General features: G+C 39.4%; 2 protein-coding genes across 4 annotated transcripts in view; both read left to right on the forward strand.

The window, feature by feature from the left end:
• Positions 1-5,082, forward strand: part of LOC121320457 (interleukin-1 receptor type 1-like) — a 36,683-nt gene extending 31,601 nt beyond the window's left edge. The window contains exons 10-11 of one of the 2 annotated variants that reach the window (XM_041258789.1): positions 1,452-1,619; positions 2,948-5,082. In XM_041258789.1, coding sequence (XP_041114723.1) covers positions 1,452-1,619; positions 2,948-3,297 — 518 coding nt within the window. In that variant the 3' untranslated portion in view covers positions 3,298-5,082. The remainder of the gene's footprint in view (positions 1-1,451; positions 1,620-2,947) is intronic. The other variant, XM_041258791.1, reaches the window with a different exon arrangement.
• A 31,457-nt stretch (positions 5,083-36,539) lies between these two features.
• Positions 36,540-60,364, forward strand: LOC121320834 (interleukin-1 receptor-like 1). Of its 2 annotated transcripts, XM_041259516.1 has the most exons (13): positions 36,540-36,611; positions 39,699-39,770; positions 42,586-42,799; positions 46,648-46,819; positions 47,687-47,837; positions 48,418-48,483; positions 51,582-51,708; positions 52,363-52,505; positions 54,226-54,369; positions 55,099-55,260; positions 56,852-57,100; positions 59,670-59,703; positions 59,843-60,361. In XM_041259516.1, exons 2-13 carry the CDS (start codon positions 39,707-39,709, stop codon positions 59,946-59,948), a joined length of 1,632 nt encoding a protein of 543 aa, XP_041115450.1. In that variant the 5' UTR covers positions 36,540-36,611; positions 39,699-39,706; the 3' UTR covers positions 59,949-60,361. The 2 variants fall into 2 exon arrangements, with proteins under 2 accessions (XP_041115450.1, XP_041115451.1); XM_041259517.1 differs by lacking the exon at positions 59,670-59,703 and having other exon boundaries at positions 59,843-60,364.
• The last annotated feature ends 11,725 nt before the right edge of the window (positions 60,365-72,089 follow it).

Here is a 72,089-nt window from a genome sequence, read left to right on the forward strand (position 1 = left end):
TCTCCTCACGTCAGCTCAAGATTATATGGCTGCTGCCTTTGCTCTATCTACCCGCTCCTCCTGTGCAAGAAGTTGGTCTGCCTTCATGACCTTCACCCTTCAACCAGGATTTAATTATCTTTCCTTGTTCACGCAAAAGACAAGCTGCACCTCTCCCAGGGAACTCTCAAAACGTACCTAGCTGGCACACAATACCAGTATTGTCTTTTACTCCCCTCTCGTCTATCCCTGCTGTCTTCCTTCTCCTTGGGGGGATGGCAAAATGTTCCCTTCCTACTTCTTACTCCTGTCTCTCCATCACTTCTGATATCCTCATTCACCTCATCACAATCCTCCAACAAGGCTGTTTTTCACCTTTTGACGATCTGGTCATGGAAACCGTTTGCTTTTCTGCTGCCTTTGGTTTCCTCCGCTGTTCTGAGTTTGCTGTCCCCTCTCCTTCTAATTTTCCCTCCCTGGGCTTTTGTTTCTGAGACCTTTCTCTTTTCTCTGACTCTCACTATCTCCTCTTTCTTTACATCTCCAAAACAGACCAACAAACAGACAATTCATGCAGCTCTGTAAATTCAACTCTCCTCTTGCCCACATTCCTCCCTGTGCTGCTATATTTCCTGTCACAACCCCTAAAACTGTGTGCTTTCCTGTTCACTGAGAAGTGAGATTAGTCCTTAATTCCCTATATATATATTTTTTTACTTGATTATTGTATTATCAATTATCATATTATTGATTATTGTATTAATTGTTATTAATTAACCTTAGTTAACCCTCTTTGGCAGTGGCGGTCTCATCCTCGGAGCTGAAGGTCCCCAGCTGCCAAAGGAGACCCCCAGCCAATATCCTAACTATCTTTCTTGTTCTTGTTCTGCTCAGTCTTATCGTTTTCACCCGTACCAGTCTCCCTCTTTGGAAAGTAGAGCTTGTTCCCAGCCTCGGATCATATTTATTTGGCCTCGGCTCCACAGAGGTGCCTCAGAGAGCCAAGGGTGGGGAGCAGGGAGACCACTGCTTATTTTTCTCTTATTAGGCTTTCCAGTATCCCTGCCAGGGAACTGAAGCTCACTCCTCAGCCTTGGAAGTTCAGCCGCACCGGCCTCCATCAACACAGGCGACCCTTGTAAGAAGGGGAGACTGGATAGTCTCTTCATTTTTTATCGATTTGTCTGCTATTTTACCTTCCGTTTCCTCTTGGGGGAAGTAAGGTATCTTTCCAGCCTTGGAAATCGATTGGTACGGCCTCACCTCCGTGAGGGTGGTTGTATGTGAGCCAAGAGGAAACCCTGTCCTTCTGCTAGTCACAAACACTTGTCTCCTAGTTCAGTTCCTGTGGTTCTTCCTCTACACAGCCCTTGCTCCTGTCCCATGAAATGTTAACTAACGGCATTGTGTGAAAAATACTTCTAAAAATACTTTTGTTATAATTAACAGTTAATATTACTGATTCTGTTAAGTTTCAGGTGGGAAGCTCTATGATGCATATGTGATTTATCCCAAAATTGACACATTGAGTTCAACAAGAAGGGTTGAAACATTTGCACTGCAGATACTTCCTGACGTGTTAGAGAAGAGATATGGATACAAATTGTTTATCTTTGAAAGAGATCAATTACCTGGGGAAGGTGAGTGTTGATATGTGTGTGGTTCTTTATACTGTGCCTTTCATGTGGCTGAATTTCCATTAGTTATTTTTCTGTTACGTCATGTAATGTAAGTGAGCTGATCTTTTTTTCCCCGTTGGGACATAAATGCAAAGACATTCTATTACTAAGCGTACTGTATCCTTTAAAACAAACTCTGTTGACAAAATGTAGATTTTCACAAAATACAAAATATTTAAAAGGTGCAAAATTAGGTGACTTAGATTTATAGGAAATGTAAATGTATGTGTGGCAAGATGACTTTGTGGTGACATCAGGCCAGGAAGTAGATAAGTAGAACAGTGCTGAGATTAAATGCGCTGCTGTGCGTTTTAATGTAAATAGTTAAACAAAACAAAACACTTCACAAAACAAAAGGCGCAATGGCCAAAATAAACAGACAGACAAAGCATGAATAGCAATTTATTTTTGTTTCCATTCCCCTCACTCTCTCTCCCGTTCTCTCCCTGAACACACCAACCTTGTGTCACCGGTTATCACTCTATTTATACACCTGTGGCCTGAGCTTTACTTAATCATTTATTCAATTCATGGCTCCAGCCACATTCCCACGAGGATTAACTGCTTCCCTGTCACCCCCTATTTCACACACACATCCCCGTGCTTATATACAAATATACATTTTAAATCACTGTGCTACATAACCCACACTCTGTGCACCATACATATAACAATAACACACCACATATAACACAAAATACGCACAGGGGCGGGTTATCCTGCCACAGTATGTCATGGCTTTTATGTCATATCCTCTGTGTATGAATGGTTTATATTTATCTTCAGTTTTAAGTTTTATTACAGTATGCATATGTTTGTAAAGTATATTCTTTTTTAGTAAACATGAGGAATCCAATACAATATAATTTTTCAGTTAACATGCATTTGAACACAAAAGGGCAGAAGTTTCACAGTAAAAAAAGTATTACAGGTAGAGTCATTTTTGAAGTTAATTTATAAAATAAATTATGCTTTCTTTGTTGTCAACACTATTTTTTATTTATTGTAATGTTATGTACTAAAATATTTCAGTTGCATTAAACAAATTGTGCATTTTGCATTCATATTTGTCTATAAAGATGTTATAAATCCTTATTTGTTAATAATGTCAGCCCTTACTGGTTGAACTTTGAACCACTGAACCATGAACACTATTCTAAATTGTTTTCCCAGATGTTATCCTGGAAGCACAGCATCAGTGGAGCAAGTGTTCTTGAATTGTTTTTACTGCAATAATTTGATTGTTGATTGCCACTTATTTCCTTTTTCTAATACAATTCTTGTTCCAGCAGCAGTTCACAACGTTATTGACGAGACCATTAGAAAAAGCAAAAGGCTAATCATAATCCTTACTCCTACATGCTTCTGGGATGATCACTGGCAGACCACATTTGAACAGCAGATTGGATTATACGATGCTCTGATACGGGATGAAATCAAAGTGATTCTCATCGAGATGGAAAGGGAGATCAATTACTCAGAGCTTCCCGAATCAGTCAGATATATAAAACAAAAGCAAGGAGCCTTAAGGTGGAAAGGACACCGCAAGAAACGTGTGCCACATAATGCAAGGTTCTGGAAACAATTAAGATATCGTATGCCCTGTGAGCGAACCTACACAAGTCCTTTTTTTACCTGAAGTCTGTTGTGACAGATAGACACAGATGTGATTTTAAATTTTAGTTTCATTGGTACCAAACTCACTAACCATCATTGTTGGAGAGACGCTGTGAGAGGACGGTTTATCAGAGGCCTGAGAGTGGGGTGGAGACTGCAAAAAAAAAAAAAGAAAATATCTTTGACATATTTGAAAATATCTTTAATTAGGCTCTGCACATGGGGGTCTGTGTCAAATATTTCAAGGGTGTAGACCAGCCTTGCCCAGGACGCTACGCCACAAGGTGCTAACAAAAATAAATGCAGTCCATTAATTAAGCACTTGATTAGGCCATGCCATTGACCTGTCCAATCAGTACCTAATCACATCCTTCTACAATGACATAAATTAAGCTCTACAACAGACTAAACAAGATTGCATGACCATGCGGTAAGGCTTGTCTTAATGCACAGCTGTGACATCATAAACCAACACACTTAACTGATCTATTAATATCACTATGCCTTAATAATAATTCATAAGGAGTGCATTCCACAAAGTAATCTTGACCTTTTTGGAAGTGTGTGACAGAAAAACCATCACTGTTTAAAATAAACAAAAGTTTACCCATAAGAGGGGTTAAATGTGTTATTGTTTTAAGTGTTGAGTGTATTTTTGTACAAAATTACATAGGTTGAGTGTTTACATAAAATGAGCAAAATGTAACCATTAAACATTCTGTGTGTTAGTGGGTGGGGTTGAACCGCATATAAGCGCAGTGGTTTAGTGGAGGAGAAAGAGAAGGAGCTCAGTTTGTCTGCTCGTTAGGAGCGGTGAGTTGTACAGAATAAACATTCTATTTATTTACGTAGGCTACCAATGTTTGAGTGTTTAATGGTGTCAACTCCTTCACAAAGTGGCTCGTCAGAATCAACAAAAAACTGTGCAAGTACCTTGATATTTCAAACCAAAAACTAGATGAAATTGAGGAAAACAAAACTGAAGAGAACACTAGAACACCTTGGCAATGCATGTTTTTAACGACTGGCGGAAACAAAAAACATTAGCCTGGACTTTAAAACTATGCATGTTTGCTAGTCTTGTGATCCTTTGTGCCTTGTTAACAGTTTTAAAAAAAAATTACAAAAGTGTCCTCCAGGTGCCAAATCATTTTACCTTCATCTCCAGAATATATATCAATTTGGTATTCCCATGAACCTATTGGTATTAATTACCTTGGAAACTTGATGTCTCAGATTTCATAACAAGCTGGACTTTCAGAACAATACACAGACCACTCAATCTGCAGCAGTCTTGTCCAGGTTTACAGTCCAGGGAAATTAGGATGGTTACCAGTCATTGGTTTGAAAACAGCCTCCGAATTGAGAGAATTCAGATTTCTGAAGTCCCAAATCAATCAATACAAAAATAAAAATCTGAATTTTTGCCTATCACATGACACTGGCAGTATTACTAACTTGTAAATAGACATGTAATACTATTTAAATGGAGCACAGAGCTTAGCTGAATTAACTAAGCTACTGTCATCACATTCTAAAGTTCCTACTTACCCATATAATGCCTCTTTTCCACTGTAAAACTGAGCCGCGGCGGGGCGTAGAGCCTGGGTTGTTTTTACACAGCAGCCAAGCAGTTCTACTAACGTCACACAAAACACAGTTATTATTTATTGTTGTTGTTTATTAACTCAGTTTGCTCAAGACGCGCAAACACATAATGTTAAAAAGTGAATAGACCAATGGTACAGCTGTATTTTGTATCACTATATTTTGCAAATATATTTAGGAATGCCTTATGTAAATAAGTTTGGACTTGTTTTATTTTCACTTTTTTTTTCCTTTATATTAATATAATAAAGGTTAAGGATGAATAATTTGGTAGAATGTTGTGTTTTTGAGTGTGTGAGTTCAGTGTTCCTTACCTGTGGTTTATGTCCATTTGCTTCATCGTCAGAAATTCAGGCATAAACGTTCTCATTTCTGATGCATGACTCCAGATCTTCCTGAACACTTCTATCTGCGCACAGAGAAGCTAGAGCCCGCACTTCCTCAGTGTCCCGAGGCTGTACTTTTCTCTCATCAGACTTGCTGCCCGCCATGTTAGTTGTTTTTCTTTTTAGAGTGTACTGACTGATGCAGCGTAATGATGAAGATTCTTAACCCTGTCCCTGCCTCAGCTTGGCTCGCAGACGGATTCAGCTGTCTTGTGAGGCCGGAGTTTCATGGTTTGGTTCTCACTCAGCTTTACAATAGCCAGTGGAGAACCACCTGTACCCCATACCGAGCCCTCGCGAGTCAGATGTGCCAGTGGAGAAGGGGTATAAGTCATTATTACTTTGGTGGCCAGGTAGCTCTGTATCACCAGTGAGACACATTTCTTGACATGTTGGCATAACACTGGGACAGACTGAGACAGTTCAGGTTTACAGACTCCCCTTATCACCAATGCATTTAACAGACAAGTGTGTTGGGTTATTCCATTGATCAGTGATAAGCCATTGTGTATCTCAATTACAACTGAGAAATGTATTAATAATAATGATAAACTTGGGACGCTCCGTCCCACGGGAATACAGACAGCATTTGCTGCCTTCATGTTAATAGCTTATATGCTTAGCCTTAAGAAAAAAGAAAAAAAGGTATGCATTGGGACTTCTGCATATATTTTAAAAGCATGACGTTTAGTTCAATTAACAGCGCTGTGTGTAATTAGACTGACTATTGTGGTAGTTTGTATTTTCAAAATGTACAGTACATTGGGAGTGCGTTTTTGTATAATATTGTCATGTAAATAGTCCTGGTCTCACTTTAGATACACTTTTGTTTCCCAATGCATTAGATAATTTGACGGCACAAATTAATGTTAAATTGTGATCCATAATATGGGCTACGTAAGTTAAAGGGTACATAAGGATCTTTTTATTTTGTTGTGTTACATGTTCCCATGTGTTGCTACAGCTGTTTACGTAAGCTGTGTGTATTGTATTATGAAGACTGAAAATCAAATCCATTTACTGTCAAAACAGCATCAATACAGGTACACTTGCACAAAGTCAGGGATTTTGTAAGATATAGTCAGGTGTAGCAACAAGACACAAGGTAGTTATCAATTCAATGCATCAGCAAGGTCTCTCCCAGGCAGAAATTTCAAGGCAGACAAGGGTTTCCAGATGTGCTGTCCAAGCTCTTTTGAAGAAGCACAAAGAAACGGGCAACATTGAGGACCGTGGTACATCCATCTACTATCCGTTGAAGTCCAGTCAGAAGTGCCTTCATGGAAGACTTGCTGCCAAAAAAACATACCTCTTACGTGGAAACAAGGCCAAGCAACTCAACTATGCATGAAAACACAGAAAAATGGCAGCAGGTGCTCTGGACTGATGAGTCAAAATTTGAACTATTTGGCTGTAGCAGAAGGCAGTTTGTTGGCCGAAGGGCTGGAGAGCGATACACAAACGAGTATCTGCAGGCAACGGTGAAGCATGATGGAGGTTCCTTTCAAGTTTGGGGCTGCATTTCTGCAAATGGAGTTGGGGATTTGGTCAGAATTAATGGTCTCCTCAATGCTAAGAAGTACAGGCAGATACTTATCCATCATGCAATACCATCAGGGAGGCATCTGACTGGCCCCAAATTTATTCTGCAGCATGACAATGACCCCAAACATACAGCAAAAGTCATTAAGAACTATCTTCAGCGTAAAGAAGAACGAGGAGTCCTGGAAGTGATGGTATGGTTCCCACAGAGCCCTGATCTCAACATCATCGAGTCTGTCTGGGATTATATGAAGAGAGAGAAGCAACTGAGGCTGCCTAAATCCACAGAAGAACTGTGGTTAGTTCTCCAAGATGTCTGGGCCAACCATACCTGCCGAGTTCCTTCAAAAACTGTGTGCAAGTGTATATAGAAGAATTGATGCTGTTTTGAAGGCAAAGGGTGGTCACACCAAATATTGATTTGATGTAGATTTTTCTTCTGTTCACTCACTTTGCATTTTGTTAATTGATAAATATAAACTATTAACATGTCTACTTTTGAAAGCATTCTTACTTGACAGCATTTTTTCACACCTGCCTAAAACTTTTGCACAGTACTGTAGTTCTGCGAAGCCCTTGCAGTGTGCAGTTAAAACTAATGAACAAACTAAACTGAATTTATAACTTACCTATGAATTCCTGACACTGCTACAGACAAACTATAATGTATACCAAGGTATGTTGTTCAGTGTTAAACTGTATAAATAAAAACAGGTTTCCCATTTTTCTGGATAAATACTGTATCAGGGGTAATAGAAGTTCCCTTTCAATTCGAAGACCACCACCAACATTACTTTTGGGATATGCCTACCACAGGTCAGGTATTCACTGAGCATTTTATGTCAGAGCTGCCGAAAGGTGACGTCCTCGGTCCCGCCTACCGTGACCATTCTCTCTTTTACCTCTCACCTACAGTAAAGTAAACTTCTGTATTACTAACCTGAATGTGTTTTGAAACAACTCTTCTGAGTCGACTGCACCGACCAAGTGCACCAAGCGGCGTATACACCAACTGTACTGAGCACCGAGGGCTCTATGCGTACCGGGGTACTATACACCGTGCGCACTAAGTGCACTGTGCACTGTGCACACTGACTGCACCAAGTACAATGCGCACCAGCTACCATGTGCACCGAGTGGTCCAAGACTCTATGCGCACAGAGGCACCGAAGTATCGTGCGCACCGAGTGCACGTGCACCATGTGCACCGTTGACAATCTCCTCAGACACGCACTATAACCTGAACATTCCCAGTCCCCATAGCTCCTCTGGGTGACCTGAGGCACCGCCTGCAGTCCACCGTAGAAGCAGGCAACTGAGCCTTCCCACAAGGCAGGGGGTACGCAGGGCATGGCGCATCCACGCAGCAGCATTCCAAAAGGCAGTTCCAGGACCACCACCCTAGGCAGCCACCTCAGCATGCTCCACCCCAACCTCAGCAGCCCCAACAGGGGCACAGAAGGCTTGTTGTCTCTGACCCGTCCCTTCACAACACACCAGCTGCAATATTGGCATGCTTGCACCTCAGACACGTTGGTGCTTGCCACGGTGTACACCGGTTACGCGCTACAATTTCGCATGGAGCCTCCTCCCTTCCGAGGAGTCACAAATGCATCTGTGATAGACCCTCTCCAGGTCTCAGTAGTTCAGCAGGAAGTGGCCACCTTGCTGCACAAGCAGGCCATTCGTCTTGTAGACCCCATCTCTCACGAAATACTTCCTGGTACCCAAGAAGGATGCCGGCTTTCGCTCCATCCTAGACCTGAGACTCCTCAATAAGTTTTTCCAGGAGAGGAAGTTTCAAATGCTGACTCACTATCACATTCTTCAGTCCATCCAGCCGGGTGACTGGAATTATGGGACATGTACTTCCACATTCCCATTCATCCTGTTCGCAGGAAGTACCTCCACTTTGGCTTTCAGGGGAGAGTTTTCTGTGCTGCCATTCGGCCTCTCCTTAGCACCCTGTATGTTCTCAAAGTGTGTGGATGCTATCCTGGCCCCCTTGCAGTTGCAGGAGATCAGAGTATTGAACTACCTTGACAACTGGTTGATTTGTTCCCAGTCTTGAAAGGGAGCAGTGGTCCTGTAATAGGGAGTGAATGAATCATAGTCAACAATTTCCATCCCGACCTGTGAGGGCGCTGTATAACAGGAACAGTGTGCCCCGGACTGGATGGTTTGACAATTCAGGGTCAGTCAGAAGTGGCCATCCAGAAAGGGGACAGAGTCACAATACAAGAAGTAATCTCCTTATTCGCCTGGATTGGAGGATACATGATTGCACTCGCTACCAAAGGGGGCGTGACTGAGGGTATATCAGGGGATGTGGCGATGCAATCTGTTCCTTTGTTATGGTTGCGGAAAGACCTGTAAAGGAGTACAGCAAAAAATATAACCGTGAGTGTTTTGTGTTGGTTTGTTTTGTATGTCTACTAAACTCTTACGTTTGTCATTTGTAGACCGCTAACTAATCTGGGAGCAGTTGCTAAAAGCCAGCACCCATCCAGACCACTCTGCACCATTGTTGTCATTAGTATTGTATCAATTCACCATTTGCAGAAGGGGCATTCACTGTTGTACTTGTAATTGTGTGTGTGTAATAAGTGTGTGTAATTACTGTTATTATTTCGGGACTGAACCCCATGGTTTACCTGTGCTATACACATTGTTGTGTAAAGCCAGTTATTATTATTTAACACTGCATCACCTCTACACTTGCACACTGCAAACCACTTTGCCACACGTGGCATCAGAAAACGAAACATCATAACACTAACCACACTGTTGCAAGCACTGGATCAGAGACGGGTGGCGGCAGAAAGTGAGAGAGAGGATAGATACACGGCGCTGATCGAGAGGGACTCAGAGACTCATCCTAAATACCAGCAGCACTGTTGATGGCAGCTCCCTAAAGCGAGGGCAAAGAAAATGATGGCTGAGGATGACTCGGAAGGGTACTTGGTTGCCTTCGAGCGGTGGCCTAAGGATTACTGGGCTAGTCAGCTGGGCACCTGTTAATCAGAGGGGCCCAAACCGCCTATCAGGCCATGACCAATGAAGAGGCCAACCTGTACAACCTGGTAAAGGAGGCCATCCTCCAGTGCTTGAATATCACAGGGGAAACACATAGAGTGCATTTCCGGCAGTACTGGAGGCCATGAGAAACCCGCCCCAGGGTTGTCACCCAACAACTGTATGACCACATGGTTCTCTGGCTCAGCCCCGCCCAGAAAATAGTGGGTGAGGCCATAGTGCTGGAGCAGTTTTGCATGTGGACCCTGTGCCAGCTTCTACAAGGCCAGCCCTGGGAGATCCCGCTTTGCTTGGATCTCCTTAGTCAGACGAAAGGCATTCTCTGGCATCCAGAACCAGGCAGGTTCCAATTATGGGTCTGGCCCGGGAACATAACCGCAGGTCATCCCTAAGGCTAACAGATATGGTCGTGGGCACACTGCAGAACGCTAGGGCAGGCTCTACGCATTTCTTGGTGACCCGTTTTCTCAAGGGTACTTGTGATTATGCCCTCCATGGAGGGACGTTCTCCCTGAATGGAGCCTTGATATTATGCTGGAGGCTCTCACAAAGGCACCATTTGAGCCCGTACTCTCCATAGAGTTGAAGTATCTGTCTATGAAGCCAGCCTTCCTCTTAGCTATCGCCTCCGCAAAGTGGGTCAGTGAGCTACAGGCACTGTCAGTGCACAGCTCCTGTATGTGTATTTGGGATGATGGCAACAGGGTGTCCCTACATAGAAACCCTGCTTTCCTCCCTAAGGTGATCACAGCCTTCCACATGAACCAGTCTGAGGAACTGGAGTCTTTCCATCCATCTCCGTTTTCTTCAGAAGAGGATAGGAGATTGAACTCCCGCTGCTCAGCATTGCTGTTGTACGTGGCTAGGACAAGAGCTTGGCATCATTTTGACCAGCTCTTTGTCTGTCACAGTATACGGACCCTAGGACATGTCCTCTCGAAGCAACGACTGTCGCACTGGATAGTGGACACAGCCTTGTATGAGAATGCTGGCTTTCCCCTACCTGGGAGAGTAGCAGCGCACTGTACCAGAGGGTTAGTTACATCTTGGGCCCCCTTCAGAGGTGCTTTGCTGTCCGATATTTGTACTGCAGCAAGTTGGGCTATGGCGCATACTTTCACCAAGTTCTAGTGCCATAATGTGGTAGATCCTTCCTTGCCTTCATTAGGCATGAGGGTTCTTAAGGTTGCACCGCGAACCCTTGGGTTATGCAGTTCTGAATGCGTTCCTCATCTGCTGCCATTCCTTCTCCCTCGTGACTGCTCTGGTATACTTTCCCAAAAGTAATGTTGGTGGTCATCTTTGAATTGAACGTTAGGTTACTTACCGTAACCCTGGTCGCATCAGTCGCCCCACACTTGGCAGAGGCGGCTCGTCAGCTGAGGCAAGTGAGGCATGGTCTGACCAGTAATTCCCAAGGGCTAAAAAACCATATTGCATTTTTTTTTTTAAATTTAATTGAGAAACACATTTAAGCAAAGTTAAGCATATTAAATACATCAAAGGCCACAGAAGCGCTACTGACATTATTTACAAGTCACAGCTCGCTTTCACCAGTAGCGAAAGCGCAACGCCTGTAAGCTGGAAGAATGTAATGCTGCCGCACTGCTGCGTGAGGCACAAACCTTGAGTGTCTCACAAAGCTGCTTGTTACCATGGCAACTCACCATGCTGGGGAGTCCCTTTCTGAAGGTGTTGCTGTGGTAACCATAGTTTGGTGAGGCACCTACTGGATTTGGAGCACTTAGAAGTTATGCGATTTTATTTTTTTCAAAAATGTCTTCAGTTGAATCTGATATTATATGCAACCTGAGGAAAATAAGTTTTAAAGTAAGATCCCAAAAGAGAGACATTCAATTGTTAAGGATGACAGAATAACACAAGCACTGGAGATTGTGAAGAAAGATGGTAAGCGAACACAGCAAGGAGTGCATAAAATGGCAGGCAATGCTGTGATTACACTATTGTTGGCCGTTTCCTTCTTTCAACTAAATATGGCAAAGTTTCATCTCTTTTAATGGTACAACTGTCAATTTCTTGCTACAATATGACAATATGGCTTGTTTTTATTTTAATTAATAACTTTGTGATGTTGCATTTGTATCTTTATAGCGAATGTTCCATGCTGGTGTCACGTAATGATTTGTAGAATTAAATACTACGTGGTTTTAAGATTCTGATTTGCAAATTGATTATAAAAACTTGTATCCGCAATTCTGTAAGTTGTGTATTGTTTATAGTGCTAATGTTGCTTTTTTTTTTAATTGACAGGGATATATTTTACACAGCGACTGCAGTCTATTATTTGAATGCATTAAAATGCTCTCAGTGGAGGCATATATGAAATCAGCTGAACAAAGTACATTTACTTTTAGAACATTAATGGCAGCACCAAATCCAAATCGTCTACTCGGTCACCCCTGTTCGTTTGGGCGGAGGCAGACACAGCCAGATGCATTCTTGCCTCCTCTATAGTTATGATGATAAAATTTTTTCAGATGGCTAGCATGGAACACATGAGAAAAGCCATCTAAAATATTAGCTAAAGGCAGCATGGCTCCCATCCCCTTTTGCTTGTTTTAGCTAATGTCCAGAATCATCTGCTGCCATTCCTTCTCCCTTGTGACTGCTCTGGTATACTTTCCCAAAAGTGATGATGACCTCAAATGCTAACATTGACGAGAGTGAAAGGAAAGAGGCGTGGGTTGTAACGATGGATGTAATACTAGCGAATACAAATACAGTAGTGTCACAAGATAGCTTAGTGGGTGACATCAGACCCTGAAGAGACAGATACAGACAGCGCTGGTGTGCAGCTTTAATAATAAATACAAAGTTTAAACAAAACAGAACACTTACTCAAAATAAACGCCACAATGGCCAAAACAGACAAACAAAACAGACACAGAACAAACACTAAATAAAACAAGAACCATTATTTGTATCTTTAGCTTTGCTTTTTATCTCAAGACTCACGTCTCATTCCACCTCTACACTAACCCTGTACACCCGTGATCACCCTATTTATATACCTGTGGCTGGAGCTTTAATTAATCATTTAATTACTTATTTAATTCACACACACACACACACACACACACACACACACACACACACACACACACACACACACACACATCCCCGTGCTCACATACCAACACACCTTTTTAACCTGTACGTGAAGTGATTGTGCAATCCCCTTACCTAAATGTAAATTTTAAATCATTTGTGCTACATAACTCACACTTCATGCACCACTACACACATACATATAAACATAAAATACGCACAGTGGCAGGGCACCCCACCACAAGTAGTTTGATTTATCACATTTCCAGTAAATGCTTTTAATTATAATTACAAATTATATTACTGTTTTTTTTTAACTACTTTTGGGAGGAGCCACCTTTGAGGTAACAAATAATTAACAATGAATGCGGCAGAAGACTTGCTGGATCAAAAGTTTTGTAAACTGCCATTCAAGCGTCAGCTAGAAGTAAAAAGAAATGTCTGTCCTTCCCCAAAACTTAATCTGATACACGTTGAAACCATACGGAAGATGCCTGCCTTTATCTGCTATTTGACAATAGGGAAACAAGCGATAGTGTTGCATCTGCTTGCAATGTGTGGGCAAATGAAGGTTTTTGGAATTTAAAAAACTCTCAAGGGCCATAGAGAGACATGAAAAATCAAAACCACATTGATTAAAGCTTAAACTGTTTGGTTAATTGAGACATTAAAAAGGCCAAAGAGTGGCCCAGAGACAAACCAACCAATGTTTAGGCAAGTTTAAACACCACCCATGTATTCAACGATCCAATCAAGATGGGTTGAGGTTTAATTCAAAAGACTGGAACAAGCAAGAAGTCAGAAACTGAAGTGGGGTATAATCAGGTCTGAAAAATGGCTAAAATTAAGTTCTGAGAAGGCTAAGAGGAGGCTGATATCAGCTCTGACGAGGGCCCTGCTCTCTGCTCTGCGAGAGACTGAACCAGGAAACAGGACACTGCATTGATCCAGAAGTGGGTCTTTATTTTTATTTTGCTGCTTGAAACCAACCACAAAACGAACTGATGCAAAGAGCTAGCAGCTGTGCCTCTGGAAGGTACTTTAGCCCGTACAAAAGAATTGCAACAAGAACACTTACAAACTAAATAATTTTTCAATTACAACACATTCCTTGAAATGTGAGTTACATCTGATCAACTGAATTATCTCCAGTTGGAAACCTTTTGACAAGTCAAAGATAATGTTGCAAGACTAATGTTGTGTAATTCAAAGGAGTTGCCTAATAAATGCAGAGAATTTGATCATTGCACCATTTCTGAGTTATTTTGAATATAGAATCAATTGTGGTTGATAACATATTATCAGTTTGGTTGATCACAGCTAAACTAAATTAACACTAAGAACAATTCGATAAATTAGTTATTGGAATGTTGTATTCCATTCTGAATTGGAACTTGTGCATTTTGATATGAAATATGATTGATTAAAACGAGAAAAGAGTATTGAAAATACTAATGCAAAGTAGACCACTTTGTGTAAATAACCATAATTAATACTGGTATCTTAGACATGTATGCTAATAATGTTGTGGTCATTGTAATCATTTGACTAAGGAATCGATAAGCTTTTTATTTTAAATAAAGACTTTATATTTCTGACACGTTGTCTGAATGTCGATTATTGTCAAGGGAATTCTGGTTCTGCATGATGCTGAACTCAAATACGGTATATATCTCACTTCCTACACTTTGCTGCCCCCAATATACCTAACACACTACACAGTAAGTCAAGTTTCATGTATTAACTAATACTTTAAATTCAAACATTACTTTATTACGCTTATTTTATATGGTACATTTTCATAAAACTATAATATTGCAGGTTGTGCGGGTAAGAGCTTGCCTAATTTTTATATTAATACTAAAATAAATCTTTGTTTCCTGAACTATGTTTTTTTTGGTATTGTTCAAATTCTTATGATAAACTGTATAAAGCTTGTGTTGATGTGCTTGTCTCTTACAGCATAAATCAAAATGGTTTAGTATATGCTCTTGTTGTCTAATACAGGTTTAATTGTGATAGTGTTAACTAAAATTGAACATGTTACAGTTCCCTTCAAGAGAATGTACCTTGCTCCAGAACTAAAGTTTGTCTGAATTGCTTCTTTTATACTAAACAGATAAGTTGTGTATGTATAGAATGGTATCTAATTATTTTGTTGTCCATTTATTAAGTTTAACAAAAGGCAATAGGGTGTGTGTGATTTTTGTCTGCCTTTCTCCTGCTTTAAGAACTTTGTTTAGAAAATATTTTATGCAAAGTATGTTAAAGTGACATGGTCTTGAAATCTTAATGCTATATTAATGTTGTATTGTAAACATACTGTAGCGCAGAAGATTGGACGCCATATCGACATATCAGCAGAAGGCCCCACATACAGGTGGCACCACAGGGTGAGAGAACCACCCCCCTCCACCAAATACTTCTGAAGTGGGAGCCTGTGACAGAAATGCAATGAGTTCTGGTTGTAAATCTCCCTCTCGACCTGTGAGGGTCCTAAATAACGAAAGGAAAAGTATCTGGACGGGCTGGCCCGACAGTCGTTTCCGAGGTAGGGAAGTCGGTCAGCCTGGATGGAAGAGAGACTCTGTTGCCAGAACATATTGACCCGGAAGGTAAACGAGGTAGCAGCTACAAGCGATAGATGCAGCTGGAATCGTTTAACAAGGGATCATGCGGGGTAGCATAAAAGGGGCCAGAGAAATGCTAATCTTTTCCTTTGCTTGGGTTGTATACATAAACCTGGAAGGACTGAGAGCTGCAGTAGAAACTGCCGAGGAATATTTGTGAGTGTTTGTTTGTTTTGAGTGTTAGTAATTGTCTTTTTTATTGTTTTTATTTTTATCACTAGATGGCTAAACACGTTGCGGAGCTGTCGCTTTTGGACCAGAACAAGCCGGAACTGCACTGCACAAACTGTTGCCAAATAACCTGTTATCACCCACCACGAGCACTATTACATGCAACCGGGACTGTTGACCGTGTTTTAGTATTGTGGGGCGGATAATGTTTATTGTTTGGGACTATAAACCTGTTTGTTTGGCTCCGCACAATACATTGTTGTGTATTACCGGAGCGTTTTTCTTTTGTTGGTCACCAGACCCGGATTATAATTAAAACCCCAGTTTCCTACCGGATTACAATTGTTTGTGATTTCTTCTGCACTGCGTCACCTCTACATCTGTCCACAATCACTGGCCAACTTGCCACAGAGCCCTACATGTGGAATGATGCCTACCAGTGCGCCTTTGACACCCTGCAGAGGGCGTTAACTCAAGCAGTAGTTCTGACGCTACCTGACTCGGCCTGCCCATTTATCCTGGACGCAGATGCCAGCAATGACGGAATCGGGGCAGTCCTTGCCCAGCAGTGGCCAGATAGGGAGAGAGTGGTGGTACATTATAACAGGGCCTTGAACAAGGCAGAAAGATGTTACTGCATTACCAGGAGAGAGATGTTAGCTGTGGTGGCAGCGGTATGCCACTTCCGCCCATTCCGCTCAGCGAGTCATCATCCGGTCCGACCATGCTGGCGGTCCACCTTGTAGGGCAGATAAATGTACCCATTGTCAATGGAGAGAGGACCAGTACCTGGAGTTGCGAGGGGAGGGGTGCCAAGCCATAGGAGTGGCTAACAGAGAAGTTGCAATCCCAGTAGCTGAGTGGTGGACTCAACAGGACCTCCAATCTATTATTCAGTGGCTCGTCGATCAGCAAAAGCCCATCTGGATATACATTGCTCTCCGTGCAGAATCCACTAAGGGACTGTGGCAAAGTGCCCCACCCCTGGGCTATTTATTTGTGTTGTATGTTGCATGTAGTGTGTTTTAATGTAGGTGCATTGTAGTTGGTAGACGGGATAATATGGGTTACGAACACGAGTGATTTAAAATGTATATTTGTATTTAGGCACGAGGATTGCACAGCACTTCACGTGCAGGTAAAATTGCACTAAATAAATTCACGTGCAGTTGTACCGAGACTCAAATTGAATGATTGATTAGCAATCGAGTCTTGGTACAGCTGCATAAAAGCAACATGTTTTCACTCACTCGGGGTTGTGTGTTTGTGCGTGGAGAACTGGTGTGGAGGAGGTAAAATCTAAGATTAACGATTGCTATGTGCTGGCTTACAACCAGCATGATACTTGTTTGTTCGTCCACCGTTTGTCTTTCTGTCTGTTCATTTTGGCTACTGTGCAGTTTTATTTTACAAAGTGTTTTTCGTTTGTTCAACCTTTTATTTTCTGTTTATTGATTAAACTGCACAACAGCGCAATTCACATTTCACCAGGCAGTTTCTTCCAGGTCTGACGTCACCACACACGTCATCCTGTTACAAGGACTCAAGTCCCAGTGGGACCACAGCTCTGTGGGATGGAGTGTTGCAGCAATGGTGGCAGAAGCCGGCAGACCTAGAGATGCGGTGGCAGCTCTTTGTACAAGCTTGCCTCAATAACACAGTCCTACAGGCCGTACACGGAGCCCCTGGGACCAGCCACTTTGGGGTTACTAAGACCCTCAGGTGGCTTCGACAGCAGTATTACTGGGGACGCTGACACCGGGACAAGGAGGAGGTCTGTCCCTGTTGCGACTACAGCGTGGGCCAGTCCTGGGCAGCTCTCCAACAGGTGCAGGTGGGGGGTCCCGTGGAATTGGTGGGGGTTGATGTCCTAGGCCCCTTTCCCATCTCTGATATGGGAAACAAGTATATCCTTGTCACAGTAAACTACTTCACAAAGTAGCCTGAGGCATACCCTATCAGGAAGCAGGGATGGTGGCAGAGGCACTCGTTGAAGGCTTCTTCTGCAGGTTCGGGGTTCTGCAGCAGCTGCACTCCAACCAGGGGAGGAAATTTGAGTTGCATTTCATTAGTGAGTTGTGCCACCATCTGGGAATCAGGAAGACCCGGATCATAGCTCTACACCCCCAGTGCAATGGGTTGGTAGAGTGGTTCAATTGAACCCATTCTCAGCCTGGGTCCAATGAGACCCTCACACCGCTGGCCTAGGTGCCGGTGCTGTCTGCCCCTCTGTTATCATGACTGTGCAAAAGGAGGTGCTTATTTTTTCAAGGGCAGAAAAAACTAAAGACAGGGCAATGTAGGGGAGAAGACTGAATGCCGCCCTACAAGGACACTGTCAGTCTGATGAGCTGCTGAGGAAGACTGGCTCTGTCTCACTGCTCTGCAGTTCTAGGCAGTGGGCCAGTCTTAAGAGGTGTCATCGAGGGCTGTGCTGACTGGTTCTCCAAATATGCAGAGCAGTCACCTCAACAAAGCACCAATTAGGGGGGGGGGTGGGTGTCTATAAAAAGCGGCCTGCAAGCCAATTCAGTGTGTTGCCACATGCAAACCTTAATAATAAATCTAAAAGAGCATGTGGAAGGGTTGTGGGTAATTCACTGACCAGGAGACAGACAGGTGTACTTGAAAACACCACACAGGTGCCCAGTTTTATTTTGAAGGGTGCCTTATTTCTTTTTAGCCCGCAGATGACGCTGTGGGTCTGTGGTCTGATTTACCAACGATGGTAAACAGAACCACGGGCATACCAAGAGAGGGTACACAATACCGACGCCCTTGCAGGTGCTTTGAAACAATAATTCAAAATCGAAGGCACAAAGAAACAGGGAAAATAAAACAGTAACAAAACTATAAAGAAAAGGTGCTGCACTCTGCAGCAATATCCCGGTCGCCACTGCCCATGCGACCCGGATCACTTTCCTACGCTGCTGGCTAACTAGCCTGCTCAGCTATACTTTTAAGGGGTCTGCCCAAGGGTTCCCCTCCCTCACTGTCTCACTCTGAACCTCCGTTCCGTTCTCTCCGACTGGTTCTCGGTCATGGACAAGCGCTTCCGCACTCTCGGCGCGTTTAAAAGGGCAGACCTGAGGAAACAGCAGAGCATTTTTTTATAGGGCTAGCAAACTTCCAAGACTCGCCTCTCAGCCATTCAGAGAGGGGGAAAGTCCACACACCCACTTTCCCACCTCCCCGTGTCACTGCCATGACTCACAGGTGGTTGTTGGACGACTGCCGCCCTCTTCCTGCAGTACTGTGAACACGCCAGCAGAGTCAACACAGATCTCCCCCTGCTACAGAGCATTATTTCCATTACCCTTCACACCACAATACGTTGGCAGCGTGTACCATGATGATAGTTTCTCATTGAGTCTGGACTGTTCACATGACTACTCAAATATGGGTTTGATTTAATGTGGAGTACAATTTTTGTAAAAAATATTTACTGTAACACAAAATACTAAAAAATGAATTGAAGAACGGGGGAGAGGGACTTGTTAAGGACAGGGTTTGATAATTTAGCACCAGTAGGTTATCTTGTACTAAACTTTTATAACAGTTTAGTACCATTTTTCAAAAGGATTTGCACCACTGCCTCAGCTTAAAGCCAGAATTTCCCTTACAACCGTCGTGTCGCCCAGGGTCCTAAACCTGTTCCTGTATGACCAATATACTCCACCACAGTATCAAAGCACACAATGATGCACTAACAAGTAATTATGATGTGATAGGTGTTATAGAAACTTGGTTGTCTGAGAGTGATGGGGACGAATATAATATTTGTGGGTATACACTGTATAGGAAAGACAGGCAGGACAGAAGAGGAGGAGGGGTAGCGCTATACATAAGAAACAGTCTTGAAGCCCAGGTGTTAAACCTGGACAAAGAAAACAATATGGGTCCGAATAACGGACAAAAATTCAAAGGGCATAATAAAAGGAGCATGCTATAGACCGCCAGAGTCAGACTGTGAGCAAAATAATCTGTTATACAATGACATTAGAAATGCGTGTAGCAAAGGAGAAGCCATACTAATGGGGGATTTCAACTTCCCCCATATAAAATGGGAAAACCCGGTGGCGAGCATGACGGATGAAATCGAAATGGTGGAAATGACAAATAACTGCTTCCTAACACAATTTGCCAAGGCACCAACTAGAGGGGAGGCATGCCTTGATTTAGTATTTTCAAATAACGAAGACAGAATAACTAAAACAGAGGTCAGAGAACCACTAGCAAACTCAGACCACGACATGGTCTCATTTGAAGTGCTTTTTAAAACCCCAAAGGTAATAACTAAAGCTAAGGTTTACAATTTTAGAAAATCAAACTATGAAGGTATGAAACAGAGACTAACAGAAGCAGATTGGAGTAAAATAGAGAAAACATCCACAGAAAAAGGATGGCTGTTCTTCAAAAATGTAGTACTAGAGGCACAAAACAATTACATCCCTAAAGTAGACAAATCTAAATGTAAAACTAAATTGCCAAAATGGTTTAATAGATCAATTAAAAAAAATATTCAGCGAAAAAAGGCACTTTACAGAGCGTTAAAAAGGGACCAAAAAGAAAGTACACAGAAAGAGTACACGGAACTGCAAACGCAAGTCAAAAAGGAAGTTAGAAAGGCCAAGAGAGAAATAGAAATGAACATTGCTAAGGGGGCTAAAACCAATTCCAAAATGTTTTTCCAATATTACAGCAGCAAGAGAACATTCAAAGAGGAGGTTAAATGTCTAAGAGATACAAATGGCAAAATCGTAGATGAAGAAAAAAAAATAGCAAATATATTAAATGATTACTTTTCACAAGTTTTTACAATGGAGGATAAGAACAACATGCCCCAAATGTCATCCAGTTCCTATTCAGTTTTAAATAACTTTAGCATAACCGAGGCAGAAGTGTTAAAGGGACTAGGAGCTCTTAAAATAAACAAATCCCCTGGGCCAGATGAGATCCTCCCAATAGTACTCAAAGAAATGAAAGAAGTAATTTACAAACCGCTAACCAAGATCATGCAACAGTCTCTTGACACAGGGGTGGTACCGACAAACTGGAAAATTGCAAACGTAATACCGATCCACAAAAAGGGAAACAAAACTGAACCAGGTAACTACAGACCAGTAAGCCTGACTTCTATTATATGCAAACTTATGGAAACTATAATAAGATCCAAAATGGAAAAGTACCTATATAGTAACAGGGTGCTGGGAGACAGTCAGCATGGTTTTAGGGAAGGGAGATCGTGTCTAACTAACTTGCTTGATTTTTTTGAGGATGGAACTTCGGTAATGGATAATTGCAAAGCATATGACATGGTTTATTTTGGTTTCCAGAAAGCTTTTGACAAAGTCCCACACAAAAGATTAGTAGGGATTCAAGGAAACACATGTACATGGATTAGGGAGTGGTTAACATGTAGAAAACAGAAAGTACTGATTAGAGGAGAAACCTCAGAATGGAGTGTGGTAACCAGTGGAGTACCACAGGGATCAATATTAGGTCTTCTGCTATTCCTAATCTACATTAATGATTTAGATTCTGATATAGTAAGCAAACTTGTTAAATTTAAAGATGACACAAAAATAGGGGGAGTGGCAAACACTGTTGCAGCAGCAAAGGTCATTCAAAATGATCTAGACAAGATTCAGAACTGGGCAGACACATGGCAAATGACATTTAATAGAGAAAAGTGTAAGGTACTGCACGCAGGAAATAAAAATGTGCATTATAAATATCATATGGGAGATATTGAAATTGGAGAAGGTATTTATGAAAAAGACCTAGGAGTTTTTGTCGGCTCAGAAATGTCTTCATCTAGGCAATGTGGGGAAGCTATAAAAAAGGCCAACAAGATGCTCAGATACATTGTGAAAAGTGTTGAATTTAAATCAAGGGAAGTAATGTTAAACTGTACAATGCACTAGTAAGACCTCATCTCGAATATTGTGTGCAGTTCTGGTCACCTCGCTATAAAAAACATATTGCTGCTCTAGAAAGAGTGCAAAGAAGAGCGACCAGAATTATTCCGGGTTTAAAAGACATGTCATATGCAGACAGGCTAAAAGAATTGAGTCTGTTCAGTCTTGAACAACTACGTGGCGACCTAATTCAAGCATTCAAAATTCTAAAAGGTATTGACAATGTCGACCCAAGGGACTTTTTCAACCTGAAAAAAGAAACAAGGACCAGGAGTCACAAATGGAGATTAGACAAAGGGGCATTCAGAACAGAAAATAGGAGGCACTTTTTTACACAGAGAATCGTGAGGGTCTGGAATCAACTCCCCAGTAATGTTGTTGAAGGTGACACCATGGGATCCTTCAAGAAGCTGCTTGATGAGATTCTGGGATCAATAAGCTACTAACAACCAAATGAACAAGATGGGCCGAATGGCCTCCTCTCGTTTGTAAACTTTCTTATGTTCTTATGTTCTTGGGCCTTCCCAGAGGTAGTGTACCAATCAATAGGGTATTGCTGCAGACCAGGAGGCAGTCATCTCAGCACCCTTCTCAGCAACAAGCCGGACGTGTTAAGTGACATGTTAATAGAAGCAAGTCTCAGAATTGAGGTAATTAATGATTGCTTTTTTTTTGTGATCAATTGTTTTTATTTTTTGAAGCTGTACCCCTTCCGTCTGGAGGTTTCAGCTCAAGTACCTGTTACAATTTTCACTCAACGGCACAACAGATGCAATAAAATGGTCAATAATCTGATTAACACATTTCTTTTCCTCCCTGTTTATTTTAAAAATAATTTATGTCACAGCAGTTTGCATGACAAACTGTTGGTTTAGGACAGAATAACAAACAGCAGGCTTAAAACTTTTAATTAAAGTTTGTGGATGCACAGTATTAAAAGACAAGTGTTTTCTTTTTAGGAGGCTTGGTGGTCCTGTGGTTAAAGAAAGGGGCTTATTACCAGGAGGTTCAACCCCAAGTCTCTAAGTTGCTTTGGATAAAAGCTTCTGCTAAATGACTAAAAATAATAATAATAATAATAATAATAATAATAATAATAATAATAATAATAATAATTAGTATTCAATTATACAACAAGTTGAAAACAGCAAACAGAGCACTCTCCATAGGTGCAATCGCCAGACGCCTCCTTCACCCACCCTAATGGAAATCCTGTCCGCTCCAATCGCGCATGCGTACATACGGACGTTATATATTCAGTGTTTTTTTATTTTATCTGCAGGTTGCTTTGAGCTGTAAACAAAAATCTAATATTTATGGACAGTGGTTTAGCGATACTATATCATACTGTTAAAAAAAATCATTTTATTTTTATTTGTGCATTTCTGAGTCATTCTATGACCCATATAAGTACCCTCAGGGGTTGGCGTACCCCTGGTTGAAAACCCCTGTGTTATTATGCAGTTTAACCTATGAATAGACTGGTATCTTACCTCTCTATTGCATTTGATTAATTTACATCTCTTCAACACCTCCAGTCTCCACAACTCCACCCTTGTAGCTACCCTTTAGTACTGTAGTGTGCAAGGTATATTTGTATTTGGACTAGCTTAAATTGTAATAATAAGTCATGCATTACCCAGCCTCTATCAGAATAATCAGACTAAACAACGTTTCTAGTGAATACAAAGGAACAGTTTTATTAGAAATAAAACTAAATAATGGAAAAATTAAAGATGCAACAACGAAACTAAAATAATACAGGAAGGAAGAATTAACTAAACTAAACACTACAGAAAAGAAAATGTAAACAATGACACCCCCCACTCCAGCTGGTTGATTAGCGATCCAAAGCAATCTATGGGAGATTCCCTTAAAGGTGTAGGGTCACAAAATGAAGTGCAGAGATGATCAGAGACAATCGATCACACCGATCATTGCATCAAAGGTTTATTGCAGTGGTCATCAAAATACAAAGCGCTCCGGAGAATAACAGTCACTTCATCAGTAACTAGTGTATTCTGCCGGGGTAAAGCACATACATGGGTTATATAGTTTCTACATAAAATTCCCTGCTCCTATCAGGATTTGGCACTCAGCTTAACCCTAACCCTAACCCTAGCCCTAATCCTAACCCTAACCCTAACTCAACCAATAGAGGATAGCTGTGGGCCATGATTGCCCCCTCCGTTGCGGTTGTTATGTTCACTTCAGCCTGGAATTTATGACCTAGCAAGCAAGCAGGCATTGCTCTTCTTCTACCATCCCCCCACTGCCCCTGGACATCTGACCCAACCTAATGGTGTACTGAAACATTCTACCCTTCACCCCTCCTTTCACAAATTCCTCACTAAACATTGTAAAACCGCACCCAAATGATCGTTGGTTGATCAAGTTATAATATTTGGTTCCTTCAAAGGTTACAACCACATTCCTGACAGCTATTTAAGACGAAGGTTAGTCTTAACAGGGGTATCGTTAGTAACACAAATATTCACTTTCGTGAATATTTGATAATCAAAGCATTGTTAAATCAGTCTCATATATAGGTTCAGAAGACGATTCTCACACTTGCGAGATAAAGACTCTCTTTGCGTCCAGACAACCTATCAAGAATTATCAGTTATCAAGACAGCTAAATCTGTTTCTAGCCTTAAACGCTGAATGATAATTGCCTTATGAACCCCACACCAATTTGTATAAATCACATACAAACAAATACTATAGTGTTCATTAACTCAAAGCATGAATACAAAGCAATAATATTTTCATTAATTTTACTTTAAGGTCTGCTTATTCGCAAATTCATAAGAGGATTAAAACACTATTGAATACTTAACGGATGTTCGCTGCCTCCTCCAGCTGTTCAGTGTCTTGAACAATACAGGCGCTCGAAGGCTCTCCTGCTGGCAAGAAAAGGTCCAGGCTCCGGGGTCTGCCTTCCTTGCGTTTGTCTCCACTTCAGGGTAGGAAAAAAAAGTCTTTGCAAAGAACAAGAGTCATTAGCTATTTAGTTCAATATGTGCACTCTTCATCCGGTTATGTCTGGGATATTCCATCACAAACTCTGGCACTGCTAGCTCAATAAATTGAATATATTTCAATTTATGTCGACTTCAAATGTTCATCCAACTCTTTCTCCGGTGATCAGTCTGGGCTAAGTTACAGATTTGATTACAAGTACTTTCAGGATTTTATACATGCAGCAGACTCACACACCAAGCACCCTTTTGCAGCTATGACACTGCAAAGTGGCCATTATGGCTGCCTTGTAGATTCCTAAATACTAATGACCGTCCTGATTTTAATTAAATTTAAAAAAAAGAAGTATCACTGAACTGTCATAATACAATGGCAAGGACAATCCAATCGTTTATTTCAATAGGGTATGTACGATATCTCACAATGACACACTCTGTGCTATATGATATCTCACAATGACACACACTCTGCGCTGTACAATCTCACAATGACACACACCCAGTGATATGTGGAATATCTCACAATGACACACACCCTGTGCTGTGTATGATATCACACAACCACACACACCCTGTGCTATGTATGATATCACACAACCACACACACCCTGTGCTATGTATGATATCGCACAACCACACACACCCTGTGCTATGTATGATATCGCACAACCACACACACCCTGTGCTATGTATGATATCGCACAACCACACACACCCTGTGCTATACGATATCTCACAATGACACACACCTGTGCTATACGATATTTCACAACGACACACCCTATACTATATGATATTTCACAATGACACACCCTGTGCTATACGATATTTCACAACGACACACCCTATGCTATATGATATTTCACAATGACACACCCTGTGCTATACAATATCTCACAATGACACACCCTGTGCTATACAATATCTCACAATGACACACACCTTGTGCTATACGATATTTCACAATGACACACCCTGTGCTATACGATATCTCACAATGACACACACCTTGTGCTATACGATATTTCACAATGACACACCCTGTGCTATACGATATTTCACAATGACACACCCTGTGCTATACGATATTTCACAATGACACACCCTGTGCTATACGATATCTCACAATGACACACACCTCACAATGACACACACCTTGTGCTATACGATATTTCACAATGACACACCCTGTGCTATACGATATCTCACAATGACACACACCTTGTGCTATACGATATTTCACAATGACACACACTGTGCTATACGATATTTCACAATGACACACCCTGTGCTATACGATATCTCACAATGACACACACCCTGTGCTATGTACTATATTTCACAACCACACACACCTTGTGCTACACGATATCTCACAATGACACACACCATAGCAGCCATATTGCTTGAAGAAACAACCTAAAAATGTATTTTGAGTAATTTCTTGCAAGTATTACAACATTTGTTTTATTAAATTCATTTCAGAAAAAAATGTTCTATGCAGTTGGAGGATTATGCTACAACTAACAGAGATGTGACCATCTGAACATTCTTCATGGGTACATAGCAGAAAAAGAACAAATGTACTGCTTTTCCGTTCAACTTACACAGTTATTGTTAGGCTTGTTCTGCATGCTCATTTCCTTCTGTTTTCTATTTAAATATCATTACAGGAAACACATCAGATAATCAGAGATGCTGCGAGAGGATTTCTCTTAGATTGTGCATCAATTTATTTCTCTTGCATGCCTTTAAATGGAACATTTAAAAAGGCACTTTTATACTGATTCATTTATATTATTAAAGAGTAACCAAACAAATATACTTTGGTGCTTCCCTATAAACACGTAGATGCTATTCCATTTATGTAGTGTTTTTTTCATAGATATTAATTTAAGACACATTAAAAGCATAAGAGTTAGCACCTACAATTCCATGTCAAAATGCACCTTGCAAGTGAAATGTTACATTCTTTTCAGGCCACCATACCACGTGTGATTCTTGCACTCAAATGTGAAAGTATAGAGCATTTAATCAAAAGTCCCTTGTGAATGGATTCCAGTCCTCCCAAACACATATTAGGACTTCAGTACAGATGTAGTTTATCTAATATATGACTGATGGTTTCTCATAGGCTCCTAGGAGGATATTCTTATTTTTTACTCAATTTTATCATTCACCACTTTTATCAACCTGCTTTGCTTTTGTATTTCAACTTAAATTTATGTTTTCATTCAAAACTACAAAACACTCAATAGTACTGCATTTTGAAAAGTTTTAAGTAACTTCTTAAATTCAATGACAAACATTTCAACCGGAAATGTTTTTCATTGTTTCTTTTAGTATCTCTTTTAGTAATGTTGTATTGTTTTGATAAGTCGCACAAAATGCAGTTTGCTTTTTTAGTTCCTGAACATTATTAGCAGAGATATACTCAACAAGCAAGTTACCAAGCTAACAAGTGTATCAGCAACATACAGGCCATTGAAAAAAAGTTGATGACCTTGTGCACAATGTGCACAGAATATTATAGAGTATGACTTAGCAATGAAACAGTGTGCATATGTCAGAGATATGTTCTAGAGATGGGCAGTCTACTCCCTGCTCTCAGTAAGTTTGCTATGTTGTAGTCATGTAATTTTTGGGAGTTTCAGAGTTCCAGTCATGTTTGTGCGGTTTTTGTTTTGTTTTGGGTTTTTTTTGGATCCCTGGCTCGGTACTTCCAATAGATTTTGCACTTTGTGTCTTTTTGCTTGAAAATGTCCTTTATACATTTATGCTTCATCTCATGCCACTCACTGCTGGTTTTCAGCTTCTCTATGGACTGTTTTCCAACTACTGCATATAATTCTGGTCGTGTAGGGGATACAGGAAGTGAGAATGGAAGAGAAACATGAGTGAGACTGTAAGCAAGAATAAACAGTTGCACTATCCACCTAGCTCTGTACACCTCCTAATTAATCAATCAATCAATCTTTATTTAATATAGAGCCCTTTGCAACAAGTTGCCACAGAGCACTTCAGATGGGCAAAACAAGAAAATATACATAGCAGTAATCATCAAAAGCAGACCAACAAATTAGTAAATACAATAAAATGCATAAGTACAATAAAATAATAAAAATAAAACATACAGTAACAAGTCAATAGTAGTAGTCATGTATGTGATGGATTATAAAAATATCTCTTCAGCCTAGTTGGTGCCTCCCTTACAGAGGCTGGCAATTCGTTGCACAATTAAGGGGAGGGGAACGCAGTTAATTCCCCTCCGGCCGGGGTGGGTGGGTGGGGGGCGGGGGGGGGGGGGGGCGTGTAGGATGCGACACCTGGGTCCAACCTTTGCTGGGGCCCATACCAAAGATATTCTAGTCCATTATCGAAAAACAAAAACAGAAAATTTTTCAAAAATAAACCGTAGCAAAGTTGTACTGTCAGTCAAAACACACATTATCAAATCAGAGCTACGTAGGCGGGACTTATAATAGGTCAGTGTTGATTAAAAAACAACAAACTGCTCCAATTACGGGGGGGGGGGTTGGGATTGCATTTGTTTCACAGCTGCTGTTTAGAAAGATTATAACAAACAATTTACTAACAAGGATATAATCACAAATACTTCTGAAAAAAAACAAACACATAGGCCTATCAGCCAACTTTAATTCTCTGTACGAACTCCTACATCACAGACCCATTTTCCATAATAGACTTGCCTGGTAAAATAAATAAATAAATCAAATCAAATCAAAGCGCTCAGGGGACGTAAGCTAACTTTTCCACAGTTGTCATAATAAGTGCATAACCTACGGTATATTGAATATGCCATCAAAACAAAAGTCGGGTTGTTCAAAGTGAAAAGAACAGAAAAGACAGCTAGAATTTTTTCCCAAAAAGAAGCAGAAAATGCTAAAAAAAAAAAAAAAATGTTAAAAGTGTACAGTAATTGGTACAGTACAGTAAATAAACAACAGTTGAGCCAGTGGAAAGGCATGACTCAGAGACACTGGATTGAAAATGTACAACAACAGTAAATACAATGTACTGAAACATATATTGCAAACCCGGTACCCAGTCAGGCACATTTATGTGATTTTTATGATCCAGCTACTTGGTCTAATTTTTGTACCAAAGAGCTAAGAGTTGAAATCATGAAACATAAACCTGTGCTAAATAAACTGACATTAAATTCCCCAAAAATCACACATGATTTGTACTCATTTTTGGAACAAAACTTCAATTAGATTTAGTTTTGGTTGAGGTTTTTGTTTTGTTTTGTTTTATTTTTTTTTTTGGGTTGTTTACATCATACTCTTGTACCTGGGCCTGGTGGATCCTAGCAACATTTCTGATCTAGGGGCCCTATAGACAAATGCTCTCCCACCTTGTGTGAGATACCCAGCATCATGAGATCGGAGCGGGCGACCTGCAACAGACGGGACCAATAAGTCACCTAGGTAAGTGACTTTGATCTTTTGATTGATTAATTCTATGAATCTTCTAACTAAAAGTGGCTGAGTGGCTTTTCAGAGAAGAAGAGTGTGGGGCAGATATATTTGATTAACAAATCCACAGTTAGTGCTGTGAATCCATAGTTAGTCCTACAAATACACAAAAAACCATTTTACCATTTTATTACGAAACATTCACTTCAATAATGAGTTAATTAGTATTTCACATTTCAAACGTAATATTTAGAAAAGGGCTTGCGATTTCAATTTAACATTTCATATTGTTTGCTAAAACTAGGGTAATACAATTGTATATTAACACTGAGACAAAGCTTCTTTATTTACAGTATAACAGTTCTGGGTTCCTGTAACACATCTTTGGTGGATAAAACATGCTTGACAACAAAAGATGGGTTTTCCAGTAAGAACACAGCTTCTTTCCACAAATAATACAAAGCAAAAATAAATCCTAACATGTTTTGGAGCGCTAAGTAAACGTAAAAGGATCCCTACTTTAGTGAGATGCTAATCCAGTTTACTGACTTTAAACATACACAAATGACAGACTTAATATAATTTGTTTTAACATACACTGCATTCAGATCTATACACAGTTCCTTACCTTCCCACAGACAATTAATGTCTTTGAAACCTGTCATTTTATACCTGCCTGGCTTGTTAAAATATGAACAGGCATATTAGTTTAGCTTATTACCAATCAAAGGGTGTTTTGGGATAGCTATGGCATTCTGGGAGATGTAGTTTTTCATTCCTCATTTAAAAAGCAAGACACAGACGTTATCTTTAAACTTGCATTTCTTTCCTGGCTTTAACCATTATTTATGTACTTCTCGAAAACTGATAGCTTGCAATTGTATTTAGGTCTGCATCTGTTTTACATTTGACAAAATGATCAATAACTTTCCTCTCCATTCCCAGTTCACAGTTCTTTGTTTTTTTCTAATGCTGCTTTCATGTTCTACATCTAAAACATAGTGCTCACTGGTGGTGAAAACATTGCCGCAGTGTGAGAGACAAACATTTTAACTGTTTGAACTAAACGTAACAAAGGAGTGTAAACCAAATCCAATTAACAAATTAGAAATCAACTGAATTTCATTATGGAACAAGTATCAGTTGAAAAGAAATGTGCCATAAATAACTCAAAGTGTTAAATTGGTAAGAAAAATAATTCAGTAACGGCACTTGAAATGGTGAATTATTTTACCGATTCAACACACTTAGCGTTGTTTTTCTCTTAAATTAACACTTCAAAATATTTTAGAAAAGGGGACATTGTACAAAGAAAAAACACCTCACCGTTTCCTGATTTTTGTTTATTACAGTCCTCATAACAGCAAATACTAGGATCATAACAAAACAAAATATTGACCACTATACTTAACATGTGCCTTGCAAGTTGGACCAGTGTTTGGAAAGCATGAAGCACACCTGCATCTATATCCCAATTCTGACTCACTTTCTTCTTTCCCACACATCACTTGCCATTTTGGTAACAGGTGCAAGGCAAAACATGTTGTGATAATTATCTTAATATATAAAGAAGAAAGTTTGTCTGTCTGTCTGTTCCTTTATGCATTTGGACCCCGCAGGAGCCAGTGCAACCAAACTTTGCATGGCCTCCTCTTTCATCCAGGGGATGGTCGTCATACTGGAAGTAGTGTTATACTTTCTTTTTATGTAGTGTTAAAAACAATTATTTCAGTTTTACAGTTTTGGATGTACATATTCCCGCTTAGTTACCCCTATATTTTCAAAATGCGCTAATTTTGAAAATACAGCCATTTGTGTTTAATTTTCCATGTGAATATGGTGTGTCTGCAACGGAAATGTTAGATATGATGTTCATGAATAACAATTTTCAGTTGTATCCGATAATATCGTTTTCATAACAAAGCAGTTTAAAAATGTATAGGTCAAAGTGACCCAAGTGGCGGTTCTAGGTAGTATGAAAATCCATCGGTTCTAGTGATAAAATGTAACTACCTCATGTAGGGGTGGTTTCACAGACATGGTATCAATAAATACTTGAGTAGGCCTAGTTCTGGTCTAGTTAATCAAGAACTAGAAATGTGATTCAATAAACATCAGATCATCATTAGATAGTTATGGATTAAAGCCAGTGAATAATTAAATATAATGTAAATAAAGCACAGGTTAGCCTAGCTTAAATTTAATTAAACCAATAGTGTACAGCTGGTACTTATTTGAAGTTGCTGGTATGGACAATCCAGCTCCCTGTAAATGATAAGCTCAACACCAACAATGGAAAAAGTGGAGAAAGAAATAGTATCAAATGTTCCAATAATTGAAAACAAACAGCATAACAGCACAATTGAATCAATGAAAAAAAGCCCGGTTTGAAACATACAAGCAATATAATTCTAATGAAAAAGTAACAGCAACCCCTGCCAGGTATCCCTGATGATGATCACACGAATAGGACAGCAACATTACGACACATTTGGTAAGATGTTTCTTCAAAAAGATTGCCCAGTCTTTTATTATAGTATTTATTGTCAACATGTTATTCCATTATCAACATTATAGAATAATATCAATTATATGATTATTTTTCAGAGCCAGATGAACTCAACAGTTCTGGTGAATGCTGTATCATGGAGGAAGTTGAAATAAGAAATAAGGAAGAACCAGCTATGTCTGCTGCAAGGGGAGGTGGGAAGGGGGAGAATACCATCCAAAATAAAAAGAAAAGAAGCAAAAAAATCACCATCCATGAAAAGCTTGCAATTGAATGTCATCAATACAAACTGAAACATCTCAAAGAGGAGCATGAATGAAAATATTAACCATTGAACTGGCCATGAAAGAGGAAGAAAGAAACATGCGCCACACAGAGAATGAAAAATGTATAAGGGACTGTACACAGCAAGGCTCTCAAGAAAGCACCTGTTTCAGTTTTGAGGCACAATATTTAACTTGCAAATAAATGTTCATAAATGATATGTTTCCTGAAAACCATGTTTGTTGTTTGAATTACACTGCTACACAACACACAGTATTAAACATTTGTCAACCTAATTGAAAAAGTGCTCTAGAACAAAAGAATCCCAATAGGCCAGTCCATTTCTATTGCTATTGACTGCTACAGTAGTTGAAATAACAGTGTAGCATCAGATTGGGTTATAATATCATTTTGTATATGAAATTAACAAAAATTGAATATACAGAGGGCCCGAAGCCATTTTCAGTGTCTACTTGGTTTCTTGTCACAAACACCCCCACTGACAAAGAATGCTTTTAAAAAGAGTAAAAACTAAAATACTGACAAGGGGTTTATCTTCACCAACATTGAATAAATCCTGTGGCGCCGACAGTGTCTTGCAAAGGGTACAAACCAAACATTTTTTTTTAATGCTTTGACACCTCAGACAGAAAACAATCCATCTCAGAAATCCAGCTGACAGGGCCGAAATAGTGGAACAATTGAGAAAACTGTGATGTCTCAGAACGAGAACAACCAATGGGAAAAAAACCCACATGGCACAGCCCAAAATAAACAAACTATCCAATCACGGGTGAAGAGAGGATTACAAAAGAACAAGCGCAACTTTCAAACAGGGCTCCCTACATGAAACTCAATGCTGCTAAGAAATTCTTCATCATCACCACCATTGCCACCACCAGCAACATCACTACCATCACCACCATCACCATCACCACCATCATCACTATAATTACCACCGCTATCATCACCATCACCAGCACGATCATCACAATCACCACCATCACCATGACCACCACCATGACCACAATCAGCATCACCATCACCAACAGAATCATCAAGATCACCACCACCACCATCAACACCATCATGACCACCACCATCACCACCACCATCACCACCAGCACCATCACCACTACTATCATCACCATCATCATCATCACCATCACCACCATCACCATCACCACTTAAACATCATCACCACCACCAACACAATCATCAACACCACCACCATCATCACCACCACCACCACAATCATCACAATCACCACCACTACCATCACCACCTAACCACGATCACCATCATCACCATCACCACCATCAGCATCATCACCATCACCAACACGACAATAACCACCATCAGCATCACCATCACCACCATCATTACCACCACCATCAACACCACCACCACCATCACCATCACCACCAACACCATCACCACCACCATCATCACCATCAGCATCACCACTTAACCACCATCACCATCATCACCACCACTGCCATGATCATCACAATCACCATCACCACCTACCCACCATCACCATCACCATCATCAACATCAGCATCATCACCATCACCACCACCACCACCACCACCATCATCACTACAATTACCACCACCATCATCACCATCACCACCACCACCATCACCACCATCACCATCACCATCACCACCATCATCACCACCACCATCACCACCACCACCATCACCACCATCACCATTACCACCACCATCACCACCACCATCATCACTACAATTACCATCACCACCATCACCACCACCATCACCATCACCACCATCACCATCATCACTACAATTACCACCACCATCATCACCATCACCAGTACGATCATCATAATCACCACCATCACCACCACCATCATCACCACCACCATCACCACCATCACCACCACCACCATCATCACTACAATTACCACCACCATCATCACCATCACTAGTACGATCATCACAATCACCACCACCACCACCACCATCATCATCACCACCACCACCACCACTACCATCACCACCATCACCACCACCACCATCACCACAATCAGCATCAACATCACCAACAAAATCATCACCATCACCACCACCACCACCATCACCACCGCTACCATCAGCATCAACACCACCACCACCATCATCACCACCATCAACACCACCACCACCACCACCATGCTGGTTCCGCCTCCACCACTGTGGGAGGACTGCTTGTCACTCCCATCTCCACCAGCAGAAGGAGCATGCATGCTGGTTCCTCCACTGCAGCAAGGGGAGGAGCCCCTGCCGCCTTCGCAGCCAGAAGGGGAGGAGCCCCTGCCGTCTTCGCCGCCAGAAGGGGAGGAGCCCCTGCCGCCTTTGTCGCCAGAAGAGGAGGAGCCCCTGCCACCTTCGCCACCAGAAGGGGAGGAGCCCCTGCCACCTTCTCTGCCAGAAGGGGAGGAGCCCCTGCCACCTTCAACAGGAGTAGTGCAGCAGGAGCTGCCTCTCCCTTCATGATAGGACAGACCAAGACAAGAGACTGGCGTTCCGCAGTTCCCTTTGCATAGGCTGCTGAACAGAGCAAGGTGGAAAACTGTTGGGTCTCAGCGGCTTCGAAGAGGGCCATACCCAGCACCACAGCTAGTGCAGGCTCCCCTCCTGCAGTTACCTCCCGAGGGACGGATGCCAGTTCGCCATCGCCTGGGGCTGCCTGCTGCTTCACATCGCCTGGGGTTGCCTGCTGCTCTGCATCGCCTGGACCTGTCTGTGTCTCCTTTTTATCCCCTAGGGTTGCTGAAAGTCTTGCTTCGCCTCGGTTTGCTGAAGGTCCCGCTTCGCCTGGGGTTACCGCTTCACCTCAGGTTGCTGAGGGTCCCGCTTTGCTTGGGGTTATTGAGGGTATCGTTTCATCTGGGGTCACTGAGGGCTCTGCTTCGCCTGGGATCGCTATCAGCTCTGCTTTGCCAGGGGTTGCTGCTGGCTCTGCTTTGCCTGGGGTCGTTACCGGCTCTGCTTCGCCTAGGGTCACTGCCGGCTCTGCTTTGCCTGGGGTCGCTGCCGGCTCTGCTTCGCCTAGGGTCCCTGCCGGCTCTGCTTTGCCTGGGGTCGCTGCTGGCTCTGCTTCGCCTAGGGTCACTGCTGGCTCTGTTTCACCTGAGGTCACTGCCGGCTCTGCTTTGCCTGGGGTCGCTGCTGGCTCTGCTTCGCCTAGGGTCACTGCTGGCTCTGTTTCACCTGAGGTCACTGCCGGCTCTGCTTTGCCTGGGGTCACTGCCGGCTCTGCTTCGCCTGGGGTCGCTGCCGGCTTTGTTTCACTTGGGGTCACTGCCGGCTCTGCTTTGCTTGGGGTTGCTGCCAGTCCTGCCAGGCAGCAGGAAATACGGTGGCCGGAGCCCCGCAAAGGGGAGCTGCCTGCCATGAAGAAGGTGGTGGGGGAGGTCAGGAGACCAGCTCCCCCAACTGCAATTTCGTGGCAGGAAGTACTCTGCAACCAAGTGGAAGAAGATTCTATGGTCTGATCAGACCAAAATAGAGCTTTTTGGCCTCAATGCTAAGTGCTATGTTTGGCGCAAGCCTAACACCTCACATCATCCTTAGAACACCATCCCGACCGTGAAGCATGGTGGGGTGAGGATCATGCTATGGGGATGCTTCTCTGCATCAGGGCCTGGAAAACTTGTGAAGATAGAGATCCTGTAGCCATTCGCATGGCTAAGCAAGTCCTCAAAGTTATTAAAAAGTCCTAAAGTTATAAAAAAAAGCATCAGGAGCCTCACCCTCAAATTTGCAATGCAGCTGCTGTGGGCTAGCTACAGACCAGCCATGTCTGAACCAGCATCAGGATCACTTGCTGCTGTTCTTGCTGTGCCTGAAGGGACTGCTGCAGTAGCTGTTGGCCATCCTACAGTTGGTGTTGCCCTTCTGCAAGCATTCTAACAACTGGCTCCATTTTCTTTCATTTTGTACTCTTGTTGCTTCACCAATAGGAGGCACTCAAATCCCACAACTGAGACCAAGTGTGACACAGCAACCCACTAGTCAGGGAATAAATCTGGCCTTCCTAATGAGTCAAATAACAATAGAACTCCATGTATATTCATGAAGTATTCTGTTTCATGAAGTAATAACTGTTTAATCCTTTACAGGGTCACGGTGAGCCCAAGCTTAACCCAGCAAACTTAGGGCGCAAGGCAGGATTACACCCTGGGTGGGACGCCAGTCCATCACAGGGCACCACACACACACACATACACACACTAAAACTGAGGGCAATTTAAGTGACCAATCAACCTAACCAGCATGTCTTTGGACTGTGGGAGGAAACTGGAGTACCCAGAAAAAACCCACACGAACACGAGGAGAACATGCAAACTCTACACAGACAGACAGACAGACCCCCTAGGCCAGATTAGAACCTAGGACCCTGGCACTGTGAGCGCTAACCACTACGCAGTTACAACATATGGAAAATAAAGTTTAAATCTAAATTAAACTTGTTTTTTATAGAGGAAGCACCTAGTTATAAAGATAGATTCCAAAATGAGATCCAGTGAAAAAAAAGATTATGATACAACTTTTAGATAAGGAGATTTTTACCTAAATGATGTGGTTTTACTTGGTATTTTCTACAAAAAAATATGTTTTTGAAAGTAAGATCTTTATCTAACCACACATACCACGTCACAAAGTCCAAAATAGCATGTTAACACTATAAAAATACTGTTCAACAGAGGTAACATTTAAAGGCTGAACAAAACAATTTTAATACACTATAGAGCTGAGGTGCGGATGAAGTAAGTACTTTTAACAATTGTTCAATTACTTAGGGTCTCTGTATATATGCATGATAGAACATACTTTGAAAGAATGTTACAATGTATTCCAAGCAGGTGTATGTCTTATATTCCTCTATATTACTACTGTACATATTTATATATTGGAATTTCACCACATGAGCAGAAAGAATGGGGAAGCTGGAACATACAGTGGGGAGTTGTTTTGGAAGCTTTTGATGGATTATTTGTTTGTGTTGTTTTATTAGGATAATTACACTATGTAACACAATTTTTGTTCCTGGGTAGTAAGTGTTATTTCCTAATTGCTTATGCCTCAAAAGTATAGAAAATGGCTATTATTCCCCACAAACTTTGTTTTTGTGACCAGGACAGTGATATTTCAAAATATCACTATTTCCAGTGGGAAAACGGGCAAATGTGTATCTTTTCGTTCACATAAAGTCAGAAAAAAACAACATATGAATCCAAATTAACATATATTTATACTGAAGTAACACAAAAATGACTACAAAACTGTATACTGTAAATACAGTATAATCCTAAATCTCGAAAAACTACTCACTTCTAAATCTTCTGTAGTCATTTTTGTATTACTTTAGTATAAATACATGCTAATTTGGATTCATATGTTGTTTTTATTTTTATTTTTTTTACTTTATGTGAACGAAAAGACACACATTTGCCCGTTTTCCCATTGGAAATAGTGATATTTTGAAATTACTGTCCTGGTCACAAAAGCAAAGTTTGTGGGGAATAATAGCCATTTTCTATACTTTTGATTCATAAGCAATTAGGAAATAACACTTACTATCCAGGAACCAAAAAAAAATAAATTGTTACACGGTGTTATCTATTTTATCTGTTTTACTCTATAATGTGTATTTTAACCAAGTTTGATATATGTTGAAGTGTTGAGATCACTTCTTCTGAATCATTGTGTTTGCCACTACCGGCAATGTTCAGTTTGCTTTCAACGTGGACCGGTGTCGCAGGAAAAAAGTAGACTGGGGAAAAAGTAGATCACAGAAGTGCAATAAGGTAAAAGGAAGGCGCGGCAGCTATTTGATTAGGGGACGTTAACTGCACTCAGCATTTTCTGTCTGATCATTTTATTTGCTAGATCGTATGGTAATGTGTTCACACACCTCTTTCTTGGTTTTATTTATTTATTTTCTGGCTGTAAAATATGTGTGATGCAAAGTTGTCTGTTATGTTTTTATACTCGGACTAAAGTGTTAAACGTTTGTGAACTTGTTCTGCTGGTGTGTATTTACAAATGTTATTAGTCAGATGTAGGCTGTAGTTGATGTGTGATCACAAATATTTATTTACTGTATATTATTAAAAGGCTTTACAGGTCAAAATGTTGCCAATCTTTAATCGAAATTAAAATGTTTTAGTAATATATTCTAATGACATACGATCATACAGTATTATTAGTACTGCTTATATTATTACAGCATTCTCTTATCTATCGTTATACTGTCAAATACGTCCACAAAATCCATTTAAAAGTATTTGTTTTTTGTTAATATATCAGATCTATTTATTCCCTGGGCTCGATCTACTAAATCCCTAGACATAGCACTAGTACAGGGATCTATGCGTAAACCTTAAAAACAATGCAACATCCCCTTTAAATTCTAGACTGCGATCCACTTTTTCCTGTCTACTTTTTCCCCAGGACACCTGTCTGTAATTCTTGAGAAAATGCGTAAAATGTCAGCAATTTTGTGGTTCAGACGGATAGGCGGGTAGAAAACGAGACATTTAAATGTTTCAACCAAGATTTTCATTTAACAAGACAGCGAAGATTATGGTCACTATATGCACATGTTAGATACAATAACAAACATAATTATAATGATGATGATGCTAGGGCTATTTTAACCACTCCAACTAATACTAATACACTGATGGATTTAAGGCGTTCTTTTTTAATATATGTGTTAACATGTATGTATATCTTTTATTCACCTTATATTATTATTATTATTATTATTATTATTATTATTATTATTATTATTATTATTATTATTATTATTATGTTTTGAGTCTGTCCTGTTAGTTATATTATGTAGTTATCATATTTGGGCTGTTTATTTAATTAGTTAATGTGGCCCTGTGATAGCTTGATTAATTTCCATTGTATAAAACCTGGTGTGAAAAACTGAGGGAGTTGTACTGCTGTTGTTAACAGTGTTTGAGGTTTTAAAAACTGCTTTTATGGATTAAATATGATCTTTTTAAATACACTTTTCTTTGTTTTCTGTTTAATTTAATATATGCATAGTGGCTATAAACTACAGTTTGTCTTGCTAAAATGAAAGTCAATATGTTTCTGTATATTTCAATATAATATTTCGGAATTCATTTTAGTATAAATCAGAAAGTATTTTAAAATATTTTGAAATTTAGTTCATACAGTAACAGAACTATACATAAACCTGGAGGGGATGAGCTTCCTATCCAGAATGTTTTCTGCATTTGGTTTTGTTTGTCTTAATTAGAAAATAATACAGTGTGAACCCCCATGGCAGCAGAAACCATATTCTGTTTCTTTATAGCTGCTGATTTGTTAAAAATGATCACAAAGGATCACACAACTGGTTTAATAGGTATGGTTAAATAATGAATAGTTGGTTTCAGTATCCTGGCTGACACAGAACCTAAAGTAGTAGTAATCAGGGTCTGCATGATTTTACAAATAAAGCAAATATTTAAAAGGGCAGTACAGCTTTATCATTCTCTGCCGCCATATTTATCTAATTATGTTTTTAGAGAACATAACTCAGTAGAGTGGTTTTGTTCCAGTAAATTACTATCCAGCATGCACATGGTAGATATTATTGTATAAATATTTAAGAATAATGTGCACATATTTTTACAGCTTGTGTAATACAGTTATTTATGTATGCATGTTAACTTTCATTAATTAATGCCCCCCAAAACCAATTTGTTTCTGATTGTTTTGTAGGTAATTGTTTTGTTCCTGTTAATGACTGGTTGCATCATGCAGGGGTTTAACTAAATTATATGTTTTCAAATGATAAACAAAAATGATACCCTTTTCTTTTCTTGTAGATTCAAAAATGGGAACATTGATGTTGTTTTTCCTTAGTTTGTGTGTGTTAATGTCTCTTGGATCCATTCCAGGTATGAAAGTAACTAATGTATGGGTTTTTAACCTTAGGATTTGAGCATCTGTCACCAGTAAGCAATGATTTTGGAATAGGTGTTATTAATTAGCGACATCTCTCAAACATGCTTTTTTGCCGTTCCATTATTAAGTGAAAACAGAAAGACTGACCTGGGGAGAGCAATGTCCAGTTGTTGTAGAATTGCATTTATTGCAGTATTATTATATTATATATTGAGTAATTATAAAGCATGTAGTTACTACCATGTATTACTCGTTCTAAAGTATGTATAAAGTTAATAAAGTTAGTATACAGTAAATGTATTATAAAGTGCTACCAAAAAGCCTTAGAAACTCTGCCCTCCAATTTATGTGAGTTCTGATTACACTATATAACACAATTTTTGTTCCTGGGTAGTAAGTGTTATTTCCTAATTGCTTATGCCTCAAAAGTATAGAAAATGGCTATTATTCCCCACAAACTTTGCTTTTGTGACCAGGATAGTGATATTTTGAAATTTACCTATTGGGAAAACGGGCAAATGTGTGTCTTTTCATTCACATAAAGTCAGAAAAAACAACATATGAATCCAAATTAACATGTATTTATACTAAAGTAATACAAAAATGACTACAAAAGATTTAGAAGTGAGTAATTTTTCGAGATTTGCGATTATACTGTAAATCACTTTCACGAATTAGCCCCCAAATGTAGTCTCCCATCATGTTCTCGTTATACTGTCTTTGGTAGCGGCGTTCAAAGTCCTTGCTCCTCCGAGTATGCTCCCATGTTCTCCTTGAATTTATCAAGATGAGCATCAAGGATATGGACTTTGAGGGACATCCTACAGCCCATTGTGCCGTAGTTCTTCACTAGAGTCTCAACCAGCTCCACATAGTTTTTCGGCCTTGTGATTGCCCAGGAAGCCCCAAACCACTGCGACAAAGCTGTTCCAAGCCGCTTTCTCCTTACTAGTGAGCTTCTTGGGGACTTCATTGCACTCCAGGATCTTCTTTATCTGTGGTCCGACGAAGACACCGGCTTTGACCTTTGCCTCAGACAGCTTAGGGAAGAAGTCTTGAAGGTACTTGAAGGCTGCCAACTCCTTATCTAGAGCTCTGACAAATTGTTTCATAAGGCCCAATTTGATGTGCAGTGATGGCATCAGCACCTTCCGGGGGTCCACCAGTGGCTCCCACTTGACGTTGTTCCTCCCCACAGAGAACTCGGTCCGCTGTGGCCAGTCCCGCCTGTGGTAGTGCGCCTTGGTGTCCCTGCTGTCCCAAAGGCAAAGATAGCAGGGAAACTTGGTAAAACCGCCTTGGAGACCCATCAGGAATGCTACCATTTTGAAGTCTCCTATGACCTCCCAACCATACTCATCATACTTCAAGGCGTCCAGCAAGGCCTTGATGCTGTTGTAATCCTCTTTAAGGTGCACCGTGTGAGCCAGGGGAAGAGACGGGTACTTGTTACCATTATGGAGCAGCACGGCTTTGAGGCTCCTGGATGAGCTGTCAATGAAGAGGCGCCACTCATTCTGGTTACAGGCGATTCTGATTGCCTCAAACAGACTGGTCACATTGTGGCAGAAGCAGAGCCCATCTTAACGGGTGAAGAAGCTGGAAAAAGGTTGGTGACGCTTCCTCTGATCTGCGACTTGCACACTTTCATCCAACAAGTTCCATTGCTTGAGCCTAGATGTCAAAAGCTCGGCATTGGACTTGGTGAGACCAAGATCTCTAATCAAGTCGTTGAGGTCTTTTTGGTTGGGGTAGTATGGATTTCTCTCCTCAGCTCCACCTCTGAAATTGTCATCTGGATCTACAACGTCTTCCTTGCTCTCTGACTTTCTGCTCTCTTCTAAAGACGACTGCTCTCTCTCCAGAGGAGTGGGTACGGGGAGCTCATGGCAGTGTGGCACCGGGGCGATGGATGAAGGAAGGTCCAGATACGTGATAGCAGGTGCATTCTTGCCAGTCTGACGTTTGGAAGGGTCCACCATGCAGAAGTAGCAGTTGCTTGAGTGGTCAATGGGTTCCCGCCAAATTCTTGGGATAGCGAACTTCATGGCTCTCTTTTCCCCTCTGTACCATCCTACAAAAATACATTTATTTCACCCATGACTAATGTGTAAGAGATTCTTGCAACATTTTTCATATATGATATAGTTTTTCAATAACATTGAAAATTGTAAAACATTTTAAAATTAAAAACTTTTACAATTTGAAAAATTTTAACAAATTTTATAACATAAAATTCTGAGCAACAATTGTCCATCTTACCTTCCAGAGTTTTTTTGCAGTGCTCGCAGGTGAAATGAGGTGCCCAGGGTTTGTCTTGATCCCCCACAGGCATGCCGAAATATGCCTTGTAGGCCTCACACAACTTTTTCGCTCTTGTCTTGATAAATTGGCCACAGATATAGCAAAATGTGTCTGCCGGATGCTTGCAGCCTTTTGATGCCATCTCAGAAAAATGCAGATATGTATCCACTTAGGCAGCTGGAACTAAACTGGTGGACTTAAGGGCCCTGTATTTATACTACTATTTATCTTACTGGAAATTTCTAGAAAGTTCTAGAAGTTACTCCAAGTTTACTCAGCACTGAATCTATCTGGAATGTTCTGGAAAATAGGTAAATTTCAAAATATCACTGTCCTGGTCACAAAAGCAAAGTTTGTGGGGAATAATAGCCGTTTTGTATACTTTTGAGGCATAAGCAATTAGGAAATAACACTTACTACCCAGGAACAAAAAAAAAAAAAAAAATTATAATTTGTTACACGGTGTTATAGGGAATTGTTGATATTTTTTTCTATCTCTTGCAGATGATTATGAAGAAAAAAGGGTACATGTTATTGAAAACGAAGCTGTGATTGTATCTTGTTCTGAATGTGTAGATGAGGTTGGCGTTAAATGGTATAATAATAGAACTCTTCAGGAAATAACTTCAAGGGAAGAAGAAAGAATACATTCGCACTCTACTGACCTACTGTTCTTGCCAGCCTTTATGAATGACTCTGCAGTCTACATATGTGACTGGTAAAATCATAATACTGCTATAACGTACAATAGCCAACACAATAAACACATTTGAATACCTCACCTTTGGATAATATCATCCTCAAATATCCCTCATTGTATTTATGTTTTCCTTAATGTTTATCTATATTTTAGGTTAAGCTATTTTTTTTCTGCCAGTGATTAAGGGTTGTGTCAGTTTTCTGGGTTAACTTATTTAAAGGTGCGTTTTCATGGTAAAAAAATAATGTATCCAGTTTTTTTGATGAAACATGCTTTAAAGCAACTTTCACCATGAAATGCTCAAATCCAACTCATCCAATTTCTTTGAAGAAACATCACCCAAGGTCACGTCCCAATTCGCTTCGATTGGTTTGCAGGTTGTAGTGGCATGTTCCATGTTCTTGTTTAGGGAAGTATATATATATATATATCTATATATATATATATATATATATATATATATATATATATATATATATAGGTAGTGGACAAAAAAAATGGAAACACCAATGTAAAGTCACTTAATAGGGCATTGGGCATCCATGTGCGTACCAGCCTCTGGAATTCTGTAGGGGGGATGGGACACCATTCTTCCACAAAAAAGTCAATCTGTCTCAGGCGTCGTTCCAGAATATCACATAAATGCTCGATTGGGTTCAGATCTGGTGACTGAGATGGCCATGACATATGGATAACATCAGTGTCATGCTCATCAAACCGTTGGGCGACCACACATGCTCTGTGGATGGGGGCATTGTCATCCTGGAAGACCCCCCCCCCCCCCCCCCCCGCAGGAAAGAAATGCTTCAACATGAGGTGAAAATGATCACTCAGTACCATTAAGTAGCGATTAGCATTGACCTTGAATTCTAAGAGAATGAGTGCTCTCAAACCATGCCAGGAAAATGCGCCCCACAACATTACGGAACCATCAGAACCCTTCACTGTTGGAAACAAGCACTCAGGGCTGTAGAGTAGGTTGGCGCCACACCTGCACTCGTCCAAGCAAGTTGAGCTGTCTTGGTCACTGAAGCTCCTGCCAAATGCACCCCAACAATCACCCCTCTTTCAAAGTCACGAGGTCTCCTCTTGTAGCCATACTAGCCATAATTATAGGCAACCAGGCCTGTCCAGCATTTTATACGACCCTAAGCATTCTGGGATGTTATTTGCTTAATTAATGCATGAGCCACACCTGTGTCCCTCATTTACCCAGGTGCTTTTGTCCACTACCTGTATGTGTATATATTTACAGTACCAGTCAAAAGTTTGAGTACACCTGCTTGAAACCAGGTTTTTCATGATTATCTATGCTTTTTAACTGTATAAACATCTATAAACACTTAATATTTTATTTTATGATATGTATACTTATATAAGCTGATAATCATAAGTGAATTATATTCAAAAATTTAATTTTTAAATGAAAATGTAAATCTTGTCAATTTCAATGAAATGGTCACCCAAAGCAAGGGGATTTCAGTCTGAAGCCCAAGTCAGTTAAAAGTCTGAAATGTGTATAACACGATGTTAGAACACTGGCCTAAGTATAAAAGTGTCTTTGTTAGATGTTCTCTGAGTTAACTAGAATGTTACCTAATTAACCCTTTGTCACCAATTATTGTTAACAGGTGAGTGTCCGTTACTGTAAATATAGGTAGCATAGGCACAAGTTTGTCATTCCTGAATGTAAGGAGCTGAAAATGGCAAAATACACTCAGTTAAGCAAAGAAAAAAGACAGTCTGTAATTACTTTAAGAAATGAAGGTCAATCTTTAAGACAAATCGCAAGAACTTTGCAAGTGTCTGTAACTGCTGTGGCCAAGACCATCAAACGATTTGAAGAAACTGGCACTCATGAGGACAGAACAAGGTCAGGCAGGCCAAAGGGTGACCTCAGAATCAGAACAAGTTCATTCGAGTCACAAGTCTGCGAAACCGCCGATTAACTGCCCCTGAAATACAAACTCAGCTAAATGCTACTAAAACTACAAATGTTGAATTGCTTCAAAGAAACCATTGTTAAGAGTGCAGAATAAGAGGAAGAGACTTGCCTGGGCCAAAAAACACAGAAATTGGACATTTGAGGAGTGGAAGTCGGTCTTATGGACCGATGAGTCAAAATTTGAAATATTTGGGTCCAACTGCCAAGTATTTGTAAGACGCAGAGTCCATGGCAAGCTCAACCAGCTTGTCTATCGTAGCATACTTCAGAGGCATGCCATTCCATCAGGATTACGGCTAGTTGGGCAGTCCTTCATTCTTCAGTAAGATAATGGCCCGAAACACACCTCAAAGTTGTGCAAGAACTATCTGGCGAAGAAGGAAAGTGAAGGACAACTCAATCTAATGACCTGGCCTGCCCAGCCTCAAGACCGCAATCCCATAGAACTTGCATGGGATGAACTGGACAGAAGAGTCAAAGCAAAGCTACCCACAAGAGCCCTACATCTCTGGGAATTGCTGCAGAAGAGCTGGGAAGACATGTCGGGTGATTTCCTGCTGAAACTTGTTAACCGAATGCCTTGTGTTTGTGAGGCTGTTATTAAGGCAAAGGGTGGCTATTTTGAGGAATCCAAGATTTAGAGACAATTTTCAATTTCTTGAACATTATTTTGGTACTCCTTATGTTTTGTTTTGTATATTGTAACATGTGTTTTCATTTTCAAGTATTTACAGAAACGTATAAGATGTAAAACATTGTCAATTATGAAAAAAACCTAGTTTCCAGCAAGTGTACTCAAACTTTTGACTGGCACTGTACATGTTTAAATGAATATGGTTGTCTCTATAACCATGTCAAATAGCTACTACCAGGACAAGGGGAAATCAATTACAGGAAATTAATAAGACAAACAATAAATGATACAATCTGCCCATTATATGTATGCAATTAATACAATAGGAAATATGTATAAATGCAATCAATTTCACCATTAAACTATAGACAAAAAAGGTTTGTATATAAAACTTATCAGATTCCTGGATGCTTCAGGCTCAAACAAATACAAATTTTCCATTTTCTTACAAACAAATGTTACCTAATTTAAGGAATGAAACATTTTATTACACTTTTTGCAATACATGTATTTTTTAAAATTGCACAGTTGATTAGGTGCATGACAGAACTAGCATAAAGCTATATACCATTTATAAAGCCTTTCATACAATAAAGACGTGTCATTTGGAATTGACACTGCACTGCTCATCAAATAAGCTGGACCCTGCTTTGGTCCAATTAATTTTTACCATGAAAACAGTGCTTCCAGTTAATTGAATCCAACTTGGATCCAATTTCCTTGACTGTGCAAACACAGTTCTCGGCTAGAATTAGAGTTAATGGGGGATTTGTGAAAGCATCTCTTTAGATTTGAGGTACGTGGTTGTTTTCTCAGTCTTCCTTGCTATGAGAATGAGTTTAGAAATGTATCCTAGGATTTTTATAGGTAGAGAGTAGTTAGGACTGGAACAGTTTAAAGGTTATATTGTCACATGTTTTGAATGGAATGAAGAAGGCTGTTCCTTCCAGGGACTTAGGATTCTCCAGACAAGCTCATAACTCATGAGTTAAAGTTTTGTGAATAGAGCCCTGCATCCCTAACAAACACAATGAGTAAAATTAGAAAAAACCATCAATGAGCCAACTAAGCAGCTGTCATGCAATGATGGCCCACACATCCATATCTCTAAAAATTGATTGTGTTGTGTTTCATTTAATAATTGTTTCTTTTAAACAACTTAACTTGCATATTTGCTCTTTATTTGATATTGATAAATAAGAACATCTCTTACAGAACTTCCCGTAGCTGAGAACTAATCATTTCTGCGTTTATTATGATCATAACAGATTCTGTTTTTCTTTTCAGCGTACTAAACATGAGACGTTATGCATTTATTATTCATTTCACTGTGCATGAAAGAGAGCCTTTCAATAGCGCACTTCTATACCTTCCTGTAACATGTAGAGAATCAAGTAATGTAGAAATCAGATGCCCTCATGTGGACAAGTTTAAAAGTGATAATTTTACCTGGTACAAGGTAAGTGAGGACCTTTTTTTTTACAAGACAAAAAATCACAGTTAAATTAAAAGTGCTTATGTCATGATTTTTTACATTAACATAAAAATGATTTACTATGATTTATTGGTAGCAATTGTACTCTCCCAGCATTCCTATGGGAGTGGTGTAGAAAGGGTTTGGTCGATGAAATTAATTTGCCAGAGGATAAAGGGTAAGTAGTGGGATTTACAAAAATACAGTGTTACCCCAGTGTTACTCTTTTCAAAATGTCCACTCTAGTGCACTATTGTCAAACAGGCAACACAGCAATAATGATCATTGATGTGGTATGGAACAGAAAAGCCAGAGCACTGTTTTTTTTTTTTTGTATTGCTCTTCCTGCAGTTCTCTAGGACAGATCTCAAACCTCAGTGCACTAGAGCTGCTTACTCTTTAACATCATGTAATATTGAAAGAGTACTGTAAAAATAGCAGCCATATTAGGTCAGAGGTGAATGTGAAGGTCACCAATACATTTAGCATGGGGTTTATATAACACATCAAGCAAGAAATACCTGTGATAGTTTAAGAGAAAATCAGGCTTTTACAGTGGTGGCGATAGCTTTGTAAAAGGATTAGGAAGTTATGTTTTTTGTTGTGGTTAGATGACGATATTTAGATTTGTTGGTAATGAATTATTGACATAGTACTTAATAACGCAGAATTTGAACTCCCTGTCTTGGCATGCTATTTTAACCCACATTTTCAAAATCTAGAAACATATAGTACAATAACACTATTAAAAAAATAAGTTCTATTCTCAACATTATTATTTTGTAATCATTTTAGCATTTCTTTGCTTTTTTTGTTGTTCGCCATTATAATTTGATGTCGTTTTTTATGTAGGATTTTCAGCTTTTACCAAATGAGAACAGGAAACAGTTATTCCGCAAAAATATCACACGAAAGGATGATGGAATCTACACCTGTCAATTAACGTGGACACACAAAGGAAAGCAGTTCAGTGTATCAAGAGCCAGACGCTTAAATGTTCAAGGTCTTTTCCTCTTTCTATATTTCATCTACTAATACGATATCTAGAACTGGGATACTTTTTAAATGTGACACTACATTTTAATGTTCTGTCCTTTATAAATTGCTACATAAAAAGTTAGAAAAAAGGTTGCCTTTTTAATATATAGTTTATTTCCACATTTGGTGTGCTTTGAAGTATGGTTTGGTTAATTTAGTGGCATATGTGCAACATAAAAAAAACAACAACCTTCCACTGGGCCCTTCAGTTTTAAACATGAAAACCCAACTTTTGTAAAAGACCACAATGCAGGCTGTCCACTGGTATTTTGCTCAGTGAATGTCCCCAGTAAAAGTGGATAAAATGACCCCACATTCATTACCGTGACATACAAAATGACAAACCAAATAAGAGAAATGCTTAAATAAAATAAGTAGAATTTACTGCCCAAATGCTCAAAATAAAAAGTGCATTTTGTAGTGGAAAAAGCATAGTAACATGTTAATATCCGTTCTAAATGTGTTGCCATTGCTGGTAATGCTGGTATTCTTCAAACTTTTTAACATTGATTACTTTTTAAAAAGTGTATTTTATTCTATAATAGCACCCTCTGTCACAGTAGACCCAGTTATTGAGTACCCGCGTGACAACACAGAAGAAGCTCTGTTAGGTAAGTAAATAGCTTTCCCATTTCAACTAGTGTAATCTGATCCAAACATAAATATGTAATATATTGGTGACAAAGACAGTTATGGCCAGCTGTACACGGTGTGATGAAGTGTGGGGCATTGTGGTCGAGGGCCAGTATTTTGCGCCACGAATTATACGCAGTCTATACCCGTTTTAAGGAAATGTAGGTGATTGTGTGATTCATTTAACAGCTGCCTTCAATTAAACATTTGGGAGCTTTGTAAAAAAGGGCAGGGTTAACCTGTTGGTGAAGGAGAGTTGGAGAGTGAGCTGTGAGCTGGAAACAAGAGCTGAGTCTTTTGTGCAAGGTAGGACTTAAAAGTCCTGGGGTCGGATCTTCGATGCCCTCGCTAAACATTTGCGCCTCACAAAAAAATAGTGCTTTGGCACAAAATGAGAGATATTCCAAAATGGCACAAGCAGGTGCGTGACATTGGAATATAGCAGTTTTTTTAGCAATTCGCAAATCTGTTTGTGCCTCACAAAACCGTCTGCGCATTCACTACCAATATAGCAACTGCACATAACAGCCAAGCAAGAATGCAGAATGATGGACAGTCAGCATTAGTAATGGCATTACCCCAACAAACTGCTATCATTAATTTCACCACAGTGAAACACTGTATGTTTTTGAAGTAAAATAAGTGTCTTTGGATACTGTCAGTTTTTTTTCTGAATGATTTCTTTTTTATATAAGCCATGACAAAATCTATAGCACACTCTTTGATTTGTAAATGTAATGAGTTCATTCACCTGCTAAGTAAACATCAATCAAGCATTTTTTTATATACACAATACACAGAAATGTGTTATTCATTCTACTGACCCAGTTGAACGTCAGGATTAAACCCAGTTTGTAAGGTTTTGAGTGTCGCCGAAAGAGAATTTTTTAATTAATTCTAAATATGCTCCTAAAATGTTAATTGTAGCCTACTATGATTTCTCAGTAAATGAACAGTCTGTGTACAATTAGCAACATTTAGCAGACTGGACAGCTGCATAAAAACGGACAGAAATTACAATAACAGAACTGTTTGTCCTGCCTCACTTAACTTATGATTGGATTGCTGCACCCATAATACAAAGCAACCTATGGAATAGCCAAATAAAGCAATGGGCCACAATATGGGTGTATGACGTATTTATACAATTAATTTACAGATGTGTGACAACACACAGCAAAGACAGGCAGGACAGCTTACTATTCATCCCCCTCCCTGTAATGCATACTTAATGGGCTCCATCTGTGTCTGGCTGTGGTGTGCCATACTGTCATTACCAATTATGATGACACCTAAACATTAAGCAATTGCACATGGTACCAAGGTCTCCATGTAACACTGCTATATTTATATATATATATATATTTATATATATATATATTATAATATATATATATATATATATATATATATATATATATAAATGTTGAAAATTGAAAAATAGGAAGATATTACATAGTCGGCAACCAATTTGGGGTCATACAAGTACTAATATATTTGTGCACAGTTTTTGCAAAGGCTTTGTTGGGCATACACACCGTCGTCTTATATATTATAGATTATAAAACGACGACTCGTGTGTCTAGAAAAAAACTGGTTTTCTGAATAAGGTGTCTAGAAGGGCTAGTATTCCGATAGTATCCTAATACTAAGTGGGTATTTGGTATCACGTATTCGGAATACTGGTATCCAGAATACAGACTGATTCATTCGGAATACCCTGTTTACATGGCATGGACTAGCTATTCAAATTTCCCACTAGTCCGAATACAACCGGAATCCTACCTGCATGTAAACGCAGTGACTGTTGATTAAAATAGAGCAGTGTAGCCTACTTACCAAGGAGGAATGCATTCAGGATGTGTCCAGACTAAAATGCACTGCAGAGTTTGGACTGATGCCAGATGTATGCATCGTGAGCCACCCCCCAGCCCCCCCCCCCCAAGGTACTGTGCCAGGACATTGATAATGTAACCTGTTGCATCACAGACAACCTGCATATTGAGGGAGTAGTAGCCCTTATGGTTCATAAAGGCTGTTGCTTCCACCCCTGTGGGTGCCCTGATAGCAATATGGGTGCAGTCAATGGCACCTACCACGCGAAAGCTGGTGCACGATCTCATAAAAACCCTGCATTATCTCTTCCGTGTTTGCTCTGGTACTGGGGAATTTAATATGTTCCTCAGCATGTCGCAGCAACGCAGCTCTGAACCGGTCAAGATGTCTGTTTGTAGTCAGTGCTGGAATGGTAGTGTGCGCGGAGTTAACACAGTCCTTTTAGAATCCTTATTCTGTGCATCATAAACCTGGTTTTGTGCTTGGCGCATACCTTTTAATATACCAGGATCACGCATATTGTCGGCCACTCCCCCCCATATTACGTTATGCATACATTTTATTTCTGCACAGCGCAGAATGGATAGTGACGCGCAAAAGGACGTTCGAATATGGCAACTTGGCACAATTTCGGCACAACGGCCATTTGTGATGTGCATACCCCTCTGCGCAGTGCACAAACCTTTCGAAGATCGGTCCCCTGGTGTTTTGGAGCCGGTAAGCAGCTTAGCTGCCCAGACTGTTAGTTAGGGAGAATTCCCTGCATAGTTAGTAATGGAGTTAGGTTTTTGTTTGTTTATTTTGGATGTCTTTTTTTGAAGCACTGTAAATAATAAACAAACAGGTACTGTCCTGTTTAAACTGCCTACCTGGAAGTTTGACTTTCTTTTATGCTAGAGGACATTGTAAAAGGTCTGGAAAAAGTGACAAAAGCAAATGAACAGATCGTACACATACAAATAAATATGCATCATTCTTTTACCCAAGTACCATTCATGTTTTTTAGTTTCCAATTTTGACTTGTTTATGTTTTTATCAAATCTGTGAATCTAACCAAGATTCATAGCAACGTGCCTTGCTCCTACATTTTGTAACTGCACGATCAGTTTAGGGTCAGAATTACAATTTGTTATACTTGCATGAGAGTGATATTGAATATTGAGCATACTGTATTGTCTATTCACATTGTGCATAATAGCATCGTTTAAATGCTTGTATTGTAAAACTTTTTTTGTTGTAGGTTCACTTAAAAACATCACCTGCAAAGTTTTCATTGGATTTAACATAAACAGTGAATGTCATGTGATGTGGGAAGTTAATGCCACAAGCAATGGACAAATCAACAGATATTCACAGCATGCACTAAGGTACCTACTTGTATCTTAGCAACCAACTGCTGTGAGAGAAAATGAAGGATGTTTTTACTAATTCTCACTCATTACTAGTTAAAGTTTCAATGTTTTTATAGCAATAAACAGAATGATGTTGTTTTGAAACACTGAATCATTCAGCATAAGTGATAAAACATTATTTCTCTAACATGGATAACATTTGCTAATGCCAGAAATGGGACTGACCTCATCTGTGCTGACTTTTGATACGCAAGTATTAAAGTATTGGTATATTTTTCTGCTTAGTTGTTGTCTCCAAAAGCATTTCTCAATGAAGTTTTAATCTCACCAAAGTCATTTGTATAAAACTCCTTTACTTGCCTGTCTTTAACATTTTACTTTTTAACAGCTATCATAATTGTGAATGATTGTGAAGCCTCTACACTCCAAAACTGTACCGGTATGGGTAGAGAAATGTATTTGCACTATGCTGGACCTTTTAATTTTAGCCTTTTTTTTAAAGTTTGATTTCAATGTTTTTAAAATGACAGATCATTAATCACCTTTATCACATAAAGCACAAACTGTTATGAGTACTGGTTAGTGATAGAAAAATGATTTCATTATATTTAAAACATTTTATTAGTGTACTTTCAAATAATGTTCTTTTTTGCTTTTTTGTTTTTAAAGAAGAGAAGAAAATAACAAGACTATCTGTATGTCCATCTTAACCATTTATAAAGTGTCACCTGAGGATTTTAACACACCAATTTACTGCAAAACAAATGATCTTGAGAAGTGGACAAAACGTTTTATTAAATTACAACCAATGGGTAAGAAATGTTTTTGAGTAAATAAAACATCAAAAATGTATGTATCAGCATTTGTTTAAATGTTTTGCTTTCCTAGATAAACCATTTAATATGAAAACAATCCACATGAGAGATTGGGATTTACAAATCAAACAATGCAATATTTAAATAACTTATGAGATGAAATTATATAAACAGCGACTGGCACATATTCACTCCAGGTGACAGGCAAATTCTCAGGACAGCCACATCAGTTCTGTAGAAGACACTGCCACCTACTGGGCAATTTTCACACCCGAATTCTTGCAAATACCCCCCCCCCCCCCCCCCCCCCCCCCCCCCCCGCACCCCAAAACAAACAAACAAACAACAACAACAAAAAAAACCCAGACAATTACCAAATCATTCTTAAAAGGGCTTGTCCATTTTTTGGTTTGTTTTTATATCACTCTTATTGGCCAGTCTAGCTATTCCAGAATAAGTACTGGGAAGAAAAAAACGAAATCTTGGTTGGATAGAGATCTTAATTATTATTTACTAGCACTAAAGCAGTGGTTTTCAACCTCTTTTTTTTTTTTTTTTTAACTGTACCCCTTCTGTCTGGAGACTTTACCAGAAGTACCCCTTTACAATTTTCGCTCTACTGAATGGTACCACAGTCGCAATAAAACGCAATAATCAGATTAATGAATACAAAGATGTCCTGTTTATTTAACATATACTTTGTTACAACAGGGATTGACAAACTGCAGGTTTAGAACTAAATACCTAGCAGTCACTCTTAAAAGACTTTGGATGCACAGAATAAAAGGACATATTGGAGAATCTCTTTGGAAACACATATATTCGCTTTCTATTTGGCAGAGTTATTATAAATAATCCAAAATAGTCTTTTTGTACTTTGTTGTACTTTCTGTAGACTCTTGTATTTTCTTCATTCATTTTTCTTTTGCAAGTAAGAAGTGTATACATTTTTACTTGAGAAACGTCACACAGGTTAATCTGGATGTAGTTATCAAACACCGTAAACAAATTCAAACAGCTATAGCTATTATTAAAATGCAACCGCGAATAATAAATAAAACAAAAAAAAAGAGATTTTAATTTATGTTTACCATAGCTTTTATACTTCCAAAAAATACAGAAAGACTGTGCTTTACTAATTAATATTCAATTATAGGACGAGCTGAAAACTGCAAAGTTCATGAGCAGCACAGAATGCTCTAAGACGAGCTTTCTCCAAACTCTAAATTCTCTCTCCATTGTTGTGAGAACATGATGCAGCAAGCACATTCCTCACACTATAGGATGTGTGTGACCACAATCATGTATGTGTACAACATAGAAATGACTATCAGTTCACTTAACAATGTTAGGTAACTACGGTGCCTAATTGCTAAAGCAACGTTCTGTATACTGCTTATTAATGTTTCACTATAAGTAAGACACATTTAAGAAGACATAGATGTATTTAAAATATAGGCATACCAAACTTCACCAGTGTTTTACTTCTGTCCAGGCTGCACTCCAAGCCTAGCATGCGATTGCATTATCATGTGATAACATGTTCTTTTTTGTGTGTGTGCTATCGAGTTATTCAATATTATTTCGTTTTGCACTTCTAGGCCACTGAATCCTTGTCTTCTGTCCCAAAGAATATTGCAATACAGTATCAAAACAGTATGACTGAATACATGTTTTAAACTTACATCATTAACATACAAACTTGCATTTTCAACAGCGAAGGATAACAGACTATTTGTGACAAGCTGCTTTGCTGTGCTGATCTTCTCAATAATCTCTGTGGCAATGCTGGTCACTTATTTTAAGATTGACATTGTCCTTTTCTATCGGAATACAATTAAGCCATACAGAGATCAAAATGGTAAGAAATATATTTATTTGAGCACAGGAACTTGCAACACAGTAGCAGTGAAGAAAACAATAACACACAACAGGATGTTTAAATATGAGCCAATATCTGCAGGCCTGGGCTGATTTTCTAATGTTATTTCATTTGTTTTATCTACATATTTGAGGAAAATAAAGAGGCCAAACCATTTTATTGGCTTTGGGTAGTTTGGAAATACAGGGAGGAGGGATGCAACCAAAATGTGTGTTTACACTTTAAAAAAGCACATTGATTTTCAACAATCAATTAGTAGTAGATTAACAGAATATTTCAGACTGTCTATTGCCCGTTTAAGTTGCCTATACACAATAAAGGAAAAATATATTACACAATGTGGAGTGCATATCAGTCTTTGATGTCAGGGTAGTGGGGGGAGTCCACTACCTTAAAGCTTCTTGAGCTACAGTCTAAAATGTAAATCTGGGAAAGAAAAGTACATTAAGTAACAAAACACAGAACAGACTGATTTTTTTTTTTTTGTAAAACATTTAAATCCCTAATGACAGATGCCACACAAGCCAACAAAATTGGCACAAATTTCAACTACTGCATAAACAAGTACATTAACTATAATTTGCTCCTACTCCTTTAATAAAACCTTTTACCAACTTTAAAAAGGGTCATATTGTGTTTTTTGTTTTTTAAATATATAAAAAAATAATCTTCTTAAAAAGACATACTTTCATTTCTGCTTCCTTTCAGATAAGAGATATGATGCGTATGTAATTTATCCAAATGAGAACCTTCAAGAATCTTCTCAGGAAAAGATCAGACATTTTATTTATCAGGATCTGCCAAACATCCTAGAAAGAAAGTATGCCTATAATCTTTTCATTTATGGCAGAGATGTTCTCCCTGGAGAAGGTATTGTTTGCATTTGTCTTACCGCAGTACTTCCTGAATTAAAAAAATAACCAGTTTTACTTGCATTATGAGAACAGACAAAAACAATTCACAGGTACAGGAATTTACAATTTTGAATAAAAATATTATGACTAAGATCATTGAGGTTAACCAGCCCAGTTATACCTCTGTTCTAGTAGTTCTTATTTTAATATTGGCTTGGTCAGTTAAGTGGCACAATTATCGATATCTAAATATGTTTTTTTACATTGTTCTTGTAACAATATATACTGTAAAATAAAATAAAAAATACAGTTACTTAAAGCAAAAGAAAAAAAACATATTATCTGTCCTTGTGGCAAAGTGGTTTGTAGTGCTCCGGTGTATAGGTGAGTTGAGGTGCTCCAACAAAGGACAAACACGAAGTCTACCGGTCAGGTTTCTTTTAATGCCCTTTTTAAACCGGGTTTCAAATAATAAAGCTGGCTCTACCCAGCAATGGGTATTGCCAGTGAAAACTGGACCCAAAATAATAAAGCTGGTTCTACCCAGCAATGGGTATTACCAGCTACAAAACAAAGGGGTTGCAGTCCCAAAATAATAAACACAAAAACACGTCTCCAAACTGGGTGCTCTGGTGCAGGTGCGGTGCTCTGAGTGCTGGTGCTCGTGCGCGTTCAGGTCCGGGCTTCTTGCTGCAGCTCCAGCTTCGTATCAGCCATCTGGCAAAACAAACACAATATTCCTCAATGAACCCACACTTCATTCAAGATTCCGTCCTTGTCTCCTCCCATTAACCACAACAAAGGAGCCGATTACGGCGTCACGTCCCCCTAAAGTACCCTAAGCCCCGCCCCCTCCGATAGCTAGTTCAATCACGTCTCCTCCAATTCATGACTGAAACTTACTAGGGCGATGACTCCAGGTACCGTAACGCCGCCCTCTTCCTGAATGGCCGGCTCCCGACTGTCCCCAGGATGAACTGCCCAACCATTCAGTAGGAAGCCCGCAGCTCCTGTTGTACAGTGCCCTCACTGGTCGAGAGGGAGATTTTTGATTCGGATTCATTCGCTCTCCGTCACAGTCCTCCAAATTCAGCAACTTCTATTCATACACGGATTACTCTTTCCTAAGGAATAGCTTCCATTTAAATATGTCCCTAGCCTGGTGTTATGAATCGTTAATATAACTACCTGCTTCCCTTTCTCTAAACTTAAAGCCAATAATACAGCACTGGTGTTAATAAAGAAAACCCTAGCCAAAGCTACATACATTAGTTTTTGCTTGACAAGGGAATTAAAATTACAAAGCAAATTAAACTTCTTACAGATTTTTTTCAAATAAAAATAGCACATTCCTAAACCTGTTCTATGCAGTGGAAACCCAGAACTTCATCACCGAATTTAGATAATCCTAGTCTCACAAATAAAATCTTTAAGGTGAACAAATCTCTAACCTGCAGATATGATAAGCTATAACACAGGTAAGGAGCTAAAAATGTGGAAAATATAGACGAAATAACGCATGCCTCTAATCCATATGTCATGTGGATTGAGGACTGAGGATTGAGCTAAACATGGCTCTAATGATCTTTCTTTTCTGTTGCATGAAGACACTGCAATGGTAATCGAAGAACACATAATCAACAGCAAGAGGCTCCTTATCATTTTAACTCCTGGGACTTCTTTTGGAATGAAGTCTGAAAACGCATATGATGAACAGCTCGGGTTATACCACGCTCTTGTTCATGATGAGATGAAGGTGATTCTGATTGAGATGGAGAACTTCAGCTCCTATAAGGATCTCCCCGAATCTCTCCAGCACATCATTCAAAAGAGGAAAACGCTGAAATGGAATGGAGGTCAGTCACCGAGCTCAAGGTTCTGGAAACATCTCAGATACGAGATGCCTTAAAAGAGAAATCCTACATACTTTACAGTCCAAAATGTATCAACAACCACACCGGAATTTGGAACATATATTGAATGACTATCTACAATGGCTTGCGATAGTATTGACCCCCCTTGGCATTTTTCCTATTTTGTTGCCTTACAACCTGGAATTAAAATGGATTTTTGGGGGGTTTGTATCATTTGATTTACACAACATGCCTACCACTTTGAAGATGCAAAATATTTTTTATTGTGAAACATACAAGAAATAAGACAAAAGAACAGAAAACTTGAGCGTGCATAAGAATTCACCCCCCCAAAGTCAATACTTTGTAGAGCCACCTTTTGCAGGAATTACAGCTGCAAGTCTCTTGGGGTATGTATCTATAAGCTTGGCACATCTAGCCACTGGGATTTTTGTCCATTCTTCAAGGCAAAACTGCTCCAGCTCCTTCAAGTTGGATGGGTTCTGCTGGTGTACAGCAATCTTTAAGTCATACCACAGATTCTCAATTGGATTGAGGTCTGGACTTTGACTAGGCCATTCCAAGACATTTAAATGTTTCCCGTTAAACCACTCGAGTGTTGCTTTAGCAGTATGCTTAGGTCATTGTCCTGCTGGAAGGTGAACCTCCCTCCCAGTCTCAAATCTCTGGAAGACTGAAACAGGTTTCCCTCAAGAATTTCCCTGTATTTAGCGCCATCCATCATTCCTTCAATTCTGACCAGCTTCCCAGTCCCTGCCGATGAAAAACATTCCCACAGCATGATGCTGCCACCACCACGCTTCACTGTGGGGACGGTGTTCTCAGGGTGATGAGAGGTGTTGGGTTTGCACCTTACAGAGTTTTCCTTGATGGCCAAAAATCTCAATTTTAGTCTCATCTGACCAGAGTACCTTCTTCCATATGTTTGGGGAGTCTCCCACATGCCTTTTGGAGAACACCAAACGTGTTTGCTTATTTTTTTCTTTAAGCAATGGCTTTCTTCTGGCCATCCATAAAGCCCAGCTCTGTGGAGTGTACGGCTTAAAGTGGTCCTATGGACAGATACTCCAATCTCCGCTGTGGAGCTTTGCAGCTCCTTCAGGGTTATCTTTGGTGGGCGGCCCTCTCTTGCCAGGTTTGTTGTGGTGCCATATTCTTTCCATTTTTTAATAATGGCTTTAATAGTGCTCCGTGGGATGTTCAAAGTTTCGGATATTTTTTTATAACCCAACCCTGATCTGTACTTCTCCACAACTTTGTCCTTGACCAGTTTGGAGAGCTCCTTGGTCTTCATGGTGCCGCTTGCTTGGTGGTGCCCCTTGCTTAGTGGTGTTGCAGACTCTGGGGCCTTTCAGAACAGGTGTATATATATATATATATATATATATATATATATATATATATATATATATATATATATATATATATATATATATACTGAGATCATGTGACAGATCATGTGACACTTAGATTGCACACAGGTGGACTTTATTTAACTAATTATATGACTTCTAAAGGTAATTAGTTGCACCAGATCTTATTTAGAGGCTTAATAGCAAAGGGGGTGAATACATATGCACGCACCACTTTTCTGTTATTTATTTTTTAGAATTTTTTTAAACAAGTTATTTTTTTCATTTCACTTCACCAATTTGGACTATTTTGTGTATGTCCATTACATGAAATCCAAATAAAAATCAATTTTAATTCCAGGTTGTAAGGCAGCAAAACAGGAAAAATGCCAAGGTCAATACTTTCGCAAGCCACTGTATACAGAGCAATTTTAAAGTCATTGGAGGGAGGTGGGGGATGGACTGACAAACAGTCAGGTATGCAGATACTCACATTTTCCAAATAATCCCCTTAAAGATGTTTTAAGTTGTTATGTATTAATTAAATAGAATAAAACAAGTCAATTATTCAAAACAATACAAACAACTCCACCAGTTGCCCTAGTTTACACAATTATTGAGTTCCTGTCAATAACAGTTTGCCAGTGCCATATCGAACCTGTCATTATCAAACTAAAACCACTCATGTTTTATACGTGATTATTGTAAAATTGTGTGTTATTCGGGTGGCATGAACTAGGGCTCCTCCCCTTCCTTCCTTCCTACCAATAACATCTGCTAATCTCCTATTTAAACCTCAAGCTTTCTGTCTTGAATTTTTGTTTTGCCTGGAGACTCAAGAGTATAGACTCGAGACTAATCTTTGAAAATATCAACCAGCATTTGATCAATAAAATGGGCCGCTGGTCCTCTACAGCAGTAAAGTCTTACATCTGCTGTTCATTAAAGATATATCTCAGGCCCAACTTAGCTTAGCTAGTATGCCCAGAGTGGGACCTATCGCTCCGTGGGGAGCACCAGAGGTTTCCTCCCAAAGGGGGGGGGGGGGGGGGGGGGGGGTGGGGGGGGGGGGGGGGGGGGGGGGGGGGGAACAGTAAGATTAGTCTTATAATAATAATAATAATAATAATAATAATAATAATAATAACAAATTCATAATAAATATATAATCATAATTCATATTTGTTTTGCATTGGCAGTGCAGTTGCGGGGTGACAGGGGTCTCTTTTTGGGGTAAGTGAAGCTCACTTCCCAATCTTAGAAGTCCAGCTGCTGCTGGCTTCTTACTCCACAAAGAAGATTCTCCATGAGTCAAGTGGGACCCCCAGCCAAATTTATCTATCACTGACATCTTCCCATTTCTCTCATCTAGATCCCCCTTGGGGGAAATATCGGTTGAGACCTATCAGTTCAATCTCACCTCCGTGAGGACAGATCTGCGCGTGTCAAGGGGATTCTCCTTACTGTTTAAGTTATAAGCACATATCTTCCATTAATTCCCAAGGTCCTTTACTCCACGTAGCCCTCAATCATGCCCATGAATTTGTCTTACCGTTCTTTTATCCTTTTGATTTCATTTAACTTTGCTCATTTCCATAGTTTTTCTTTTATTATAGTATTTGCATTTTCATTCATATATAGTATTTGCATTTTATGTCTAATATTGTAAGTCTGTATTACAGATCATTGATAATTGCTAATATTTTTACCTTAATGGGGGCCGCACGTGTGTGGTTTTTGCCACCTCGATGCTAGGTATTTATGCACTGTGATTCATTTGACTCGGAAGCACCGATGATAGTTTAAAGGACTGAAGCATTTGCAATTTGTTTGTCATTTAATAAAATATGTTTTTAACCTCACAATTTTGACTGTTGGACTTGTTTCCTGTTACGGAGAAGTGCAGAGAGCGAGTACCCTTCTTTGCTACCTAACCGCACGGCTCGGGTCTCTGTCCTACTTTGCTGTTTCCTCAGCTACCTAGCACACTATCGGATATTGAATTCCTGTGCCATAATTCTGATGTCGAGGAAATTACATTGATATATGCCAATAAATATTTGAAATGTGCTTATGTCTAGTTTATTCTTGCATGCCATTCATATATACATACATATGGGCACCTAACTTTATTTAAAAGTATGTGGAGAGGAATATAGAAGATTTGCTGAGTGAAGCAAACATTATTTTGCCAAGAAGCTGTGGGAATCCTAATTTGTACTGTAACAGGGTGGATCTGTGCTGACTGTCTGGCGCATTCATGGTTCTGCAGGAAGAGGGCAGCAGCTCTGTAAGATCCGCCTGTCATGGCGTTGACACGAAGAGGTTGGGAAGAGAGTGTGTTGGCTTTCCCTCTCTCTGAGTGGCTGAGAGGTGGGCCATGAGGGATTGCTCATGCTTAATTGTGCATTGGGTTGGCTTAACAGGGGATACCCCATGACGCCAGTGTAAATAAAGACCAGGAATGTACGCCTACGGTTGAAGAGAAAACGAAACAGGCAAGCACGGCTGAGAAAGACAGCCTGCCTTAAACAAATAAAATAAGAATTAAAATAAAGTATTACACACCCAAAGGGACATGTGTAGATATACGAGGAACTCTGGCACCCCAGTGTACAGAGAATAGCCAAGCGTAAGACGGAGACCTTAGCTGACCGGCATGAGCAGCACTTTTGTTTTGTAGTTCTATTACTGTGTTTTGTTTTCCCTTTTCATTTCGCCTTTGGTTTTTATTATTATTTTTGAGCACCTGTGAGTGTGCCGGTGTATACCTGTGGTGGTAACCCTGTGGTCCCGGTATACAGGCCATAGACAACAGCGCCCTCTGTAGGCTAAAATAAATTTAAAAAAAGAAAATAAATAAAACTGGGCACCTGTGCATTGTTTTCCAAATACCATCTTCTGTCTCCTGTGTCAGTGAATACCCCCACAGTACTGTTCAACCTTTTTGAGTTACTGGTTTTGTAATAGTAAACCCACAAAATTGTGCAGGTGTTTCAGCATAAAATGTAGACTATTTACATTTACTAATTGAGTATTTATTAAGTACAAACACAAGTAGCACCAAATAGCAGAACCAGTTCCTATGACATATCCACACAATGCTGTACAGTACCTATAATTCCAACATGCATCTTATTAAAGGGAAGTGCTAAATAAACACAAACAAATGTTTTTCACTTGTTGTCATCAGACATTGCTGAGCTCAGTTATCATAGTGAAACAACTACTACAAGACTTTCGGAAAGTAAATGTTCTCTATCACAGGGCAATACTTGGTGCTGATAGGTTGAAACAATAAGCACCCACCCTCACATGACATTGCTTAGTGCTTATTGGTTGAAACCAGACGTATGATAATTATCATATGTATACAATAATTTGGACCATTTACGATGTACAATAGATAATTGTGAAAGTGGCCAAAATGGGGAGGAGACAGGAGACGACAATAATTAACCATTTTCATCGCCTCAGCGATTGGCTGTTGCTCCAGCAGGTTGTCAGTGATTCGTTGGTTGTCTTTGTGTCGTCGCTTTTGGGAAATTACATGGTTAAATGTGTTTGTGAGAGTGACTGTGCTTCTAATAGCTGCCTGTGATGGTTGGACATTATTTTCTCAATGGGAGATGCAACCTTTGCTCAGAGGCTGGTTACAAAACCACAGGAAAGCAATAAACTGCTGTTGTAATATGCTGTAAAACAATAATAAATAAATAAAATGTTTTCAAACACAAAACAATACATTTAAATCATAATAATACAACAAAAATACAAATACACACAGGGGCGGGGTGTACCCCCTCACAGGCTCCAATACAATATTTTCATTTTTTCAGATCTGGCAGCACTGGTTAAAAAGTTGATTCATAACATTATTACAGGCATTACAGAGTCATGCTTATACGTTAACAAGGGCACAGTTGTGAGTGCGGCCACACTGACTAGCTCTTCCCTTAGGCACCAAAATAAACAAATAAAAACACTTCCGCCACTGGGGCAGGTTAGTATGTGAAATTCACCCACCCCAGCCCAAATCTGTCGGCATCTGAAGTGTGTTAATTTGGAACCCTGCAATTCCTCCAAAAGAGATTTCAGTATATCATCGACCCCAGTAGTAAATATTGCGGAGTCGCTCCCTTTTTATCAATCAGCATTTATTTTAAGTTTTTTTTTTGCAGTCATTCAAATGTTTATCATTAAACAAGTGAGTTTAAATTATTTGTAAGTACACACGTTTCATAGAAAAGCTGAACTATAATACAGCAGAGCCCCAGAGTTACAAACACCAAACTTATGAACTGACCTGTCTACCAAACACCCACTTTCAACCGGAAGTGTGCAATCACTTAGTCATGCATGTAATGTAACCAGATAGGTGCTCCTATAAGCAGTGTGCTGGTCAAAGAGAATGCAAAATTACTGTACCGACAAATGTATCCAGAAAGGTGAGGCAGATTTCAAAGCAAATACATTACATTTTACTGGGAACTTTTTAGTTTTAAACAAAGCACAGGTTTTTTTGCAAGCCAAAAGGAGCCAAGCTGCACGAATGCATTTTGTTTAAAAACAAGTACTACGTTAACTTAGGTTTTCATGGACATTTAAATCTGTGTTTTTGCTACAATAACAATTTCAATGGTAACTTAAATGCAGCCTTTTTTACATTTATAATACCATTTAGAACCATAACATAAAACTAAAATGTATTATTTTTCTTAATAACACGACAAAATTCAGTGCTTATCCGCCATATTAACACCCCGCCTCTGCTCACAAATGCTTGGACAGCTTTCAGATCTTTCACTTTCCCATTGGTTACTCGCTCGCCTTCAATTTTCATGCAGAATACCGTGAACGGCCTCTGCTTGCTTATGATTGGACAGCTATGTAAAACTTCTCAGGTATTTGACTCTCCTGTAGGTTAAACTTACTGTCAGTACCTGCAACTGAAACAGACACAGTTTATGTCACACCCAGCTAATTTATGATTGAGCTACCGCAGAGACAATGCAGATATTCAATTGGTCGATCGTAACGCAGAGGCCCTTCAGGAAAAAATTAAATAAATGTCAAGTATGTACAAGCACAGCATAAGCGAGCAGCACTGTCAACAGAGTGCTGTGACGCTTTTGATGGAAAACGTGTTTAAAGCTTTATTTATTTTCCCTCGCTACAACCCACCAGAAATGTGTTCATGACCCATAATTTAAGAACAGATGCCGTGGACACAATGGCCTATACTTCGTGGGCACGAATTTGCCCGCAGGCACCACTTTGAGGACCACTGGTTTATACCATGTTAAGCACACTATATATTTCAGGCAAACTCAGTTCTTTGGATCTCATTATGTGCCATTCACATAGATTTAAATAACAAAGGCACTGCTTATACTGTAGTAATCGCTCTTATTAACACTATGAAGATCAAGGCGGTCATTTTGACCGTTTTTGGAATGTAAATTAAAATTGCGTTGGGTGTGTTTAAGATATGGAGCTGTGCTTTCTCGACTTTCCCTAAATATATGTACTAATAACCCTGACAAAGAAAGAACCGCGTAGCTGCAAAAATTAGCAAGATAAAATATGTCATAACATTAGTAGAAATTATTCAATTATTTAACATAATTGTACATATATTAAAGTACTATAAGATACTGTACATATATTTACAGTACCTTTTTAGATACAATTATATTTCTTACCTTATATTCCCAGTGAAAGAGCCAAGCTGTCAGTTTTCCCAATGGCGGAGCAACTTTCACATGAGCGGGACACAGTGGAATTACGTTGTGCGAGGACACAACCTGACTGAGTTAAGAAAATCACAGAGTGAATTGGACTTAAGACCTGGTCATAACAAAGTTAACAAAAGCAACTTAAGTCCATTTTTTGGTCTTAGACTAGTCAGCTTTGTGAATACGGCCCCTGGAAGATGTTGTGCTTATACTGAGGTTAGTTCAGGACAGCCAGTGGTTAATTTCAATGGAAAGGAAATAATGAGAGTAAACAGCTAAGTAGAATGGGGAGCCATGGGAAGCATGGTATGTCTGCAGTGTAGAGAGCTTACTGAGGGAGTTGCAGTACATTACAGGTGACAACCAGAGAGAGATCATCATACCTGCGATGCAAGATACTCGATGCCTGGGACCAGCTTTACTGTTTAGGGAGAATACTAGAACAGAAAAGGATGGGGTCCCTCTTGACCTGAAGATAAGAGTATAGTTGCATACAGCATTTTCTACAATTGAAAATAAGCCTACAGTATGCTTTCTGGTCACTAGCACTAGTTTCTCTAACCCTTTGCAGTCCATTTATTCTGCGGCTGTCAGGCTGGTCCGGTCCAATTAATTTTTGTGAACAAAATAAAATTTCAAACCATGTGCTGTTCAAATTGAAATAAAGTGACTTTGTTTGCTTAAAACAAGTAACAAAGCAGTGCAAGTCCAAAGGGTACCTATACAAAGACAACAGTACCACATTTTTGAACATAAAACATGTATATATAAGGTGAACATTGAAAAAAATGACAAAATGTCACAAAATTTGAGATTTTGCTTGATTATGTTACCTTTAGAATCATCAGACAGGTACAAAACTTTTACACAAATCAATTACATACTCCTACAAACAAAAAAAAATAACTAAAAACAATTTTTCATCAATGTTATAACTATTTACACCAGGCGAGGTTTGCAAACAAAAAAGGCATTTAGTGACAGAAATTATCTGTATGTGTCCATGGTATGGTATCTTTCAAAACAATCATTTGGGTGTAACCTTGGCTGCCTTAAGCATGTTTTGCAGAAGCATACAGTCTCTTTCCTCCCCCCTTTTGTCTTTCTATCACTGCACACTGCACACACAGTCTTTGGTGCTCTTCGATTCATTTTTGGAAATGAAATGTGGCTTTCCATTCCATTTCAATTTTTGATGAAAATGGCATGTCAGGTCTCAACATGGAGTCTGTTGTTGGGCTACCAAAGTAAGGAACAATAGCAGAGACATAACCAGTTTCACAGTCAGCTAAAACAAACACACGCATCTCCCACTTGGTAGGCTTCTGAGGATTGTAGCACTTGAAGATAATCCTTCCTTTGAAGCCAACGGTGCTCTCATCAATGCAAATGTCTCTACCTGGGATAAACAGCTCACGGCATTTTGTATCTATGTAGCTGACCACATTCCTGACCTTTTGTCCTCTGATAACAAAAGCAGCCTGAGGCACCTGGGTGGGGAGGAGGGCAAAGGTGTAGCATCCAAAAGATCTGCAAGAAATGTGATCTCTTGAATACATCTTTGAAAAACTGCATTCTGTCGGCCCATTCCTCTGAGAAATATATAGGGAATACATCTAGTCTCCTGATCCAAACTGAAGTGATAATGATACAGATGGGAGAGTTCTATACATATTACATGCTTTGCTTCGATTTCCATTATCATGAAATGGGAGCAACATGATGAATTCTTCTGGATCGTGGATTGCATCAGTTAGCTGTTGTGAGAATGTCACGGAGTAAGTGTTGCAATATTATAATTCCTTGTAGCTTTATTCGTTTTGATGCATGGTAAGTGTGTTTCTTACAGGGCTAACTAACCTAATGCCCGCTTTGGCCAGTGTTTGTTGAGTTCAATTGTAATTGCGTAACTAGTATTGCTTATTATCGTATTAGATTTGATAAAACTAAGGGCTATGAACAGGGTATTGTATTCATTTTCACGGTAAAAGTAAATTGCGTTTTATTTAGTTGTGGTTAATAATGCACCATGCTAGAGTAGCGTACAGTTTGTAATGTTGCAACACTTGACGACGACGACGACAAGCAAGTAAATACGGTAGTTACATTTGGTATAATAAAATAGTATACTGCCAAGGGTCTCGTGATGAGATGTTGCTTCTGACAACGGCAGTGTTCTACGTTTAGGCAATGAGGTGTTATTTCTTGAATCTCATGAAGGCCTCTGCTTGTGTTTTCGTCCAGGGGCTCAAATAACGTGACCCAGCATAAACCCTACACCAAGGCTAAGGACAACGGATGATACAACAAACAAACATATACATAAATAAATAAACAATGTATTTTTTACACACCTTCAAATGTAAGTATTTTAATTATATCAATTACACAGATACGTGCCAAATTATTGTAAACAACAGCATAAGACTGCTGAAGACGGACTAGAGGTAGTATTATTACCTACACTATGTTTATCTTCAGTTATATTTTTAAGCTTGACTGTATTAATTGTAAAATATAAACACATTACAAACAATGCAAAATAACATCGAAACCATTTAAGATATCTAAGCATATATGTTTTCTCATTTTAATAGGTTTGTCACATGGGTTAAACGAGCGGTTCACAAACTTTGTTTTACCCGAGGCTCACCTGTTCAGCTGCATTAGGCACTCACTGGGAGAATGTCAAATTAAAAACATTTTATATGTTTAAACCTGCAACATTATAAATAAACCTACTCTAAACTGGCCTTTATTCATTTGAATTTGTGAAAGAAGGAAATCACATAGAATATGCACTGAGTGAAAATATATATATTTTAAACACTAATTTTAGTAAATAAAATAAATTGCAAAAACTAAAGACTTATCAAACCTTTAAATTTGGTACCTTTGTATAATTGAACATTTTAGAAATGCAGTTATTTTTCTTGGTCATCAAACAAGAAAGAAGTGCATGTCTCTTACTATTCCCTTTCATAAATACCTGAACTGGAATCACTTTTGACCAGTACAACGTGCACAAAAACATAACTCCTAAATCCTAATTCTGAACACTGTAACTAAAGGCCTGGTCACACTGGCGACATGTCTCCCACTTAGGACGATGTTCTATTTTTCAGGCAACACCAGGGCAACGTTTTCAATACCAGCCAATCAAATTTGATAGTAGTGTCACATGATGATAAGTCTCATAACATCAGACAGACAGTGTGTATAATGCATTCTGATTCCTGCATTTCATTCAATTAAGTATATGTAGTGTATAGGTATGCAATACAGTGTGTATGTGGATAAGCGAATGTCACTGTCCACGATTACAATAACGTATTTAAGCTATGAATACAATTCTATAATAACAAAATACATGTGTAGCGTATTTTTAAAAAAGTTTTATTTTAAATTATTTTGCCGTGTATACAGTTATGGAGGATAATTTATTTTGATGTGCCGGCTCTTTTGTACAGCGGTATCGGCGCTATGCTTCAGTGCGAGAGGTCCCAGGTTCGCACCCACCTCTCCGCCTGTATGTGGATTGCCTCACCCTGTGTGATGCGCCTGCCTGCATTAACCAAGATTGCTACAGTATTCTTCGGTAGCATATTCAACATATTGTAATTTTATTAATACTGAACAAACTTTTTACATCTGCCAGCAGAATGATCACATGACCTTAACACTGCCCTATTTTCAGAGCTCTCGCTCTGCATCCCGCCTGCAGGTAGGCAGTCTGTTAGCTCTGATTTGTGAATTTCTGCTTTGATTGACAGTCTGCCAATGCTGCCTTGCTACACTTTATTTTTCCACATTACAGCTGGCTCCAGCACCTGCTTTTCAGTATTAATAGAAAAAATACATAAAAGGTCATTGCTCCCGCGACCCACCAAGACTGGGTCAGGCCGCGGACCAGAGATTGGGAACCCCTGGGTTAAACATCTGTTGTGTGTAATCAAATCCATATCCTGAAATGCAGAATGTATTATTCCTTTTTTTTCTTGCATATTTCAAGTTGGAGATTTTTAAACAATTTTATTTATCTCCCTCACATATCAATGAGCAAAGGAGCCTTGAGTTTGTTTAAAAAAGCTCATCTGATGTAAATGAGTGGTCCGTTTAATTCAGGTATGTGCACTTGGTCAAGTGCCCAGTAATGCAGCAGCATATGTACTGTAGCAGATGCACTATCGAATTGTAGTTGAATGAATTAGAACAGAAGATGACAGCAGATGGCTTATCCCACGGGGGCAATAAGCCTTGTGTTTTAAAGCCAGAGATGGAATGTTACCTACATGTGAAGAAGTCTTCTAAAGGGGAAGTCTCAATTGAGCTTTTTAAGGTAAGTTATAAGGGTACAACATATCTGGTTGCAGTCACAAATAAGTGAAATCTGTTCTTGCAGGTACTTGTAACAGATTCACATGTCCTCACTGCTGTACTGCGGTATCCGGCATCATGTTCCTTTTAACTCTAGTACTCCATGTAGGGTTCTGTCGAAAATTCGGTAACACGATAAACCATATTGAAAATACAATATTGAATTCCCCTGTTTACACTAGCCACTTTTAACCTGCTTTGAGGTGCCTTAGGTCTTTTTCTTTGTAGTATAAATATAGCCATCCTAAAAGTGGTCTGCTCCAGAGTGGGGCTCTGCGACGGCTTTCATCTGTGTTTTGCTCTCCTGTGAACGCATCAGTCCCTGAGACGGCTCACGTTGGCCTTATACATTTGTAGGCAATGCCCTCATTGACAGGGTCAAAAAGGCACAGACAACAGCAAAAGGAGTGTTACTCGAACAGAACCAAATGATGTCTTTGACAGAACATAGAGAGGCAGAGGATTCCAAAATTCTATTTGTGTTATAATGTGAGTGGGCATTTGAACATGTGGGGTTTATTGTCAGACAGATTATTTTTCACACCTATCGGATCATTTTTTGATACGTATCATTATGAGGAAATCATTACAGTAAAGTAGTAAGAAAATAAGTTTTCCTTCACAAGGTGAATACAGTCTGTTTAAAAGCAATGTGCTTTTAGACCTGAACATAGTGCTTGTTTAATTGTATGCATCAGACACTAACAATTATACAATTTGAAAAATAAAGCCTCACACTTGTGGAAGTTTAATCAATTTAAATATGTAGGCTTTAATTTTTGAAGTGTATCATAAGTGCCGTGATGTGAATATATCTATATAAAAAGCACGAAATCTTCAGGTTCAAAAGCACTTTATTTTTAATCAAAGGGCAACGAAATCTTTTGATTTATGAAAGGCTTTATTTTTCTATCATTGATAGGATCATCATGCGTTGTTAGTATATAGTGAGTAAACTTGAGTTCTGGGGAGAATGTACACAATTGAAAGTCTCAGATGAGAGACCGAATCCGGAAATCCTGGTGCCACAGATAGCGGCTAAGTTGCAAAATTGACTATGACGCTTGTCTGAAAAACAAACCTGTGTTATACAATAAAAGCCACTAAGAATGTTTTTGTTTTGCTGAATGTAATCTAGGTGAATTGTGCAATCAAAAGAACAAAATTTTGTAGGCCTGTGTTTAAAGGTACGAAGGTTTGTTCGCTAGCCAGGAATTCAAAGGTAGTTCAAAACCTTTGTCAGGCAGCATTCGCACACTGTGTTTTTTTTCATCTGTTAACAGAAATCGTTTGACAATATGTGAATTAGGAATGGAAATTTTAAACATTTAAGCGTATAAACTCTAAAGAAGCATGTGACAGGGTAGCCGAGATGAGAATGCAAGAACAAAAACACTAATGGGTACTGCTGGACAAAGGCGATGAGGCACGGTTGATTTCAATACAAATAACAAAAATAAAATAAAAGGTTCTAAACTTCTCTCTCTCTTGCTCTGTTCTCTCCGAACAACGCGCTGTTAATTTTACATACGCTGTTTAATTTTTTTTTTTTCAGAGTAAAACAGGTTTCAAAGGTATTAAATCGCAAAAGGATAGTCCTGGATCTCCAGCCAAGCCCCACCCCATGTTCGCTGTATTTTTCACATACCTCTTTATAGACGTAAATAATGATAAATCCTCTCCCGATCATTCGTTTTATCACCAAATTCCTCAATAATGCGATCCAAGTCATTATTTTATTACTATAACATCTCAAAAAGCTCTGCAAATGTCTGTGATATTCTTTGAGCACTGGATGCAGAAGCAGCTATCTCCTTTATGTCTGTGACGCACTTAGGCCCCCTAAAACCTCAACTGTGAGCGGAAATTTTGAGGCGGCCCAGAGACAGCCCAATGCCGTCTCAGTAAGTGTGAAAGGGGTCTAAGACAACTCAGAATGCAACATAGGACCAGTAGTCCCAAAACAGCACTAAAATACAGGTGCTAATCTGGATGCAAGTTAATACATTTCCCAATATCCTTTACACTCAGCTGTTGAAACTAGTGTGATTTTGTTTTAATCTTCTTTTTTCTTCCATTTCAGTATATAAATATCACAATCTGATTTGAGGGAATTAAATCGCTTAAACCATGTAAAGTGAATATTGATAGGTATGGAAGTTTACACTTGGTGTGCTTATCTCTGTTTTGTGCATGTTTCACCTTTTCTCAGATGTAATGTCTCATACTTGCCGTTTTGAACATTAAATCTTATGCTTGCCTCCAAACACCCCAGTTTTCTTTACTAAACTTTGCAGTAAACTGCTGTTTTTTTTCCTCTAGTAATTTTCTGGTGCACCAAAAAAAGTCCCCTGAAGAAACTACAAACCAAACCACTATCATGGGGCTCTCTGCAAGAACCATCCTGTTTGACAAGAAATACAAGCACTTGTATATCAGCAGGGTTAGAAACGCATGCTCACAAGCTGCTCCCTTCGACTGAGGCAAATCAAATCTGATGAGGACCAGTTGATGTCTGTGTCTCAGTAGTTCTCTAGGCGAGTACTTACAATAAATGTATAAATATACTTACGATAAAAATGTTGTGTTAAAAAAAAAAAAATGCAGGAAAAGTAGCAGTGGTGAATAAGCATTCACAAATAATGCTTACTCAGAACTGAAACCTCCCTTCATCTTCCCTGCAATGCCAACCCCACTTAATGACGTTTTAAGGTTCTGAAGTTTATTGGGGGTTTGAATTTACTGAAACACATTGCATCTTTGAAGTAAGTTTAAAGTAATTTTACAAAAATTGAGATTTATGCCGGATTGCGACCCTCCACCACAAAATAAAAAAAAAAAGACTTATGTCATTAGCAAAGGAGGCCAGTAGACAAGATAAACAAAACAAGCCATATTTTACTGAACATTTTTTAAAGAATAAAAAAACAATTACCATAATGAACATTATCTTAATATGTTGCTTAAACGTAACACACTATATTCATAATAAAGTTGAGTTCTTGTCTATAAACAATAACACGTTTAAAGCTTGGAACTCGTTGTCTGTAGCTTGGTGTTGTTTGCATTATCATCAGCGTATTTTAAGTGATTGAAAGCTGAAATTACTTTTTTAAAAACACGCTTTTCTTATATGGGTATATTACTTGTGAACGATAATCAGTTTGTTTGAAAACCAGACTTTAATGACTGCTGATAGGTGCACAGGCAACGACTCCGTGAGTGCTCCTGGGCTCAAGCACCAGTGGGGGAAAAATAAGGTACCGCACAGTGCAGATATAAATCACCTGTTCTATCAAATTATAGTGTGGATGCTTCACAATCAGAACTGTTATTGCAGCGTTTAAAACGTAAAACACTCACTTTGACAAACCGGAATGTGATCCTAATATATACAAATCCATTTATACAGTCTGCCAACTTCCTTGAAAAGATCTGCATTTCCCTCGTTTTCCTTTTTAAGCGATAGAGCCTGTCGATGTAGGCTCTATCATGTGGTAGATG

This window comes from Polyodon spathula, chromosome 9 (assembly GCF_017654505.1).
Source record: "Polyodon spathula isolate WHYD16114869_AA chromosome 9, ASM1765450v1, whole genome shotgun sequence".
NCBI lineage: Eukaryota > Metazoa > Chordata > Actinopteri > Acipenseriformes > Polyodontidae > Polyodon > Polyodon spathula.

Excerpts from the sequence above, each read along its gene's own strand:
- LOC121320834 (XM_041259516.1), top strand. The coding sequence starts at position 39,707 with ATGGGAACATTGATGTTGTTTTTCCTTAGTTTGTGTGTGTTAATGTCT. Across the intron at positions 52,506-54,225 it reads TATTAAATTACAACCAATGG|CGAAGGATAACAGACTATTT; the intron begins GTAAGAAATGTT and ends CATTTTCAACAG. Across the intron at positions 57,101-59,669 it reads AACGCTGAAATGGAATGGAG|TGCAGTTGCGGGGTGACAGG; the intron begins GTCAGTCACCGA and ends TTGCATTGGCAG.